Source organism: Marmota monax, unplaced genomic scaffold, assembly GCF_021218885.2.
Source record: "Marmota monax isolate L192 unplaced genomic scaffold, Marmota_monax_Labrador192_F-V1.1 WCK01_AAM20220418_F8-fsc00355, whole genome shotgun sequence".
Taxonomy (NCBI): Eukaryota; Metazoa; Chordata; class Mammalia; order Rodentia; family Sciuridae; genus Marmota; species Marmota monax.
In genome coordinates, this window is record NW_026694765.1 from 1 (window position 1) to 72,089 (window position 72,089).

Sequence of the window (72,089 nt, forward strand, 5' to 3'; positions counted from 1 at the left end):
ACTTTGCATTCAGTTGTCAAACTGATGAATTTTGTTTTGGAGTCCTTAAACTATTGCTGTAGGACATTGGGCATTCTTTCCACTTTAGTCAGTAGCTGTGCTGAGATCTATTTGAACAAAGCATCACAATGGCAATGGTCCCTGTTCTTAGAAACATTAAAGCAGGAGGGAGTAATGAACATACTATTAGATAACAGCAATAAAATGCGGTTACATCTATGAGAACAGAATTTGGAGAGTCTTGAGGGTACTCAGTATGGAGGGCTGGAGGATAACTGATCCCAAGGAATAATATGAAATCTAAAGCATTCCTGCCACTTTAGACTTATATTTGAAATTCCTGCTCATTCCTATAAGATAGCATGTTGTTGTGTAAATTCGGATCAGCAAATCACTTTTATCTCTTGTGCCAACAATTCACACAACCTCATTCTACTTCCAGACCCACACATATACAAAAATAAATAAATAAACTCAAATATCAGCATGGGAATTAATATCTTCTCAGTTACATTTCTGGTAATAAAAAGATAGTCATCTATAGTCCATTAATTGAATGACTTCATTCCCTTCAAATTGCCTTGGACATTTTTTTTTAAATATGGTAAAATCATCTTTTGAGTGATCCTACAAAATTTGCTACATAATACATAAGTTCTTTTACTACATATGGAGCACTACATATGCACTTGGTCTATGCCTAAATATTTCTCATCTAGACACCTGACACTCTGTCAGGTGAATGTTACTCCTAAAGTCTACAATAAATCATGTTTGTCCACACTTAACATTTCCTTGCTGCAGCCTAATGGAGTGTTAATGTCTTCATGGTTTCTACCATGTACTTAATAATACCACTCATATAGTCAGAGAAAAGGAAACTTTTTCTTAAAACCAAAACTGGCATTTGTGGCCTCAGTGAATTTTTTAATTTGTCATGCCATAAATTACATCCCCATTCTCTAAACTTCAATGGTCTACTTTTCCATTTAAAAGTCATAGCTTTGGCTTAGTTTCATTGGCAATGCTTAACAACTAAAGTTGGTTTGAAATAAACACTTTTAAAAATGATTCTTAATCTCTTAAAAAATTAAAGATTTATTAATTATTACATGGAATTTTCAAGTATGCTAAAATAATTCTAATTGTGTTTCCCTTTAGAATCAAGATTTGAATGCTCTGTCAACCACTCGAAAGGAAGTTCAAAGTGAGATTGTAAATAAGCACAATGAACTAAGAAAAGCAGTATCTCCCACTGCCAGCAACATGCTAAAGATGGTAAGAGGTGGTAATTTAAGGAAGGTAGCTGGAGGCACTCTGAGCTGTGTAAGAGCAGACATTTGGTAGGTGACATCACGTAACATTGCGCCTTAGGACTCTCATTTGTCATTTCATTTGAGTTGTGTTATGTTCAAGGCAGAATTTCTTCATTTCCTTTTATAATGATTAAGTAACTTGTCAGCTTTTTGGAGCAATTTAAGTTATGGTAAGAGAAGTGAAACCAAATCCTTAGGTATCCAATGAAAGGCCACTGTTCTGCTGACTCTCCTCTAACCCTTAATAATACAGGAGGATCAAGAAGACTTCTTTTAGGATCAGATCAATGAAACAGTCTACTTTTCTGGCCCCAGCATCAAAGGCCATATGTCTCCCTAAATTAATCAATAGGAACAAAACAAAAATAATGGAAGGAATTAGGATGAAGTATGCCAGCTCATTTCTATAGTAAAAAATATTTTCAATATTTAACATGATTAACATGACTTAGGTGTGCCTGCTGTGCCATCATGTATAAACCAATACCTGTCTTAGAATGTTCAGTTACTTAGGGTAGACACAACATGTACATTTCTTTGGAGCAAAAAAAAAAATAATAATAATATTTTTTTTTCAAATTCCTCTATGGAAATTGTATAATGATAAAAGACCAACATATCCATTTGACTGCAAAGATTAGGCACCTTTGAGATTGGAGCCATTAAGTGCACATCTTTCCTTTCCTTCTTTTAGAAATGGAGCAATGAAGCTGCAGCCAATGCCCAAAAGTGGGCCAACCAGTGCAGTTACAGACACAGTGCCCCAGATGCCCGAAGAACCAGTATGTACATTAATAAATATATGTTGGACAAATGGACAATTAAAATAACAAGGGACCATTTTATGATGTTTTGTTAGAAAACTTTAAAAATAATACTGTGCCTTTGTCTCTATAGTAGAGAAAACACTGAGATCACTGCCTTGTACTAATTGTTTGTATTTCATAAATACTCACACAGTATCATCTTTGAACTTATAAATGAGCTCAGGAGTCAAGCAGGTCATGGACCACCTTTATTCATTTGAATAAGAAAACCAACTGCTTGGAGTAAAATGATTAATAATTAGTGTCATACCCCAAATTATAATTTCTAAATTCTAAACCAGTATTTCTTTAATAAAAAAGTAGCCTCTTTGTGTCTTAATAATGATTTTTAAGTTTATAACATATATTAAATTTGATCAAATTATTTCTGTTTTACTTTAAAAATATTTAATATATCAGTTACACTTATTTCCTTTTAAAAATGTGATGACAAAAAGTCTGTATATTCTGGGTGCCCACCAAGCATATTTTCTAAGACTAATAACCTACAAGACATGACTTTTACATCAAGGAGCGTGAAACAATGACATAAAATATCACATAAATGAACTATGAGATACCACTTTTTTTAATTATCAAAAAGACCTAGATAAATCAAGCTCAACTGGAAAATAGATATCTCACAAGTTTTAAGATAGGATCTCATTACTATTTGTATTACTGATAATGCAATTTAAAAATCATGAAGAAGCATGATTATATTCAGTACAAGATTGAAAGAATTGGCCTAAAAGATGCCAATCTTCTGTAAAAATCTTCTTTCTGTCCCTTTTAAAGAAGCTATCAAAGAGTGGTTTACATTCTCTTTAAGCAGTATAGAGACATTACATTTCAACATCCAAAATTAAACATTTGCAGAACTTAAAAATACTGAGATATTTTTTAAAAATTGAGATTTTTTGGGCTGCAAGACACTTTTTCCTAATTCTAGGAGGAGAGTTTAGCCTATGATATTCTGATTGGCTGATTAAAGGGAAAATACCCAAGTGACTTTAAAAATACTGTCTGTTGCTTCATGCTTAGGGTACTGAAAGATTGCCTGTAAGATTTCTTTCAAAGTGTACACAAAATAATGATCCTTAACAGTTATTCACATTTTTATATATGAAAATCTCTAGCGAGTGTGGGCTAGAGCAGGAAAGAAATTGCAGGAGTTGGTGTCTGCATTCAGGATGATTACCACAGTAATCTGAACCCGCATGTGGCAAACACCTTGACGAAGTGACTGTATAAATGAGTGAGTCCAGGGAGAGCAGATAGTAAAGGAAGACTTCTCCATCTGCCTCAAGCTTTGCATGTGTGGCCAGCATACATGTGTTGGGCACATCTGGCTAACATATAGCCATAGGTGCTAAGGACCTGAGGCACCCTCCTTATGTGTCATCCAGGCGTCAGTGACTTTGGGCACCATGTTTGAAGCATATGGACTCTGTGTCTGTGTGAGAGCTTCTATACGCGCATTGCATACTTTATTACTTCCCTCACGAAAGATTTGTTCTTTTATAGACATAAGCTGTGGTGAGAATCTCTTTATGTCAGACTATCTTCCTTCATGGTCAGAAGCAATCCAAGTCTGGTATGATGAGCACCATGATTTCATCTATAATGTAGGGGGAAAGACACCTTCTGCAGTAGTTGGACATTATACTCAGGTAAGAAAAGAACTGGAACACCTGCTGCTCTACATACCCTAGAAGTAAAGACTCTCCAAATGTGACCGATTCGAATATTGAACTTGAGGGAAGGCCTTAAATAGATATAGAATTGTCTGGACCTTTGTTGAGTATCTGGGCTGTCATTTTTCAATAGCTCACAGGCTTTTGGTAAAAATTAAAAATTCTCTGTATTTTATAATATTACTCTAAATGGATAAAGGAGAGTAAATGGACATGAAAATGTAATAATTTTAAAATGCTTTAATTTGATTCCATAAATTAAATATATCCATAAGGCATATGTAAACAAAGTAGCATTCTTTTCTGGTTTGTAATTCTTCCTATTTTATATTTTCTTCTTCTCTAATGTACTCCTATTTTCACTTATTGATATGTAGGTGGTTTGGTACTCATCTTTCCATGTTGGATGTGGAGTTGCCCTCTGTACTAATCAAAATTTAAAATACTTCCTGGTTTGCCAGTATTGTCCCTCGTAAGTGTACATTTTAGGATGTTTTGCTGTTAATATCAAATAATACCAAATGCACATTAATGTTTTGATTATAAAAATAATAATGAACTAAAAAGTTACTCAAGAAAAGGGGAAGGAAATGAATTTTAGAGGACTTTCTAAAGTTGAGACATACATAACCAAAATCTCAGAAAGACCAAATTCCCAATTCCTAGATTTCTGAAGCTCGGTCCTAATGCTTACGATTTGGTTTCCCTCTCCAGTGCCATTCCCCAGACTTAGTGTTACATTGTGAATACACGTGTAGTTGTGAATGATGTACAGTTTTCTGGATTTGTACTAACATATCTTACTAAGTTCACACACTAGAAAGTGAAAGCTTGATGTCAGATCAGGGGTAAAGGTGAGAACAAATGAAGCATGATGTATTTCACTGATTTAGTTATTCCAGTCCTTTCTTCTCAATGTTGTTACTCCTGCTTATCTAAAACCCTTGTGTTATTTCATTCAGAAATGGTCAATTCTTGAGCTTCAAAGTCTTTTAAGAGAGTCTTAATATTTTTCAAATTGTGAGGAAGATAACACCTTAAGCTTTTGCCTCTCAGAATTTGTGACAAAAACCACTATAGGAACAATTGATCATGATCTTAATTTATAGAAAGAAACCAACCCTTTCTTAAAGAAATATGTTTGAATGTTCCAAAAATTTAAAACGCAATCCTGTGAGTATAATGAACATATATCCACAATCTGTCAGTTTTAATTTCTTTTTTTTAAAAAAAAAGTATTTAGTTTTTAGTTGTAGTTGGACACAATATCTTTATTTATTTATTTATTTATATGTGGTGCTGAGGATTGAACCCAGGGCCTCGCCCATGCTAGGCAAGTGCTCTACCACTAAGCCACAATCCTAGTCCCTTAATTTATTTTTAATACATATATATTTTTTTACACTGGAGGTAGAATGTGTTTTCAACCAAGCTCCCAACATGATTCATTTTGAAGTTCTAGATAACTCAGGTGACATGGTATTCCAGTTTGAAAAGACACTATTCATTAAGGTCCTATTGGTGTTAGGTTGAGAGTACTGAAAGACCCTAGGAGAAGGCATCAAATGCCTTGGCCAAGAGGAGATATTGAGAGCCAGACACCTGAAATAAGAGTTATTGAATAATAAATGGAGGCAAGGGGGAGAATATCCTGAACACTTATGTCATTTTACAAGTGCTTACATCCACGTAGCTATACTCTCTGTGCAGAGGCTGAGAGAGCTTCATTGTCTTGGCACTTGTCCCTCTTGATAAGCTGGGACAGCTTGATAAGCTGTAATCAGTTTAAGTAATTTTCACATGTTAATGACCAAGAGGATAAAATTCATAATAAGCTACAGGATAGTTATTGTAAGACTGAGATTGTCACCCTTAATCTTTTTTTTTAAATAGATATATTTTTAGTGTGGATTAACCTTTATATTTATTTGTTTATATGTGGTACTGAGAATCAAACACAGTCCTTCACATATACTAGGCAAGCACTCTACCACTGAGCCACAACCACAGCCCATCACTTTTAATCTTTTTCTAACATTCCCATTTTTGATAAACATAAAAATTTCACATCACACACATGCTACTTATAGACATTCCCAAATCTTCCTAAACCCTATTCCCTTTTTCAAACATACACCAAAAATTATTTGAAAATCAACAACCCCACCTGGAATCCAAAAACTACATTGAAGCTTTACTTACCCTGTTTCATATTGTAGAAATTATGACATTGTTTCATTTTTAATTGCAAAATACATTAAAGTGGTATTTTTCATACTGTACCCCTTTGAACTACATAATCTTCTTTTTCTCTAGGGAATGTTTTACCCCTAGCCAGCACCTTGTTGTACTTCATCTTAACAATTCAACCATGTCTGTTGGAAAATGAAGAGAGTGTTTCCACATTGAAATGCACTCTCAACACTTTAGACTAGTTATTCTATTTCAGTGTCTCAGGTTCTGAATTTACAGTCAAGGAGATTAGTGAAATGGTGAGTTATTCCCTTACTTTGCATTGTTATCTGAACACACTTAGGTAATGACAGTTTGCATTGGTTATTTAACATAAGTAAAAACATTTAATAAATATCTATGTATATTTGGTGATGAACATTAATCTCAGAGTATAAACTAAACAGAAATTTTTTAAATGACATTTTTTTTTCATTTAAAATTGCAGTGGCAATTATCTTAGTAGAATAAATACCCCTTATGACAAAGGAGCACCTTGTGGCAGTTGTCCTGGACATTGTGAAGATGGACTATGCAGTAAGTTCAAAGTGATTACCTTGTTAGTGTAGTAAAAGAGCACGGCGTTTTATTTTTAAAGAATTTAGAACTCTGAATGTAATCAGTTTAAGTGATACCTTCATGCAAACCAATAACATAAGAGTATTTTTAAGTACAAATTTTTCATGCTTCTGTATCTAAGCATTATTTGAAATGAAAACCCTATTATCATATATAATCTAAAGAATTATCCACAATTTATGTGTATTTATGACTATACTTAGCTTGTTATATATTGGCATCTTTGAAAATGTTTCCATGGGAATAATTCATCCTTGCATCAAGATTAGTGTCATTAGCTAGGAGCAGGGGCCTGCAATCCAAGAGATTCAGAAGGCTGAGGCAGGAGGATCACAAGTTCAGTGCCCTAAGCAACTTCATGGGCCCTGTCTCAAAATAAAAATAAAGACTGGGGAATGTAGCTCAATTGCAACCCTGGGTTCAGTCTTCAGAACCAAAAAATAAAAAGAAAAGGGAAAAGACTAATGTCAATGTCATTATATCAAAGCTGGCATTTTTAAAAGGGAAAACAGATACATATTGAAGGGTTTTAAATGATACAATATGGCTCAGTCCAGAGAGGCAAAACAAAAATAGCAATTTTTATATGCCAATAAATTTATCACAATTCCCTAATTCATCCATAATGTTCTTAGAATTGTTACATTTAATTTAAAATAACTTACACCTCCTTTCGTTAGTAATGTGTGTACATTTTTAAAAGTTAAAATCAAATCCATATATGGTATTATTTCAAATGGTTTAGAAAAGAGAGAGTAAAATAAATATCATATATTACCTAATATTCAGTATTATTAATGGAATTACAAAGAGTAAGGATTTGGGTTTGTAAAATTATTTGTGTTAGTAAAATTATTATGAACAATGCAGGTGACCAATTCACTAAGATTTTTTACCTTTCAAACTACATTCATCTGAGTAAATTATATCAATCCTTTCTGAATGAATTTTGAAACTATTCTTCAGCATTTTGATGATGTCAAACCTCTAACTAAAGGAAATAAAATCCAAGTGTCCATGCCTCGCTAAGGAAATTTGAGCCTATCCATCAGTAATGAGTATCTACCTGAAAGATTTTACACAGAAGTGTTATGATCAGGAGTGTGTTTTATAAAGAGTTCCTGGAGGTAGTATGAAGAAATAATAGAATAAAAGCTAGCTATGAGACAGTTGATAAATATGGACTCACAAACAAATGTAAATCTTTACTGTATTAGTGCCAAAGGAATGAAAAGTAGTAAGCAGCTGAGAGAGAGAGAGAGAGAGAGAGAGAGAGAGAGAGAGAGAGAAGAATAGTTAGTAATTGTCGGTTGTGCTTATTAAATGCTGATAAAAAAATAAAGAGAGTGCTGGCTATGGTGGTGCATGCCTGTAGTCTCAGTTGCTTGGGAGACTTAAGCAGAAGGGTCACTTGAATGAATGAATTTGAGACCAATCTAGATGACATTGGTGAAACCCTTTCTCAAAAATCTAAAACAAAAAGTAAAAAGAAACAAGATCCTGTTATTTCCTAGTTCCTGTTTTGAATTATTCAGTTGTTAGAACTGACATTTCTCTGAAACTGGGTCAATAGAAGGTTATGGGCTCCTGGATATCAACAAAATGTAAAGATTATAGATAGGATGATGAATATAATTTGAGATTTGTTCAATTTTTGTCCACTGAGGGGTGTTAGAAAATAGAAATGTTCGATACTCTATATCTTTATCTTTCTAAAAAATTACTCCTGTGAGAAAGACTAGTGACATTAGAGTCTAGGTTAACTGTGTCCATAAAATTTCTACAATAATGAAAATATTCAGGATTTTCACTATGCTCTAAGGTAGCCCCCTTTTAGATTTCAATGACTATTGAGCACTTGGTATAAAACTGGTGTTGCCATGGTTCTGAAATATTACTTTTAATTAAATGTAAGATTGAACAAGCATATGTCTACTGCTATCATTTTGGATAACGCAATTCTAGACAGATTCACTTATGTGAATTTTATTCTATTTTTTTTTAATTTGGAATATATTTTATTTTTTTTCACAATTTTTATTGGTGCACTATAGTTGTACATGTGGTGGATTTGTTGCACATTCACACATGCTTTCAATATAACAATATAATTTGACCAATACCACTCACTAGCATTTCCTACTGTACATTTTTAAAATAGAAAGCCCAGTTTATCTTAGAAACATTTTTAAATCCTCAAATTGAACAAAAAATAAAGCAAAGTTTGTTCTTCTCAAGATTGAGACAATCATCAAAGTGTAATGAGATCAACTTGGTAGCTCACTTCCCTTCTCCAAATTCACATTGAATTTACTGTGTGTTGCTGCTATGGAGGAAAACGATAATAAGGTTTTTAATTTTTTTTTTAATTTCAGCCAATGGTTGTGATTATGAAGATGGCTATGCTAACTGTCAAGATCTGAAAAATGCACTAACCTGTAAAAATCCAATAATCAAGAATAGTTGCAAAGCCACCTGCAATTGTGAAAACAAAATTTATTAAATAATAAGTACCCATGAGCAGTGGTAGGTAAAGAAAGTCCAAATCATCTGTTGATATTTGATGTGAACTACCAGGAAAATTATGGGCAGGTTAGCTGCAAATTTTATTCCAAGCAGTGAAGAATCCTTTTCATCTAGATCTGCTTCTAATTTTACAGAAATCTTTTCTATGCAGATGATTAAAAAGAAAATCCATGATAGCAACTTTCGATTTTGATATATGAAATTTTTTAATTTAAATTTACTCAAGTTGAGGACTCTAAAAGTTATATTTTCCTATGACTAAAGTTGCTAAAAATCTGGATTAAAATTGAGAATTATGTTCCCAGAACACAATATACTCAAAAAACAGAATGTGATTGTCATTGTCACATGAATCCTGGGCTATAGTCATTCTTTCTTGTTCCACCTGAGTAACTCTAAAGTGTCCATGTAGACTGTCTTTAATTCCTTCTCATTTATTCTTCTTCACACTCATCTGGATCTCAGTCTCATAATTAAATTAAAAGTGATATTCTTAGTTAACTGGCGTTCATTTTGCCAAAATCAATGAAGACTTTTGATTCTTCTTTTGCAAAAATTTTACAGTAGAATATGTCACACTTTCCTTTATAAACCTCTCTTCCCTTAGACAAATCTTCCTTAAAAAAAATTCAAAACCATTTAAGCATTCAATCTCCCCTCAAGAAGTTAGAACTCATTCCCATCCCTTTTTGAATCTTCTCTGAATTCATTGACTTACTTTCTAAGAATAAACAATGGAAAGGAAATAATATTCACTTTACAATGGATAAATCTGACAAATGTCATCCTACTCAAGTAATTCGAATTCAAAACTCTTTTATTGATGTTTGAAATAAAGTACTCTTCCTTGAAACACTTTCAAAATACAACTTTTAGAACAGAAAATTTTTATTCAGGATAACTACTTCAACAATTTGGACTATTAACAGGAAACAAAATGAAAGTTAATCTTATCAGCATGTTAATCCTTTCTAAGAATTGGTTTGAATTTATGATTATTTGTTTTTTTAATAATGTAATATTATAAGACTTATAATGTCTTATTAATAACATTGTAATAACATTAAATTTCTTATCCCTCACCACATGTATTTGTTGTATTTATCCCATATCTCAATTAACAACCAGTAACAGAAATCTGTGGGTATAAAGTATGGAAATATCCCAAAGAAATTGCTTATTCATAATTTGGATAACAATCCTTAATTTTGGACATATTAACATAAGTTCTTTGTATTTTCTAAAGTGATAGATTACGAAAACAAAATATGAAGACAGTAAATTTTATCTGAAATTTGTATAATGGCTCTATATTAAAAGGAAAGAGGAGCTGATGAAGAGAAAAATATAAAAACACGCAAAAATGTATACTTTAAAATATATGCATTGCCTATTCTATATATAATATTACTGTGTGGATTATTTAGCTGTTTACCAACTAATGCTTCACTGTGGAAAAATTATATAGCAATGCACTATCCCTAGTTTACATTTCCTGGCCATTTTTTAGAATGCAACTTAGTATTTTGCTGCTGTTATCAATAGGGAGATCCAGCAATTCATAATTAAAAACACTATGATTAACTCACAAAAATCAATGACTATAATGACCTATGTAACTACATTATTGGTCATTTCATCACACCAAATTCTTCCTAGTGTTATAAAATGTATGTATATTTTGGGGGGGGGGGGAAACCAGGGATTGAACTCAGTGGCACTCAGCCACTGAGCCATGTCCCCAACCCTATTTTTGTGTTTTATTTAGAGACAGGGTCTCACTGAGTTGGTTAGTGCCTCACTATTGCTGAGACTGGCTTTGAACTCACTATCCTCCTGTCTTAGCCTCCCAGATGCTGGGAGTACAGACTCATACTGCCTCGATAGTAAAATGTATATTTGACATTCATTATCACATTAGCATTTTTTCTTACTGCTGCCATTTCCCATAGACATCACCAATATTCAGTGTTAATATTTTTTTCAATTTTAGCCATTCTTATCTAATGTAATTTCATCTCAATGTAATTTTAGTTTTCATTCTCTAGATATTGTTGAGACTGAGCAGTTTTTCATGTACTGTCTTATATCTTCTTTGTATAATGTCTAAACCAATTTTTTGCTCCTTTAAGATATTAAGCCTAAAAATTGTGATGTGTATTAGGATTCTCTAGAGGTACAAAACTAAGGCAGTGTATATATAATTATGAAAGGTTATTTATTAGATTGGGTAACATAATCAGAAGCTATATACTCCCAGCATGTCTGCAAGCTGAAGAGCTAAGGGAACTAGTAGCTACTCAGTTTAGGAAGCTGGAAGTCTCTGGATGACCTAACAGAAGTCTGAGGCTAATGGCTTGGATAGATACTGGTGTAAGACTAGGCTCAAATGCTTCCAAAATTGGCATATGACATTTATAAGAAATGGCAGAAACAAGAAAAAATGTACCCACACAAGGTAAATCAAGGTTTCACAAACTGATAAGTTTTCTTCTTCTTCCACTTTTTGTCCCTTCAGGCCCGCAGCCAATTGTCTTCTGCCACACACATTCAGGTTAGGTGTTTTCCCGTCAGTTTACTGCTCCACATGCCAATCATCTCTAGAAACATGCTCACAGACATACCTAAAAGGGTGCATTATCAATATTATGAGTCTGTCAATTCAGTCAGTAGCTAAAATTAACTGTTACACAATATTTATCATTTAAGTGCTAAATGCATATATTTACCAAATAGCACTCTGTCATCATATGCATGTTTTATTAATTCTTTATCCCTGTGTATAACTTGTTTACATGTTTCTTGATGGTATCCTTTGATTAAAAATATTTTATTTTAATGAAGTTAATTTTTCCATTTTTATTTTATGAACACTACTTGAGGTGGCCTGTCCAATAAAATTTGCTTACTTTCAAAACAAATATATTCTACATTTTCTTCTGCATGATTTGCGAATTTCTATAGATTTATGATCCATCTTATATTATTTATTATTTGTTTATTTACTTATTTATTTACTTATTTTATGGGGCTAGGGATTGAACCCAGGGTCTTGAGCATGGGAGGCAAGCATTCTACCAACTGAGCTATAACTCCAGCCCTTATGATCCATCTTAAGACAAAGTTTTTAATATAAGATTCAATTTTTTTTCCCATGTGGATATCCAGCTTTCCCAGCCTCATTTGTCAAAAATAATTTTCTTTCCTTATTGGGTCATTTCAACACCATCTTAGGAAATCAGATGAGTGTTTAAGTGGGTCTCTATTTCTGACTTCATTACATTTCTTTTTTTTTTTTAAAGAGAAAGAGAGATAATTTCAATATTTATTTTTTCAGTTTTTGACAGACACAACATCTTTGTTTGTACGTGGTGCTAAGGATCGAACCCGGGCCGCACACATGCCAGGCGAGCGCACTGCCACTTGAGCCACATCCCCAGCCCAATTACATTTCATTGATCTATGTGCTGTTCCTTGTATCTTCTCTTAATTACTGTAGCTTGAAGTTCTCAAAATCAATAGTATAAGATATCCAAATTTTCTTCTTTTGAAAGATTACTATGGATATTTTAGGCCCTTTATATCTCTATATAATTTCTAGAATTAGCTTGTTAGATTTTACGTACAAATTCATATATTTAAGTTTAATCAAAAAGATAACACATCATAATCAAATAGATTTTATTCCAGGCATGCAAGGTTGGTTCTATATATGCAAATAAATAATGTAATTCACTACTTAAACAGAATTATTTCACAAATTATATGATCCTATCAATAGATGTGAAAAGGACTGTGAGAAATTCAACACTCATTCATACTTAAAACATTGAAAAAACTAGGGATCAAAGAGACTTACCTCAATATTTTAAAGGCCATTTTTTACAAAAAAAAAAAAAAGCCAATATACTAAATGGAGAAAATCCAAAATCATTTCCTTTAAAATCAGAAAAAAGACAAGGTTATCAACTCTTCCCACTCTAATTCAATACAGTCCAAGAAACGTTAAGACAGCAATCAGGAAAGTAAAGGAAATAAAAGGGATACAAATAGGAAAAGAAGAAGTCAAACTATCTCTGTTTGCCAATGACCTGATTCTATATTTAAAAAATCTTCCCCACACCCAACAACAACAAAAATCCACTGGAAGTCTCGTAGAGCTTATAAATGAGTTCAGCAAAGTAGTAGGTGTAAGATCAATTCCCATAATGAATTGCTTTCCTACACTCCAATAGTGATTCACCAAGGAAGAAATCAGGAAAACCATCCCATTCACAATAGTCTCAAAAACAAAAACAAACAAACCCCAAACAGATAAATAAACAAACAAACAAAAAACCTGGGAATTAATCTAACCAAGGAGATAAAAGGGTTCTATGATGAAAATTATAGAACACTGAAGAAAGAAATTGAAGAAGACCTTAGAAAATGAAAAGACAAGCCATGTTCTTGGATATGCAGAATCAATATTATCCAAATGGCCATACTACCAAAAGCAATCTACAGAATTAATGCAATCCCAATCAAAGTACCAATGACATTATTCACAGAATTAGAAAAAAATTTAAATTAATTTGCAAGAATAAGAGACTGAGATTAACCAAAATAATACCAAGCAAGAAAAGCAAAGCAGGATGCATCACAATAGCTGATCTGAATGTATACTGCAGAGCTATAGTAACAAAAACAGCATGGCATTGGCAAAAATTTGACATGAAGACCAATGGAACAGAATAGAAGACAGAGATAAAAACACATACCTGCAGTCATCTGATAGTTGACCAAGATGCTAAAATATATTTTATTGAAAAAACAGGATTTTTAAACAAATGGTAATAGAAAAACTGGATACCTACATGCAGACAAATGAAATGAGATTCATATTTCTCACCCCGCACAAAACTCAAATCAAATGCATCAAAGACTTACAAATTACACCAGAAATTTTCGAGCAATTTGAAGAAAACACGGGGCCAACACTCCATTGTTTAGGTTCGGGCACTGACTTTCTTAACAATACTCCCAAAGCACAAGAAATAAAAGCAAGCATCAGTATGTGGGATGTCATCAAACTACAAAGTTTCTGTACAGCAAAAGAAATGAGACCATAAAGAGAGAACCTACAGAATGGGAGAAAATCTTGGCTAGCTATCCCTCCAATAGAGGATTAATGTCCAGAATATAAAAAGAACTCAAAAAACATTTTATATATATATATATATATATATATATATATATATATATATATTTTTTTTTTTTTTTCCCCAATCAATAAATGGACAAAAGAACTAAACAGAGATTTCTTCAAAGAAAAAACACAAATTGCCAAAAGTATATGAAAAATGTTCAAATTCTCTAGCAATGGGAGATATGCAAATCAAAACTACACTAAGATTTCATCTCACTCTAGTCAGAATGGCAGTGGTTAAGAATATAAACAACAATAAATGCTGGCAAAGTTGTGGGGGAAAAGGAACGCTTCTACATTGTTGGTGGGAATGAAGACTAGTAGAACTACTCTGTAAACAGTATGGAGATTCCTCAAAACTAGGAATAAACCACTACATGACTTAGCTATTGCTCTCCTTCACATTTTCCCAAAAGATCGAAAATCAGCATACTGCAGCAATACAGCACCTGAATGTTTGTAGCAGTACAATTCAAAATAGCTAAATTCATAATGTACTTGATTCCATGAGTAAACCTGGTGCCTGCCAAATGTTGAATGGATTAAAAATTGTGACACACACACACATACACACACACACACAGGAGTATTACTCAGTGGTAAAAAAAAAAAAAAGAATGAAATTTTGGCATTTATCAGCAAATGAATAAAAAAAATGGAGAGTATCATGCTAAGTGAAATAAGCCAAACTCAAAAACTGAAAAGCTTGAATGTTTTCTCTCTTATGTGAAAGCTAGAGTAAAATAAAGGAAAGGAGGAGGGAAGAATAGGATAACATGAAGAATCAATCAAATACAAATTAATAGGAGTGAAAGAAAGTCTAGTAGAACAAAGGAAAAGAAGGGGAAAGGGGAGGAAAGATGAGAGGGAAATGGGGGAGGAGAAAAAGGGAGGATAATGAATTGAAATCAATTCCCATGCTTGTATGAGTTTGTGGTGATGAACCCAACTACAATGAGTAACAATAAAGCTCTAATTTAAAAAAAATAAAGTTGTCTCATATATTTTCATTTCTAATAAACATTTTCAATCCTAAGGAAATTATGCCTCTTTTCAGCACAATTTCTATCTTATACATGTAATGATGTAGAGAAGATAGAATAGGTAAGGAGTCTCATAATTTCATGCCTGGAAAAAAATGTTAGTATTGCTTTCAGTATTTTCACTGATATTCTCTTTGCTATGTTGCTATGGGAATCTCCTGCAGAAGCCACCAAGAATTCTTTTATGATAGTCTGAGAAAGATACAGCAAAATAATGAAAACACAAAATCATCACACCACTAGAACATGTACACTGAAGTCTAACACCAAGCTAAGTCCTTAACAAAAATATTTAGCGAATCCAAGGAAAAAAGTTAGACTCTGGTGCCTTGAATAAATAAGATTTAATTGACCCATTATTTCATATTCTCCCTTTGTTTGGCACTTCAGAGAGTTTTACGTATCAGTATGATTAAGATTTTACAAGAGGCAGGGTAATGCTGGGTTGGGGAAGGGGGGGTGGCATTATTATTTGATTTATTTTCTCGTTAAGAACAAGTGTAAGTGTCAAAGGGAATTTGGAGAAAAGAACTCACAAACCTCTGGACCATTCTTATTTGTGTACTTCACTTACCCAACTCACACCATGCCTTTACTTCATCTTCCCTAGCATTTTCTATCTGTACCTGCCAACACATTCCAAACGCAGATTGGCAGGACTCTGGACCAATGGGCAGGCCGCATTGCCTTCCCCGGGCCCACAGCTGCCATGTGGGAGACTCCGGACCCAGGAAGGGGCGAGCCGAGGGGAGGCGTTAGGCAGCCCCACCAACAAGCCTCCCAGCCACCCACCTAAGACCATTCTTCAGCACCCACAGCCAGGTGTCCACTAGCCCTTCCTACTGCCAAGATGTCCCTTTCTAAGAAGCTGACTTTGGACAAACTGGATGTCAAAGGCAAGCGCGTCATCATGAGAGTGGACTTCAACGTTCCCATGAAGAAGAACCAGATTACCAACAACCAGAGAATCAAGGCCGCCGTCCCCAGCATCAAGTTCTGCCTGGACAATGGAGCCCAGTCGGTGGTGCTGATGAGCCACCTGGGCCGGCCCGATGGCGTCCCCATGCCCGAGAAGTACTCCCTGGAGCCTGTCGCTGGCGAGCTGAAATCCTTGCTGGGCAGGGACGTGACTTTCCTCAAGGACTGTGTGGGCCCAGAAGTGGAGAAGGCCTGCGCCAGCCCCGAAGCCGGCTCAGTGATCCTGCTGGAGAACCTGCGCTTTCACCTGGAGGAGGAAGGCAAGGGCCAGGATGCCTCTGGGAACAAGGTGAAGGCAGAGCCCGAGAAGGTGGAAGCCTTTCGCCAGTCACTGTCCAAGCTAGGGGACATCTATGTCAATGATGCTTTTGGCACTGCACACAGGCCTCACAGCTCCATGGTGGGAGTGAATCTGCCCCAGAAAGCAGCCGGGTTCCTTATGAAGAAGGAGCTGGAGTACTTTGCCAAAGCCTTGGAAAACCCAGAGAGACCCTTTCTGGCTATCCTGGGTGGAGCCAAAGTGGCAGACAAGATCCAGCTCATCAAAAATATGCTGGACAAGGTCAACCAGATGATCATCGGGGGCGGGATGGCCTTTACCTTCCTGAAGGTACTGCACAACATGGAGATTGGTGCCTCCCTCTTCGACGAAGAGGGAGCCAAGATTGTCAAGGAGATCATGGCCAAAGCAGAAAAGAATGGTGTGAAGATTACCTTTCCCGTGGACTTTATCACGACTGACAAGTTCGATGAGCATGCCAATACTGGAAATGCCACCGTAGAATCTGGCATCCCCGATGGCTGGTTGGGTTTGGACTGTGGCCCTGAGAGCATTAAAAAGAATGCTCAAGTTGTGTCTGAAGCCAAGCTCATCATTTGGAATGGTCCTTTGGGAGTCTTTGAATGGGAAGCCTTTGCCAAGGGAACCAAGGCCCTCATGGATGAAATGGTGAAAGCCACCTCCCAGGGTAGTGTCACCATTATAGGGGGCAGGGACACTGCTACTTGCTGTGCCAGATGGAACACTGAAGACAAAGTCAGCCATGTAAGCACTGGAGGGGGTGCCAGTCTGGAGCTCCTGGAAGGTAAAAGCCTCCCAGGAGTAGAGGCCCTCAGCAACTTGTAACTGACAGAGTCTCCTTCTCCTGTTTTCTGTCCTCAGCCTTTAGGTTAACTCAGTGCTCTAACATCTCAGCTTGACTTTGGTTAAAACTACCAGATATCAAGACCCAGGAAATGGGCAGGTAGTATGTTATCCACTTCTTCTTACATCAGTGAAAGCACTTGTTCTCTTTAGCTGTGTCATGCCTTTGCCTACCCTCTTCAAGATCTCCTTTGGACCTTTGAACTTCACTGCTGTGCCTCATAGGGAGGATATATTCTTAAGTTGCCCATTAAAGTGAGTCAGTAAAGCTGAATCTCTCATTTGTCATGTTTTTTTTTTTTTAGATAAATTATTGGAAAAGAATAGTTTGAAAACTCGTTAAAGATTGAGTGTCCAAATAAACTGAGAAAAATAATTAAATGTAAGAACTCATTACTATCATCAGAGTGCTTTCATAGAAAATGTCTTAATAAGAAAAATATAAATGAAAAAATATATTAAATCAAGAAGTTGAAAGTAAAGGAAATAAATTATATACAAAGAAGTTATTTTTGTGTGCTTGTGGATGTACACATATCTATGTTATATAGGGAGCTAGGAATCAAACTTGGTTTGTTAATAAAGATTTGATTGTTTTAATTGTAATGCAATAAATTCTAAAATTTTAAAAATAATTTTCATACTTTTATGCATGAAAGATAGAGGTATAAAATCCTTACTATAAAATAGAAAAAAAATATTAGAAACAAAAATACTTATTAGACAATATTTTCCTTAGTTTTGTAAACAAAGGGCTGCTAGAGGGTGATGCTATTAACAAAGATCAAAGTACAGAGAAACTCTTCCCCATTATAATGTGCTATGTCCCTATAATCGAAGATAAATTTATTGTAGTCAATAACATGAATAATTGAGCTTCAAATATAAATTTTAATACACCTGAAATGTCAAATTTTAATGAGACTATTGATAATATTATGTTAATCCCAAGGAAGAGGTAGAGTTTAAGGTATAAGCTTTAAAAGTAAAAAGACAACGTTTGAAAGCTTTAAACAAGTTAAAAGCACATTGCTTTTTCACATAAAAGTTAATAGTCAAGTGTTGGCCCTTCTCCATGGGATCATATATGTTATGGTTTGGATATGAGATATCCACCCAAAGATCCTGTATGAATGCAGGGATTCAGAGGTGATGTGATTAGATAATGGTAGCAGTAACCTTATAGGTTCATCCTCATTTGAAAGGTTCAGTTTGCTGGGTGGTACTTCTGGGCCAGGGGAGCTACTCAAAGAAATTGGGTCATGGAGATGTACCCTGAGGAATTACAACATGTCCCCCAGATCCTCCTTCTCTTTTTGCTTCCTGTCTGCCATGTTGTGAGCAGTTTTCCACCACGTTGCTCTTCCACTATGATTTGCTTCACCTCAGTTCCAGAAGAATGGAGTTGTGTAGCCATAGGTTTAATTTCTGAAACTATGAGCTCAAAAATAAACTTTTGCTCCTCTAGATTGTTCTGACATGGTGTTTTGGTCACAATAAGGAAAAGCTGTCATGTAGCCCCTGTAACAAATCTTCTACTTTGAATAATTAGGTTTAGTCCTTATCTGTAGAATCTGTCTGGGATTTTGTTACAGGACTAAAAGTCTGAAGGGGAAAACAAATGTGAATCAATCAGTTTTTTTTATTACTGCATATTAATTATACAGAATAAAAATTTCATCAGTACATTCATAAAAGTATATAACATTTTCATCATTTCCACATCCCATTATACCCCCTAACCCATACAGTATGAGTTTGGCTTTGGGTTTGTCCTAAAATACCTTTATTATGTTGATATAGATTCTTTTATCTAGACCTTTAGGACTTTTACCATGAAGGCTTTTTCTTGAAGGCTTTTTTATGTCATTTTTATCCTTTATTCTATTTGTATTTTTTTTTCATATGTTGAACCATCCTGGTATTCCTAGAATGATACCAACTTGAAAACAGGGTGTGGTCTTTTTTCATGTGTTGCTGAATTTAGTGTGCTGGTAATTTACTAAGGATTTTAGTGACTACGTTCATTAATGACATTGGTCTACAGTTTTCTTTGAGGGGTACATTATCCAGTTTTAATATCATGTTGATACTGGTTTAATAGAATTTTGAAGCATTCCCTTCCTTTTTGTTTTATGGAAAAGTTTGAGGACCTTAGGTGTGAGCTCTTCTTTAAAGGTGTGGTAAAGTCCTGCACAAATCCATCTGCTCCTGGGCTTTTCTTGTGTCCTAGACTGTGGGTCGTTATGTTATCAGCATCAAAGGATCCACTGCATGTATTCAGAGTGCTGAATTCAATCCCCAGCACCACTTTAAGAAGAGAGAATAATCACCAGTAAAAAGTTAGATGCAAACCAGATCTCAACATACAATAAAAAAAATTGTTAAACACAATCTCTGCAACTCTAATCAAAGTAAAGAAAGGGAAGGAATGACATGGAATACTCTAAAAAGGGACGTTAATGAAAGTAAATTTAATGCTAACATTTAAGAGAAAAAGAAATGAGAAGAGAAAGAAAAAGGAGAAAGGAAGGAAATAAATTAGAAATAAGAAAAAAAAAACAGAAAAGTACATAAGAGAATTTTTGAAAAAAACAACACCATCCACCATCTGAATCTCTGGGAAGTGTTAGAAACCTATCCTCCCATGTCACTCACTACACAGTTTTCTATCTGCTCAGACTGCATATTCACCCAATAGCACTCTCTGCCTTCCTAGAGGAAGGAACTCTCTTCCAGCCCACAAGGAGTACCCCTAACCCAATTCAGGCATCATGTCCTCAGTGCTGATTATTATTATTTTTACTTATTATTTTTCTTTTTATTCTAAAATCCAATATTTCTGAGTACCACCCAGTCACTGACTCTTGAGTTGCATTCCAATGCTTTCCTATGGCCCCCCCACCCCATCATGCAGCCTCACATCTTTTCATTAGGTTCAATATCCTGGAGCAGTTGGTAATTGATGAGTACCAAAAATCTGCCATGTTTTGGCATTGTTTTATTTTGAATACATCATTCCAATATTCCAAAAATTATTTTCACTTACTATATTGGCAATGAGTCATGACATAAGGCCTATTTTTCAAGGGAGGCTTAATAATATATTCTCTATAGCTAGATAATTTGTACCCAAGTAAAAGTAAGTAGAATATCTTAATAACAGAAAGTAGAAGAAGAATAAACGCTGAAAAAAAATTAACAGTTTCTGATAGACTATCCTCTGGCCATTCGAGTATTCATGTACATTTCTCATCTCACATAAGAAAACATAACTATTCCAAGAAGGACAGTACAATCTCTTGTACAGTGACTGCATCCTTTGAAATTTGGATCTCTCTGGATGATGCACAATCCATTCAGTGCAGCACAGAGAATTCAATAGTCTGGCAAAGTGAAAAGCAGAGTCATCATTTTCATGCTCCTACTCTCCATACTCCATACAAACCAAATGAATATACAGTGGTAAAAAAGAAATAGATAACTTCAATAAAAATACTCAATTAAACCCTCTCCTCGGTCTATACCCAAAGAACTTAAAAACAGCATACTACAGGGACACAGCCACATCAATGTTTATAGCAGCACAATTCACAATAGCTAAACTATGGAACCAAACTAGACGTCCTTCAGTAGATGAATGGATACAATATGTGGCATATATACACAATGGAATATTACTCAGCAATAAGAGAATAAATCCTGGCATTTGCATGTAAATGGATGGCATGGCGTTAGAGAAGATAATGCTAAGTGAAGTTAGTCAATCCCCCCCCCAAAAAAAATGCTTAATGTTTTTGTCTGATTCATAGTTTGGTAGGGAAGGAGAACATGGAAGGAATAGATGAACTCTAGATAGGGCAGAGGGGTGGGAAGGGAAGGGAAGGGGCATGAGGTTAGAAATGATGGTGGAAAGCGATAGACATCATTATCCAAAGTACTTTATGAAGACACAAATTGGTGTCAATATACTTTGTATACAACCAGAGATATGAAAAAATATATATATTATATATATATATATTTAATATATAAATTAATATAAATATTCATATATAATATATATAAAAATATAAAAATCAATAAAAAAATAAAATAAATGAAAAAACATTAACATTTCTATTCAAAAAAATTAAAAACACACTTCTCTTTTCATTTTTATTTCGATTTAAGAATGTTGAGAGCTCAATTGTTCTAACAATGAAAATAACAACTATGGATAACTTTACTAGTTAAAATAATTTAGAATATAATTCTTCTTTTTTATTTTATTTTTTAAATACATGACAGTGGAATGCATTACAATTCTTATTACACATATAGAGCACAATTTTTCATATCTCAGTATATAAAGTATATTCACACCAATTCATGTCTTCATACATATACTTTGGACAATGATTTCTATCACATTCCACCATCATATAATTCTTCTTAACAAATATAATTAAATGATATTAAAAAATACTCAAATAAAATGCCATTGGTTCTTTACAACTTTAACAAATCATGGTGGACCAGAATTTCAAGAATCACTTGACCTGAGAATGGAAGAATTTCCATGGCTAGACTGATTGGAATCTCCTGAAATTTCTTATTCATTTTTCTTTCCTGGATCCTACTATGAGCAGGTGAGAAGTTTTTATTGCATTCTAACTTTCAAAACAATTTCTGAAGCAGGTATTGGAGACCTGAGCTATATCTGTCTCTGCATAGATTTCCTAGACTCCTCCTTGCTAACTTTCAGGAAACCAAGGACATCTTTACTTATCACAATTATAAGCTTTTGAAGCCCACGCTAGAGGCTTCTTAACTTTCTCAATAATCCAACTTTCTGAGAGCTGGACATGCATGGTGGTGCACATCTATAATCATAACAACTCGGCTGAGGCAGGAGGGTCGAAATTTCAGAGCCAATCTCAGCAGCTTAGCAAGGACCTAAGCAACTTACATACCTTGTCTTAAAATAAAAAGGGCTGGGAATGTGGTTCATGTTTAAGCACCCCTGGCTTTAATCCCTGGAATCAAGAAAAAAAAAAGAAAAATCCAGGGTTCTGGTATCTCTAATCCCCTACAAAACACTCAAAAAATCTCTTTTAATTATACTTCTGAACCCTCCCAACTCTTGCTTCTACTTAATTGATTTTTTTTGTTTGTTTGTTTGCTGGGACCACCTTGTATTTCACAGACAGCAAGCTGTGGCTATCTAATAAGTGAGCAAGAGAGCCTGTGATCTCGCCTGCCACTTCCTCATGACTTTGGTTGAAAAGTGCAAGTGGCAGGTCTCTTAGAAATGGCACAAGTGATGTTATTTCTCCTATTTATTATTGTATTAGGGGAAACTAGCTTTCTCAATTATGAAAGAACTAATTTCCCTAGTTTGTTAGGCGATTTTGGTTGCCTTTCTTAGAAAGCTCTATTGCATATATTTTTTGTTTCAACTGCTTCATTTTTCCTAGCTCTGTTCATTTTGGGTTGTAGTAATTTATGAAAAACCAGCAAGTAAGAACCAAAATACACGAATATTTGACCACTTTATAAACACTTCCCTTGAAACTTTATTCTCTTTGGGAATGTTGTGCTTACTTAGACATCACAGGCAAAGGATTTATTAAGTGTTCCAGCAGAAAAAGGAGCAATTGTTACCATCCAGTCTTCCATGTCTCCTTACTTACCTTCTCTCACCTGATTCTTAAGAAAATGTAACTTTTGTGAGCTTTATTAAGACAGCAACCACAAAATGATCAATTTCTACATTACACAATCTAAAAACTAGTTGTTCTAAAGTAAGGAAAATTTTCCCAAAGAGAACTCTTGTCAAACTCTGGAGACATGTTTGCTTGTCATGTCTGGAGGGATGTTATTGTGGTAACTAAGGAAGCTATCAAAAACCCTAAAAACCACAAGACAGCCTTCCACAACAAAGAAGTAGTCAGCCTTACATGTCAATAGTGATTGTTAGAGTCTGTAAACAAGTCAAGATGGCACCTGGCATTTTGCAGAGGGAGTGGTTTGTGAAGTAACGCCAGCGAGCCATTAAGTGTGGAGATTCCTTATTGGTTGACTGCTGTATCTAGTTTATGTTAATTAAGATAAGCTGTGTGGAATGTATATATACCCCTCCTGTCCTACAATAAATGGCTCCCATTCCTGCTGTATCAATGTACACAAGTTTCTCGTCACCCCCCAGTTATTTTGCCCAGCCAGCCGGACTGCGGCAGTGATAATGGCTGAGAAATCTTGATCTTGACTGAACTATGGTAATAAAAAGACTTAAAAATATAATTTCTAAAACAACATAAAATTTTGCTTATTACAGCATTGCTATGGGTAAGTAGACATTGCTTGAGCTAATTCAAAGACCCAGTGAGTAAAACATGGCTCTTTTATCATCACTAGAAGAAAGAAGATCAGTTTGAATGTTGACATATTCCAGGCCACTGAATAGGGATTAAAAGATTCAGAGAGGCATTCTTTATTTAAGGAAGAGCATGGGAAATCATCCATGTCAGCTGTGCTTACATGCCCTCCACCTGAACTCAGTAATATGAGCACATGTAGCTAATAGGCCATGTGTTCTCTGACTGGGTGCTCATGGGCCAAGTTAAAGCTGTTAGTAAAAGGAAGGAAAATAAAGTTGCATTAATTTAAAAATGTAGCCAAGAGAGGAAGCTGTGAAAACTTTACAATACACTGGAAGATCCATGGAGAGCATGCTTTTGTAGATGATTTACCCTAAAAGAAAGAAAACCTTATAGAGAACAAGAAAGAAATTAAAATGAAGTAAGATGACAACAATATGACATGAGAGATAAACTGATAAACGTATAAAAAAATCACAGATCACAGATTCAAATGTTAGTACAAAATATTTAATGTTGTTGAAAGGAATAATCCAGCCTCCATGTCTCTTTACTTACCATCTCTCACCTGATCCTTAAGTAAATGTAATGTTAATTAATGTTGTTCAAAGGTGCTGAGAGAGAACTTGTTGACTAGGGATACTGTATTTGTCAGGGTTCTCTATAGGAACAGAATCAATAGGAAGTATGTTTATAAAAGGGAATTTATTAGATTGGCTTACGTGACCAGAAGCTGGAAAGTCCCCAAAGGCTGTCTTCAGGCTGGAGAGGTAGAGGAACCCGTAGTTGCACAGTCCAAGAAGCTGAAGCCTCGGAACAAGAGGGATCAATAGTGCTACCACAGTCCAAGACCAAAGACTTCTGGAAACTCCCTGGAGAATCACTGGCAGAGTCAACTTTGGAGGAGTGAAGAATCCAGAGTCTGATATACTCAGGTGATCACAAAAGCAATCCAGAAACTGTTCAAGCTGGGCACAGTGCCCCACACCTGTAATCCCAGCAGCTTGGGAGGCTGAGGCAGAAGGATAATGAATTCAAAGCCAGCCTCAGCAAAAGTGAGGCTCTAAGCAACTTGGTGAGACCCTGTCTTAAATAAAATTCAAAATAGGGCTGAGTACCCCTGAGTTCAATCCCCAGTAAGCCCCCGACGCCCGCAAAAAAACCTGTTCAAGGAGAATTTAGCTGCATCTGATGCTGCTTCCTTGTTCTTCCAACTTTGATTCCATTCAAGCCACCATCCTATTGGACGGTGCTGCCCATGCTTAGGGAGTGTCTCCACTTCAGTTTGCTATCCCACATGCCAATCATTACTAACACACCCTAACTGACACACCAAGAAGCCCCTTTATCTTCAGCATCTCTTAATCCAATCAAGTAGACAATTCAAATTAACTATTACAAATACAATATTGGGCAAAATAATGAAAAGCAGATCTCAAAAGAAGCATTTGTACATACATACATATGAATATTGATACTGTCATCTGTCATCCACATGCATATATTATATACTTATATATAATATTTTCTACAGTTGCAACCATTTCACAGTAAAAATTATAATTATGTACATTAAAATAGCTTTCTACTTCTTAAATTAAATTTCTGAAAATTAACAACTATTTCCTTTGATTTGCAGAAGTTTTTTAGTTTGATGATGTCCCACCTATTGATTTTTAGTTTTATTTCTTGCAATTTAGGAGTCTTTTAAGGAAGTTGGTTCCTGTGTCAATATGTTAGAATGTTGGACCTTGATTTTCTTCTACTAATTACAGAGTTTCTGATCTAATTCCTAGGTCTTTAATTCACTTTGAGTTGAGTTTTGTGCAGAGTGAGAGATAGGGGCCCAGCTTAATTATTCTGCATGCAGATATCTAATTTTCCCAGCACCATTTGTTAAAAAGACTATCCTTTCTTCAACATATATTTTTAGCACTTTTGTCTAGTACCAGATAGCTGTATTTATGTGGTTTTGTCTCTACATATTCCATTCTATTCCACTGGTCTTCCCGTCTGTTTTGGTGCCAGTACCATGCTGTTTTTACTATAACTCTGTTTTATAATTTGGGGTCTGGTATTCTGATACTTCCTGCTTTACTCTCTGAGCTCATTATTGTTTTGGCTGTTTGGAGTCGCTTATTTTTCCAAATAAGTTTTAGTACTTCTTTTTCTAGTTCTGGGGAAAATGTCATTGGCATTTTGATAGGGATTACATTGAGTCTGTGTATTGGTTTTGATAGTATGGCCATTTTTACAATATCAATTCTACCTATCCAAGAACATGGGAGGACTTTCCATCTAAGTTCATCTTCAATTTCTTTCTACAATGTTCTATAGTTTTCCTTATAGAGGTCTTTCCATTAAATTAATTCCCAGACCTTTTTTTTAGATTATTGTAAATGGGATAGTTTATCTAATTTCTTTTGTCAGCAGTTTCATTATTGGAGTATAGGAAAACAATTGATTCATGTGTATTGATCTTACGTGCTTATATTTTGCTGAATTCATTTATGAGCTCTGGAAGTCTTCTGGAGATTTTTTTATAACTTCTACATATAACATTATGTCATCAGCAAACATGGATAATTTGATCTCTTCTTTTCCTATTTGTATTCCATTTAATTTCCTTCTGTTGCCTGATCACCCTGGCTAAAATTTCAAGGACTATGTTGAATAGGAGTGGTAAGTGTGGGAATTCTTGTCTTATTCCTGTTTTTAAAGGAAATGTTTTCAGTTTTTCTCCATTCAGTATGATGTTGACCTTAGGTGTGTAATATACAGTCTTTACAATGTTGAGTTAAGTTCCTTCTCTCCTAACTACTCAAGTGTTTTAAACATAAATGGGTAGTCTACTTTGACAAATGCTTTTTTGGCATCTATTAATAAAATAATGTGATTCTTGTCCTTAACTCTACTTATGTGATAAATCACATTTATTGATTTATGTATGTTGAACCAAACTTGCATCCGTGAGATGAAACCCCTTGATCATAAAGCACTGGATTTTTAATATGCTTTTTATTCAGTTTTATAATATTTTATTAAGAATTTTTGCATCTATGTTCATCAGGGTATTTGGCCTGATGTGTTTTTTTTTCCTTTGATGTGTCTTTGATTTTGGTATCAGGGTTATGCTACCTTCATAGAATGAATTTGGGAGTGTTCCCTCCTCCTTGGTTTCATGGAATAATTTGAGGAGGATTGGTATTAATTCTTCTTTAAAGGTCTGGTAGAACTGGTCTGAGAATCCCTCCCTGGGGTTTTCTTTGTTTGAAGACTTTTGATAACTTCATCAATTTCCTTTATTGATATGGGCCCATTTAAGTTTCCTGCATCCTCATGGTTTAATTTAGGTAGTTCATATATCTGTAGGAATTTCTCAATATCATCTAAATGTTAAGAGTGTGAAGAGAGAGCCTACAGGAGAAGATATTTTCCTCCTGCTCCTCAGGACATTAATATCCAGAATATATAAAGAAGTAAAAATCTTAACAAAAAAAGAAAATGACCCAACAAATAAATGGTCAAAAGAACTAAACAAACACTTCTCAAAAGAAGAAATATGAATGACCAAAAAATATATTTTAAAAAAATGTTCAACATCTCTAGCAATAAGAAAAATGAAAATTAAAACCACATTGAGATGTCATCTGACTCCAGTCAGAACAGCAATTATCAAGAGTATAAAATGTATTGGCAAGGATGTGGGGAAACAGTTACACTCATAACTTGTTTGTGAGATTGCAAATTAGTGCAACTACACTGGAAGGCAGTATGGAGTTTTCTCAAAAATATAGAAATGGAACCACCATATATCCTGAATGTCCCAATTCTCAGTTTGGATCCAAAAGATCTAATCAGAATACTATAAGGACACAATATGTATAGCAGCACAATACACAATAGCCAAACAGTGGAACTGATCTAGATACTCTTCAACAGATGAATGGAAAAAAATGTGGTATATATACACAACTGAGTATTACTCAGCCTGAAAAAAAAATGAATGTCATTTTCTGATAAATAGATGTAACTGGAGATCATATAATGATAAGAGAAATAAGTACAACTCAGAAAGTCAATTGCTGAATGTTTTCTCTGACATGCAAAAGGTTAGTCTCAAGTTAGCAGGGAAATGACAGAGAAAGAGAAAAGAAATGATAGGGTGTTATTAAATTAAAAGAAAGATGGGGGAATAGAAGAAGGAGTTTGAGGGGGAGGAAAGAGGGACAAGATAAGGAAAGAACAGTGCAATGAATCTGACCTAATTTTCCAATGTACATATATGAATGTGCTACAGTTAATCTCACCATTGTGTATATCCACAAGATACTGATTTTTTAAAATTGAAATAAATAGATCAATAGTAGAGCAGAGGAAAGGGAGGAGATAGAGCAACAAGAAAGAACACAAGGGTGGGTATTGGAGGTTTAATTGGAATAAATTATAACCCATGTATTTATAATTATGTCAAAAAATATCATTTTATGTATAACTATTATAAACCAATTTTTTTAGAATTAAAATTAAGGTATTACCACAAGATGGCAGAATGGCCTTGAATTTTTTTTATTCAGGCTTACATTGTAGGGTTTGTTTTGTCCACACTTGCAATTTATATTATTTAATTCATGTGCTTAAAGTTGGCTATTCATTTATTTTCTGTGTATTTTACAAAGTATCTTTATAGAAAGAGCCTCCTTCAAGCAGAATTTGCTTAATAAGGCTGTAAGAAAGTCAATTGAAAAATAAAATTAATTGCAACTCTTCATGGCTTTATGCTCCAACTAACATTTTTCTATTACTTTAAAGTAATTTCCATTCTGAATAAGTTTGGAGGAGACTCCTAGAAACAAAATTTGCAATCCCTAAATCAATACACATTCATGTTAAAATTAGAAAGATAACAATATTAACTAAAGAGTAAAATAAAATATTTGGAAAGTGTCTAATTGGCAGGCATATAAACTGATATAAAACAAGAATATGTTTTAGTTGGCATCTCTTTGTCTTAGAGCCCGATAGGACCACTTGGGGTTTCCTCCCTTCTCTGTGACCTGAATAGGCAGTACTTAGGACAATTATGTCTTTATTTTCTTAGTGTTTTTCTATCTCAGATATTGTTTCATAGATTTTTCCCATCTTGTCAATGGTTGCAGATGAAGGATTCAGTCTAGTCTCCCAATCTCTGCTCTTCCATCCAAGACACCAGTAAGGACTAAATATCACTTTATTTTAATTTTATTTTTGTACTTGGCATTGAATCCAGGAGCACTTAACCACGGAGCCACATTCCCAGCCCTTTTTATATTTTATTTTGAGGCAGGATCTCATAATCCTCTTGCCTCAGCCTCTGGAGCTACTGAGATTACAAGCATGTGCCACTCATTCAACTTTTTAAAATTTCTTACATTAACATTATTTTTATTATCCAGCTGAGTTTAATGTGTTATTTTTATAACATTTTTATTAAATCATCATAATTCTGCATAATAGCTGAATTAATTATGCCATATTTATACATACACATAGCATAATTTGACTCATCTCATTCACTTATCCCTCCACTTTCCTCTCTTCTTCCTTTCCCCTGAACTATTTGCTCCACTCTACTGATGTATTACTAGTAGTAGTAGAAGAAGTAGTAGTAGTACTATTATTATTATTTAAATTAGTACATTATAGTTATGTACAAAAATGAGATCCAAGGAAGAATAACAATTCAGGCAGAGTCCAGAATCTATCAAATCCCTGGAGGGGAAATGAACATTCACTGAGAAATGTGTGCATTTGAAGCAGTGTGATAAGAATTTTGTCATCAGGGAATATTGTCATTTGCTTGAGACACACAAGGTACTAATAGCAGAAAATAATATTTCTGGAGAAAGCTGATAGGAGGAACATCTATGAGATAGATAAGGCAATCAAATGTAGAGGAGCAATGATGAGTTGAAGGCTGGCTCTTCATTAACCCTGAGAACCATCCATATCGACATAATTCTCTCTTTTCAAAAGTTTACCTAGACCCAACCCAAGACAACAAAATGTTAAAAATTAGAAGACAGCACGTGGTCATCCTATCTAAAAAGTTCTCCAGCAGGCAGGAGGGAAATCTCTTTTCTCCTAATAAAAGAAATTTGCCAACGATATTATCACTTAAGTAAACAATATGACTGACATCACACAAAGTGATCTTTACAAGAAGACGTATAATTTTAATTTGTTTGCCGAACCCAGGAAGGTCATAAAAATTATTTCTGGCTTAAATTTACAATAACATGAACATGGGTCACTTCTATTTTAAATAAGTTGGAATAAATGTTAAAATACCAAGCTTGAAATTTGTAACCTGATGAAATCTAGATTTTTCTCACTCAGAATGTAAGTATTTCAGAGATAATTTTTAGCCTTTAAAACGTAGAAATTTACAACTAGATTTAATCTACAACCTTCATTTTAAAGGTGAATGAGAAGTCATATTAAAAAAAGGTTAAGAATTAGTTCCACTGACATAAGCATTGACTTGTGGCAAGGAATGACATTCTTAAGCATAATGATTAGAAGGCCAAAGTCTAGGAAGAACTTGAAAAAGCTGTGTGTGTGTGTGTGTGTGTGTGTGTGTGTGTGTGTGAAAATTTGTAACTACTTTGGTCGAATTTTCATATTTTCATCTTTCTGGGATAGAGATATATTGTATGGTACAGGAATGCTGCCCATTGTTATGGTCTGAATTTGAAATGTCCTGCAGAAGCTTCTGTGGGAAGAATTGGTCCTAAAAGCACGTTTCGGGGTTGGAGCCTTTAGAAGGTGTTGGATCTGAAGCCTGTGACTTCATCAGTGGGTTAATTTATTAATGAATCCATAAATCAGTGCACTGCTGAAAGGTGGCAGAAACTTTAGGAGCTGGGACCTATTTAGAGGAAGTAAGTCACTGCAGGCATGCTTTTGAAGGTTCCATTTGACAATATCCACTCTCTCTTTCTCTCTTTGCTTTCTGGCCACCATGAGCTACATAGCTTTCCTGTGTCATGTACTTTTATCATGAGACAATGCCATAGGCCTAAAAGTAACAGGGCCAAGAGACCACAGAAAAAAAAAAAACTTATAAAATCATGAGACAAAATAAGTCTTTCCTCCTTTAAGTTGATTTTCTCAAGTGTTTTGTGACAACAACAAATATAGACAATGGGTACCAGGAGTGGATTGATTGATGTGACTATACATTACCATGTGGTTCAAAAGTCTTCGATATTGATTTTGGGGAGAAATTTGGAAACTTTTGGAGAAACAGGCTAGTAAAAGCTCAGAATATTATAAGATTTAAGGTGTTTCTGGGGAGAGTTCAGAAGACTAGAATGTTGATAGTAATGCAGAGAGTAAAGACTGTGCTGTGGGATGTTTTCAAGATGGCAGAATAGAGAAGGTCACTTTCCTGACTGCTCCATGGCATGAAAACAAGAAAGCTGATAAGGGACTTCTCAGCAAAGTGGGTGAGCAAAAGAAAGGGGGAGGGATTTTACTGGAATTTAATACTGGTCTTTCAAAGCAGATCTGGGACATAAGAGGATGGATATAATTAAATAAGGAAGAAATCCCCAGGGCCACAGCTGCTGTCATGGCTGGAGGGAACAGTAAGAGTGGTCCCTCTGTAGGCAAAGTGGAGAAATAAGGGAATTAAAGGAACTCACATTTTTAGGAGGCCTGAGGCATAACTGAGTACAGAGAGTTTAGAGATCAAAGACACTGCCCAACTAAACTGAAAGGCATGTTGCACAATATCCTTATGCAGGAAAAAAAGCCCCACCTCTCTAGGCTGCATGCACAGGACAGAGGAAGGAACCATTTCACAGCCACAGGCCAGGGGCGGGCAGATGGAGGAGCTGATTCCTGGCAAACCTGAGGAGTCTGGCCTGAAATATGAGCCTGGCAAACCACACTGAATAATATAGAGTGTTCTAGAGTGAACAGGAGAAAATCAAATGTGGAGAGAGGTTGAAACAAGGGACTACTGGTCATGGAAACCCACCTGGTTCTCCCCAGTCCCCTCCAATCCAGGTGCTTGCCAGATCTGCTGGGAGAGATGCACCTGGCTGAGAATCTGAAAGAGTGAGGGTGGTAGAGATTGAGTTTGGAGACTGAACCTGAGGCCAGGAAACATGGGGCCTGCAAGTGACACAGTGAACTAAGAATTGGCTCCTGCACCACATAAGTGCAACCCAGGGGAGATCCCTGGGGTGCAGTCTTCTAGTATAGACCAGCAATTGCTGGCCTGGGAAGTGCACTGATTTAAAATCTTTAGGCAAGTTGACATTCAGTGAAGAACCTGAAGGCTACGTAAGCCTAAACCTGTCTTTAGGTGTTCTGCCTGTGTGATTATTTTTCTCTCCAGAGATCCCACCTTGAGGGTAGAATAAGAATCACTTCAGAAGACCCCATCAAACATTGCTGAGAAGGGAAGCTGAGAATCTTTTGAAATCCAATGGAAACAATTATTTAACTTTTCATTGGTATCTTTCCACCCCTTTTGTATTTTCTCTGTTTAATTGTGACCTTAACGGTTCATGTACATTTATAAATATTCATATTAACAAGGCCCTATGCAATTCGGGGAGACCCTGCCTCTAAATAAAATATAAAATAGAGTTGCAGATGAGGTCTATTAGTTAAGTGACCCTGGATTCAATCCCAGTACAAAAAATGAGTAGATAGATGAATCTATAACACAATTAATAAATGGGCAAAGGAACTGAAGATACACATCACAGAAGAAAAATACAAATGGTCAAAAATATTTTCAACATCTCTAAAAAATTAGAGAAATGCTAATTGAGATTACACTGATTTTATCTCACTCTAGTCAGAAAGGCAAATGAATGGATAAGGAAAATGTGGTACATATATACAATGGAATATTACTCAGCCATAAAGAAGAATGAAATTATGGTATTTGCCAGTAAATGGATGAAACTGGAGACTATCATGCTAAGTTCAATGAGCCAATCCCAAATACAAAAGGATGATTGTTCTCTCTGTTATGTGAATGCTTACAAATAATAAAGGTGGGGAGAATAAATTTCACTGGATAAGACAAAGGGGAATAAATGGAGGTGTGTGATGGAAATAAAAAAGACAGTAGAATGAATCAGATATAACTTTCTTATGTCCATATATTAATATACAACCAGTATAACTCTACATTCTGTACGACCACAAGAATGAGAACTTATACTCCATGTATGTATAATATGACAAAATGCATTCTACTGACATGTATATCTAAAAGAACAAATAATTTTTTAAAATTATGTGCTGCAGAAATTTCAATAGAAATGAACACTCTATTGTAAATTTAAAAAATCCAAACTACAGCAAATATGAATATAGAGATGCAATTTCTAGAGGCTGACAAGGTGATAGCTATGGATGAATAACAGGTACCAAAGCATGGTAATGTAAAAGTAATAAATTCATTATTATATAATTTGTAAATAACTAAAAAGAGCTTGAAGGTACCAAATGCAATGTAAAGTTAAAGAGATGAAAATGTAAATTATCCTGATTTCATAAGAATACATTTTATATATGTATAGTCTACCTCATAAATATTCGCAATTATTACATTTTAATCAAATATTTGAAAAAATGCTTGAGATGGAAATGTTAACTACCATATTTGTTTTCTCATTACATAGTATATACATGTAGAAAATTATCCTATTATACCCCACAAATTTTTTATAATTTCTGTAATAATTATTTAAAAAGCCATGCTATTTGAAGAACTAACCCCTTTTTTCAGGTACGGCTAGACTTTCCTTGAAACCACAATCTTCTTTAACTATTTGACCCCCCTGTCCTAACTCACTTCATCACAGATTTTTTGCTGAGTTGCATCTCATCTACAAATCACAGACTATCTGATCAGTGTCTCAGTTTCTGATTAAAAAAAAAAAAACTTAAGGTGTGTGTGTGTGTATGTGTGTGTGTGTGTGGGTGGGTGGGTGTGTATGAAAGAGAGAGACAGTGAGAGACAAAGACAATAAGAGACAGAAATGGAAACTGATCATTCACTGAAGAAAATTAAACATCAATAACTTGCAATTCAGATATTCTATATATGCACTTACACATATAATTCCCTAATTTGGAGTAACACCAATTAAATGGCATGTCTATGGAATAGGCAGTTTGAGTTATACATTTCTTAATACAAATTAATAAAGGTGAATATAATATAAACATGAAAATGAATAGAGATCATTGAATTGTGGAAAACATGGTTCAATCTATATACTAACATGTGCATCTAGAAATTCCTACCAGGGCTGTGTATGTGCAACCAATTCATATTCCTCCATTTATTTAAAAAAAAAACAATAGTTAATATCATTGCCCATTAGAGGTACAGGGAATCTCTTATCATTAGTCCATCCCATTTCACTTGTGTGATACGGCAACAAGCTTGTAACAATCAAAGCCATCTGTAGATTAAAAGACTTTAATGACCATAATTTAGCATGTAGCTCAGTATTATTTTGAACCTCAAACTACCAGCAAAATTAGTTAATATAGGCATACAAAAACATAGCCATAAGCTCTGTTGCCATTATGTTCCAAAAGACACTAAAACCTATACTTTCTATTTACCAAGGTGAAATATAAAATCATTTCCAAAATAATTACATATAACAGATTACAAATGAATGTTTTAGATATCTGTATAAAAATTTTGTGTCCCTAAAGTTCACAAAAATCATAATCTTTGATATATTGTAATAGAAGCAATTCTAAAAACTCTTATTCTATGATGAGAATAATTTGGTTAAGAATTTTCTAAGTATTGCTTGGCCAAAATTAGATATATTTTAATAACATCTCAGTTTCAAAGAACAAAGTATGTTAATAAAAATTTTATAGAAATTTGTAGAAGGTAGCCATGTCATCAAAGCACAAAAAAATTATTAAGACATATAGTTATGAAATTTGAGATTGTTTATATGATAAATGTTCTAGACATCATTGGTCAAGATTTATGTACATAATCCAACTATGCCAAAACAGAAAAAATGGGTAATCTATACTGGTCTTAGCTCTCTCTCTTCACCTTCCCTCTTACAGATGAAACAGATAAGTCATCCTTACAGGAGAATCAATGGTAAGTAGTAATTTATTTCAAAATGAACATTTTATAACTTGTTGGTGGCCAAATAATGCACTTTATTTTTTTATGATTTCAAATTCTATGGATAACTTTCACTGAGGTAATTATTTTGATAAATTTTTTTAAACTAAAAATGAAAATATAAGTAGCACCTACTCAAAAGCTAATTTATGCAATGAAATATTTAGATAAATTTTCTTATTCTTAAATTAGTAACAATTAATTTTTATCTCTATGACTTGTGTAAATAATTATATTAAAATTATCTTTAATAGAAACATGGAAAACTATGGTTGTTCCTGTATCAGAAATTTTCACTGATACGGACACATGATTATGCATTAATACAGACATGATTAGAATAAAAATAAGAAGTCATACTTGCTTTATAGTTTGATGTTGGTGAAAAAAACTATAGCAATGACCTTGAAACGAAAAATATTTTTAATGATTATCAACATAAAATACAACTTACTTTGTGAAACACACTCAATTCAAAATGGACCCAAAAACTTAGATGTTTTCTAACTGTTTTACTCAGCTTTTTCACTGCTGTGACTAAAGACCCAACCAGAACAATTGTAAAGGAGGAAAAGTACATTTTGGGCCTCACTGTTTTAGAGGTCTCAGTCCATAGACAGCCAGCTCCATTCCTCAGGGCTCAAGGTGAGGCTGAACATCATGGTGGAAGAGTGATGGAGGCAAGCAGCTCACATGATGAGCAGAAAGAGCAAGATTCTGCTCACCAGATACAAAATATATACCTTAAAAATGCATTCTTCATCTCCTCCATCCACACCCTACTTGCCTTCTGTTACCACTCAGTTAAATCCATCAGGGGAATAATTCACTGATAGGATTAAGACTCTCACAGCCCAATCATTTCTCCTCTAAACCTTCTTGCGTTTTAACTCACATGAGCTCTGCACATCCAAACCATAATATTCTGCCCCTAAAAGCTCATGACCATCTCACAATGCAAAATACATTTAGTACATTTCCAAGAATCCCTATATTCTCAACAGTTTCAAGATTGCCCAAAAGTTCAAGTCCAAAATCTCCTCTGAGACTCAGGACAAGCTTGCATTGTGAGCTCCTGTAAAAAATAAAAGCAATTTATAAGTATCCAATATATAAAGGTACAAAGTAAACTTTTTCATTTACAAAAGTAGGGGCATAGAATCAAGGGATGGGACCAAAGCAAGATTGAAATCCAGCTGAGTAAACAAGTCCTATAGGTCAACTTGCAGCATCTGGAGCACAAAGCATCATGATGTACTCACCAATTTGAAATATAGGTTAAAAATATCATGATCAAGTAGTTATATCAAGACTATAAATATGATTCCAAAGTAGAATATCCAATGGCAAAATTAAACACGTTAATAAGGAAATCATGACAAAAATGTGTTACTAATTAGAATCCCTACATATATATTTTCAAAAAGAACAAAAATGTATAGAGGAAAATATGATTAATTTGTTAGCAATAATGTACAGGCAATTCTTAGCAAATATGCTGGATATTTATGTGTGTACAACCCAAGTGTTGGGAGGAAATGGAGGTGTAACACTGAGACTACTATTCACATATCTTTATTTTCTTCAGTTCTTCACAAATAATGGTTATTATATTTCCCTGATGACATCTTGCTAATATGTGGCACCAGGGCAAGGGCAGAATCTTCCAATGAATGGGGAACAGCGGTTGTCTTGAGGTGTGAGCAGGAGCTAAAATGAGTTCTTCTTGTAAGCAAAAATAACCTAAAGGGGAGCAAGCCTTAACAGATCAGCAAGCTGTCTTTATTAAGCAGCAGTGGAATAGCCCATTTTCAGGGGAGAAAATGACAACTGGTTACTAGAGAGGTCTGTTTCTTGTAGGTTTTAATGAGAGTTAATCATAGCAGAATGTTTAGTATGATTTAGTCATTAGAGACTTGGGCAATCAGGAAACTAGCTGTGCAGGTTCAAAGTCTAAATCAGAAAAATAATTTTTCAGGAAAAATACTTTTACCTATAGTAGGTAGGTAAAAGTTCAAAACCTATTGTTATTGGGATGAATTTCCAGAGCCCATTGTTTTCCTTCTTACTCCCTAAGGCTTGTTATTTTGTCAGTAAATATAGTGATATTATGTCTATTGAGAAAATAATTGCCTTTTTTTCAAGTGAGCATATCCCACATGCTTATAATATGAAGAATGAGAATTGCTCATGTGAAGAATGAGCAATATGTGCAGCTTAACTCAAGCACACACCTCTCTGCTTCAGAAAATCTGCTCTTCTTTAGCTCTGTAATTCATAGTAAAACACAAACACTTCAAGTTAGAAATTTTTTAAATCCCTTCTGGCTGAAGGAGCAAGTATCAGGGTAAGAAAGGTTAATGCTAATACTTGTAGTATATGATGATTTTATATTTTCAAATTACATATTTCTTCAAACCTCCCAAGAGTAGTACCGGCGAGTCTAGACATTTATTCTTATTTGACAGGAAGATTTTCTGCTCTATGTAGATGGGTAGAGGTGAGTTGTGTACATCATCATCAACAACAATGAAAATTCCCCAACTTATTGTTATTTAAAATGTTCTAGCTATCCCATATGATGCTGCCAGCACTAAAGTTTAGGTCTGATCCATAAGGGATCAAGTACCTGTGACATTTGAAAATGCCTGCTTGCAACATTAAATTATATCTCTGCTTTCTACAAAATAAGTTAATTTTTCCATGCTTTCCCTTTTTGTCTTCAGCATTTTCATGTTATTGTATTAACACTTCCTCTGATCCTCCTCAAAACTGTAAGAAACAAAGTCAACTTTTTTCATAGTGTTATTAGTCAAATCTTAATGACATAGAATTTATAGTTTCAAAACATTGTGGAAGCACCTACTCCACGAGCAAGACATAATTAGTGAGATGTGAATTTTCAAGTTAAAAGAAAACTTAGATTCTTTCCTGCAAAATATACTAACTAGCAATGAAGCTATCAGTAGGTCACTTAATACCTCTGTCCCTCTGCTTATTCTGATATAACAATATCAAAATGCCTAAACTGTTAGTGACATTATGTTGTGTGAAATGTAACTGAATTAGGTTCAGCAGTCAGAGATACTTTCAAGAGTTAATAATTAATCTATTTTTATTGAAGGTTTTCTGCTTTGTTGATTACTATAATTACAATAATGTGGATTCTTTGTAAAAATTGCAGAAGACAGTGGCTTCCTAGGTCAGTGTGTCATTGATTGGGGGTGGGGGAGTGGGATAGGTGTCCTTAGCACTAATAGGTGTACTTGAGCGGCTTAAGTTCAGTACTTCCCTTGTTCTTTTTGGCCCTACTGGAGATGAGCTTCAGCAGCACAATCCACTATGAGTCTGCTGCTGCATGTGGCAAATCCCCCTTGTTCCTCCACTAATCAGTCTGGAATAGTGCAGCTCATTACTCCCCACTCCCATTTTACCCTGAACTTCATGTACTGAACACTTTAATGCAGATTTTTATTCCCTGTGTTCTGTTCTCCCAGTTGTTCCTGACAGCTGTGCTGCGACCATCCTTGTCTACACTGAGAATGAGGTAGGGGTAAGGCTGTTCACATTTTCAGAACAATTCAGGCCAGCAGGAGAGATTGCCAGCTCCTTGATCCATCTTCAAAAGTGAATAGGGATAGAGGATCTGGCACAAGACAAAGTGCTCACTGGTAGCTCATGGTAGTTGACACACCCTACGGCTGTGCTGACCAGCGGGGAATGCCAAGACAGGTGAAAGTCTGAGTAATGAATGTCACCAGAAGGGCATATATTTAAGACAAATGGCAACTTTCAAAATCAGTGCAAAAAAAATGGAGACCGAATATCTCACAATAAGTTTAATATTGATGGCAATTTCACCTATATTTTTTTCCTTTTTAAAAATCACTAACAAAAGTTGATTATTGCAATTGATTATGAACTATATTTCTGTTGGACAGTACAGGCCTATGTATTTCAAGCAATAAAAGATACACTATCTCCAAAACTATTCTAATTTGTTTTAATGAATCCCTTTCAATATAATCCCCACAGATAATTGACAATATATTTATATAATCTCAAATTAGCATCACTTCTACATATATATTGCTTTATCTAATTTTCTTATGTACTGTGTGAAAAAATTACACACCTGCACATAATTTTTAAAAATTACAAAAGGTGTCAAGTGAATTTTTTTCTATAATCTTAAAAATAAGTACATGCAGGAATTAAATATTCTTATCATTTCTAATGTGCTACTTTCATCAACTAATCCAAGAAACCAGGTCAATCATTCTCTTTAAAGACTGGGTGTGTGGCTGTGTATTTCCCCTAGTAGGTATGCATCCCTAGTCCAGAAAGCCTCTGATTGTTAGAGAGGCTTTGATGCTTTGAGCTGGGCCTATTGCTCAGGGTATAGCACATGTTTAGTATGCTCTTGTGAAGGACTGGACTCAAACCCCACAACTGAAATGGAAGAGAGGAAGAAATAAAGAAAAAAGGAAGGAAAAGGAAAAATGGAAGGAAGGAAGGAAATAAAGAAAGAAAGAAAGAAAGAAAGAAAGAAAGAAAGAAAGAAAGAAAGAAAGAAAGAAAGAGGGAAGGAAATTTGGGCACCTCTGCCTGATCTCAAAACTTTGCTTGTCTTTGGGTAGAGGAGAGTCGCTAGTCTTCCTTAGGCAAATTATTTATTACCTAAGACTGCATTCAAATATTTTTCTGACTCTTCAATTTCTTTCTGAAAAATACCAATTTTATGGCCGTTTCAAATCACCTATCACCTCTTTGGTCTATCTCCTCTTCTACATTTTAAACTTTTTTTTTAAGTAAATGCCTGAGAAATATAGTATCATCTTTAGGAAAGATGATTGAAGACCTTGAGTCTAAAGAATTGACCACTCCTTCTTCTATATCTCATAGAATTCCTCCTATCAGATCTGTGGTATTGTAATTATAAATTTCTTTCATATTGCCTATCCAATATAAAGTTTTTAAGAATAGATACTTCATTTTATTCTTAATAAATACTTCTAGTAATGTAATAAAAACTTCATTTGTGCTCATTAAAAATATATATTTCATTTCTTCTGCAGAATTTTCATGTACAAGGCACTATGTTGTAATAGGCAGAAAATAATTAGTAATTTCTCAGGAACTAACTTTTTTATGTTTTAAATGTAACCACTTTTAATTAGGTTGCAGGGACCAGTAAGAAATATCTAGGGATATTGCATAAATGCTTTTCTAAAATGCAGATTAATCATTCCTACTGTTTAACATGTGTATCCCTTCTACCTTAGGAGGCAGTAGCTTTACTGGATCTGTTGGCACAAGGCAATCACTAATGGTCCCTTGTTCTTAGGAACATCAAAGATGGGTGAGGAGATGGACATATCCTAGATAATGACAATAAAATGTAATTGCATCTGTAAGGGTAGTAGTTACAGATTCTTGAGGATAGTCAGTATGGTTGTAGGATCAGATGACTTATCTCAATGTGTTTTAGTCAGTCTTTCTTTGCTGTGATCAAAATACCCAACAAGAACAATTAGACGAGATAAAGTTTATTTTGGCTCACAATGTCAGGGGTTCAGCCCATTATTCTGTGCCCAAGGCAAAGCAGGACATTATGGCAGAAGGTCCCAACAGAGAAAAGCTACTCATTTCACGGCAGTGTCAGGAATTAAAGAGAGGTAGGAAAAAAAAGGGGGGGAAGAAAGGGGCCATAAAAAAGATTTACCTTTCCAGAGCACAACGGAGTGACTGATTTCCTCTAGTCATGCCCCACCTGCCAACAGTTAACATTCAGTCCATTCATAGTAGGATGGGCTGATCAGGTTATAAGCCTCACAATCTAATCATTTCACCTCTGAACATTTCTGCATTAACACAGGACTCTGGGGGGGACACTTCACATCCAAACTATAACACAACCTGTCAGATAAAATTCACCAGTGGTCCTTCCACTTTAGACTGACACTTAAAAATCTTGTATTTCCCTACAAACAGTACAACATATAATTTTAGGTCATCAAAATGGTCTTCTCTCTTATCTGAACAGTCTACACAAACCTACTGCACTCTCCACACCCACACATACAGAAATATATAAACTCCAACATCAGCATCTGAATTAATCCTTTTCAGTTGCATTTCCATTAATTAAAAAAACAAGCCAGTAATGGACCATTAATCCAATGGCTTCATTACCTCACAGTTGCCTTGAAAATTTGTTTAATATGGCAAATCTACCTTTCCTGTGATACCATATAATTTACTCACTAATACCTGGAATGCTTTTACTAAAATTTGAAACATCAGGTGCACTTGGAATGGGCCTAACCAGGCTTTCTGTAGATACCAGACATTGGTCAGGTAAATGTTTCTCTTAATGTTTGCAGTAATGTCACAGCCCCACTGTTAATACTTCTAGGTTGCATACTAATTGAATGGGAATATATTAATGCTTCATAACATTTACCTTGGCTATTATAATGTGTCATTATTCGTGTATTCAGAAAGATCACATGAAGATAGCACTTAAAATAAAATGAATATTTATGACACTGGAGGAGTTATATATCCTGCTATGAATTACATCCTCATCCTTGAAGCCTTAGTAGAGTATTTTCTATTGGAGAGTCATAGCTTTGGCTCGGATTCATTGAAAATGCTAACAACCAATAATATCTTGAATTGAATGCTTTCTAATTTATCTTTGTTCTCTTGAAGCATCAAAGCCTGATCCACAATTATATGTCATTTTTAAATGTACTAGAAATAATTCTACTTTTATTTTCCTTCAGAATCAAGCATTAACTGCTTTGTCAACCACACTGATGAAACTCCAAAGGGGAATTGTAAATGAACACAGTAAACTAAGGAAAGCAGACTCTCCCACTGCCAGCAATCTGCCAAAGATGGTAAGAGTTAGAAATGCAAAGAAGGTAGCTGAGACACTCTGAACTGTGTAAGAGCAGGCAGATGGCAAAAGACACCTCATAACTTTGTGGCTTAGGAAGTGCTGCTCTAGTTTGTTATTTGAGCTGTGTTATGTTCAGGTCAGAATTTCTTAATTTCTCTTTATAATGACTAAATAACTTGTCAGGTTGTGGAGCAATTTCAGGTATGATAACAGATGTAAAACCAAACCCAAAGGCATCCAGTGAAATGCTACTGTGTTTTTCTGCTCATTTTTCTCTCCCTCCTGATGTAGGATCAAGTTAATTCCCTGTTGGATCCATGCTATTTAGTGTAAACTGTATTCACTTTTGGGCCCTTACTCAAAAACCACATGTCTCCCAAATTTATTTGATAAGGATAAAGAAAAGAACATGGAAATGAAGCATGCAGCTCATTAGTATTATAAAATTAATCTCAAGACTTAACATGTTATATAATATTTAGAATAGAACAGTTATTAAAAATCTTTGGGTATACCTTCTGTATGCATATATAAAACATTGTCTTAGAACTTTTAGATACTTAGGGTAGATATACTCTCTATATTTCTTTGGAGCAGAAAAATGTCATATAAAATATATATTTTTTGATTGTGATAAAATATTGGAAGGTGACTGTGCAGAAAATGTATAGTGATATAAACCAAAATATCAATCTAACTATAAACATTACTCACCATCGAAGTTTGAGTCATAAAGTGCATACATTCTTTTCTTTCTTTCTTTTAGGGATGGAGGAGAAGGTCAGCAGAGAATGACCAATGGATGGCAAGCCCAAGCACAAACAAACATAGTGACTCAGAGTACCAAAGAACCTGTGTGTAAATTAATAAATATTTACAATATTTATTTATGATCCATAAAATGGACAATAAAATTGTAAGAGACCATTTTAGAATGTTATCTTTGAAAACAAACATTGCTTCTATTGCTGCATTTTTCAAGTTAAACATCTTTAGATGTAGAGAGGATTCTGAGAAGCATCACTTTGTACTCATTGAATATATAATATTTGATAAAAATTCTCACACAATTGTACCTCTCAACCAGCCCATGAGTAATGCAGGCTATTGGGAACAAGAAATATGAAAATTTGTCTATAGTTCTTAGAAACATTTCAGAAAGTTCAAATTTAAAATAAAGAATGAAATAATGGGACTTTAACTCAGGACTTCACATGTTCCTCTAGATATGAAACTGGCATCACAGTGTATTGATGTCAATTTATCTGCTCACTTCCCTTCTCTCAGTAACATTGAATCTTGTATTGTTACTTTGGAGTGAAATGATAATGAAATTGCTAACATTTTTATTTTTTATTTCAGCTTACCATTGTCGTTACCAAGATATATATCTCCAATGTGGCTACTGGAAAAAAATAGGTTCCTGGAAAAACTACTTGTGAAAAAAAAGATGTCAGGCCTCCTGTAATTGTAAAAAACAAAGTTAATTCAATATGACATACATAAGCACAGGGCTTTGTTCAGCAGGGTCACATTATCTACTTAGATTTGACCTATGCTAATAGCAAACTTATAATTTCTAATTTGATTCCAAACAGAACATCATCTTTTTCTTCTGGATCTGCTTCTTACACACAGAAATCTGTTCTATGCATGTTTATAAACTAATGAAATCCATGAGAACTTTGGATTTTGATATATGATCTTTGTGATTTAAATTTAATGAATTTAATCAAGTTGAGGATACTGAATGTTGTTTTCACTATGACTAAGATCACTAAAATCCTGAAATAAAATAGAAAATAATTTTCCTGGAACACAATGCACTGAAATAACTGAATGTGATTACCAGTGTCACATGAATTGTGGGCTATGCTTCCTTACTCCTCCTATCTAAGTATCTCTAAAGAAGTGTGCATATATACTAACTTTAATTCCTCCTCATTTATTAATTTTTTCCCTTCACTTACCTATATCTAATCCTCACAATTAAGTTGAAACTGCTCTTCATAAAATATATTTTGGGTTGGGGTTGTAGCTCAGTGTTTCAGTCCTTGCCTCTCATGCTTGAGGCACTGGGTTTGATCCTCAGCACTGCATAAAAATAAATAAATAAAATAAAGATATTGTGTCCATCTACAACTAAAAAAGTTACTTAAATAAACAAAAATATAACTTATAAATTATATATAAACTTATAAAATATAACTTATAAATTGATGAAAATTTTTGCTACATCTTCAACATAAATTTTACCATAGAACATGATCACATCTTCCTTTTAAAACCTCTTTCCTCATAGGCATTACTTCCTTTAAAAATAGTTCAAAATAATATATGTGTATACACTGCCCTCTAGAAGATAAAACCCAGTCCCCTCTCTTTTGAGTCCAAGCTGAATTTACTGACTCCCTTTCAAAGAAAAGATGATGGAAAGGGGGAAAGAATCACTTTAAAAAGGAGAAGTCTGGCCAGATGCAATGATGCAGACCTGTAATTCCAGAAGTTGGGTCAGGAGGACTGAAAGTTCAAAGCCAGCCTCAGCAACTTCATGAGAACATGTCTCAAAATAAAAATTAAAAAGAGCTGGTGATATGGTTCAGTGGTTAAGCAACACCTTTTTAACCCCCCCCCCAAAAAAAAAAACGGAGAAATCTAAAATCTGGTTAATGCCACCTTACCCAAGTGATGCTGATTAACACCATTTGTGATATGCTACATGGATTTATTACATACTTCAGCCTTTGGGTAGTATTTCTAACAACTCATAATCCCAGTCTGATCAAGAGCTAAAGCATCAAACAAACCCCAAATCAGATAGTCTCATTATTAAGTGAATAGTTAGCATCTTGTCTGTACAGTGCTTTTTCATGGTCAAGGAACAGAGCACTTCTTGGTAGTAAGACTAACTGAAGATCTCATTAGTAATTCTAAACTCGGCTTTAAAGGGAATAGCAATAAAACAAACGCCACACATGTTGGTTGTTTAAATTCAGTCATCTTCATTGGAAATTATTACCACCATTCATATGAAAACACTACCTAAAATTTTTCTTTTTGCAAATTATTCATCAACTTCTGCTTTTTACCTACTTCTTTCATGTGTAAGTATTGCTTTGTTTATTTGCCAAAGTTAAAATATCTTTTCATTACAAGTTATGCTGTTCATCTTGGTATTCCTCACAGGATTCTCATACTCTAAGCTTCCTCCTCACATTAAAAAAAAAGATGTATACCGTCCTTCTGCATATTTTCTGCAACATTGAAGATTTAATCTGTTTAATCTATGTTAATTAAACACACACACACAAACACACACACACACACACAGAGAGAGAGAGAGAGAGAGAGAGAGAGAGAGAGAGAGGCATTGTTCCAGAAGTTTAAAATTAATACAATGTATGGAATTAATTTATGTAACCATTTGTTTCATAACTAATGATAATGGTAACTATCAATAATAGATAAAGACATGGTTTCTTCACATGTCAAAGTTTACAAGGGGATAATTAAATTATTTCTCATTTGTCAGAAATCAGGACCACAGTAATGTATTGCCCTTCACACATTTTAATTGCCAGCAATGGTTCAATGTCCAGATATTAAAACTTTGTCCTAAAGCATTACAAATTAGCACAGAAAGAGTACTTATAACTAATATGAATATTTTATCAAAAAGGAATTTGTCACAGACTGATTGATTATATTGAATAAATGATAAATGGTTATTTAATAGTCTAACTCAGCCTGGAGATATGATGTTTCCTTTTTTGTTAGATTAAAATACATTGGAATTATTGGAAGAAATCTTTTAAGAGAAATGAAATGTAAAATCCAAGTAGTATTTAATTTTATTAAGGCCCAAAGTTGCTTATACATTTGTTAATTCCAACTCATCTTTAATATTACATGTACACACACAAACATACACACACACACACACACACATTTTAACCAAAAAGGTATATTCTTTTTCTTGAATTTGTATAACCATTACTAGGGTTATACAAATTACTACTATACAAATGATCACTTATGCCATGCCATATGCTGCTCTATTTTTTTATATGCTCACTTTATCTCCTCAGATAAAAGGATAGATATTTTTAAGTCCCTCATAGCATTTGGTTAGTACTGAATTAACTGTGGATAATCAAAAATATTGAATAACACAGATTTTTTTCCCAGTAATTCTATTCATTTAGACAATGGTTCTCAACTTTGACTTCAGTTACTACAACCTGGGAGCTTTCAAAAATCACTTTATCAAGGACAATGCACAATCCAATTAAATCATAATCTCTGGGAGGGAACCCAGTCATCAGTATTATTTCAACCTGAAAATTTAGAATAACTGCTTTGGAATATCACAAAAATAAATTGTAATGTCTTCCGAATTTTCAGAGGAATAGTGGATCTCCTGAAAAAAATTATTTCAGGCTCCTTATTTGTAATTCCCTAAGGGAGGGAGGGAGGGAGGGAGAGAGAGAGAGAGAGAGAGAGAGAGAGAGAGAGAGAGAGAGAGAGAGAGAGAATATCTGATTTCTTGCTGAGAATGTCTGCTCAGAAGTACATGAGAAAGCACACATTAGAGAATTACCTCAGACATGGCAGCAAAAGGTAGCCTTTTTCTTCAGGCTAACTCCATCTTGAGTCCTAAACTCTCTTATAACAAGAATTTAAAATAATATCTAAATCTTAAGTTTAGGAATAGTTATAGTTATAAGTAAATGACTGTCTATTTAAAAGGCACTTGTCTTTGTATATTTCTCTCACAAAAATCAATAAAGGTAAGTATAAACAGGAAAGCAGAGATTATTGAATTGTGCACCACAAGGTGCAAGTATCTAAAAATTCCTGCAAGAATTATGTATGTACTACTTGTGATGAGTTGACTTATACTTCTTATAAAGACACAATATTGGATTTGTTATATAATAGAGTTAGAGGGAATCTGATATGATTCATACCTCTTCATCTTAGTGTTATGAAAGAAAACTTGTAAATATTAAAGCCTTCTATAGATGAACACATTCCAATGACCATAACTCAGTATGTAGTTTGTTATGTTGAACTCATACTATCAGAAAAAAAAAGTTAATACATGAGAACTTAAAAATATTTAAAATCTTTGTGGTTTTATACCACTATTTTTGAAAAGATAGTATATCTCTGTATTTACACATGTAAAAATTCAAATTATATTCCAAAATAATAAGTTACAACAGATTACTGATGAATGTTTTAGATCTCTGTAAAACAAAAAACGCATCTCTGCAGTTTATAAAAATCAGATTTGTTGTACCCTTACAGAAGAAATACAGAAAACTCGGATGCTGTGATGAGAATAATTTGGTTAATAATTTTCAAAATATTAAGAGATGGGGTTGAGGATCTTGGAAAGGAGCTAAGCAGCAATTCCCCATCTCCTCACAACAGAGAAAAGAGTGAAAGAAAACAGAATTGAGCGGTATATGACAAAATAAATTCTCTAAGGCTCAATATTACAAAGTCTGAAACATGGAGCAACTTGAAAATTGATAATATGAGTAAAAAATAAGCACGGATCTCCCCAATCCTGTACTTGAAACAAACAAGTGGAGGAAAGAGGGAAGGGTAACAGAGAGAAAGAGAGAGAAGATAACCTTTTAAGCTCACCCACTCAAAAACATTTGGAAAGGAAAGCAAAATCATGATAGAAACAGCAGTGTCCTTAAAACAGAGCAAACAGCTTAAAACAAAATCATACAAAGAAAGCTAAATTGGGGGTCCACAGCCATCTTGTAGAGCCCTCAGTTGACCAGTCACCTCCTTAAATCAACACAACATCTTCCCACACCCAGACAGCTGCAAAATTAAACCAGGGGTAAGTCTCCTGCTGTGAGACCTCTTAAGAATCTGGCCATAAAGAACTTCTAGAAAGATCATTATTGGCCAAAAAATGGTGAAACCCCCTCTCCTTCCCTCTCACCATGAAAAAGGGGAGTGTGGTTATGTGGACCTGTGCCAGAAAGTGCACTCGACCAGCATTCTCCTCAGCTTCTGTGACCCAGGCAAGGGAAGAAAGCTCTGTGTGGTACCCATTGACCCAGATAGTAACAGAACAGGAAAGCAGCTTGGCCCTGAGCAGACAAAAGTGAATCCATCAGGACCACCCCAGCCCCAACCACTGACATTGTGGGGAAGCACCATGGGAAGACTAAAGACTATTGAACCAATCAAGGGGCTGTACAAAAGGGAAGCTGCCTGAATATCCACTGACACAGAGATCCAGTTCCTGAGTGGTAGTAGATGCTGATGGCAGTCTGCTGGGAGAAGCTCCTTAATTACTCCAGGAAACTTAATTGGAAGGTACCTAGAGAGATAGCCAGAGGGAAATCAATTAAGGTGGAATATTGCCTGATCTGGTGAGTTCTGCATAGAAGTGGTCTTAATAATAATGATGATTTCTTAATCTTGATAAGTACACCACAATGATGTAGGATGATGTAGGATGAATACTTTGAAGAAACTGCAACTGAATAAGGAGTATATGAAAATTCACTGTACTATCTTAGAAAATTTCCTCTAAATCTAAAAATATTCTAAAATTTTTAAATACCACAAATAAGTTTATTTTCCTCACTACTTGATAATACATCATCTTTCCCACAGAATATCCTGTTATTTTTCCTGAGACTTACCTCCTTTACCTTCAATCCTTAATTAAGTTGCAATATTTGTGATTCTCTCAAAATTTGTGTGGATCTTTCAGAAAAAGCCAATAATTGAACTGTCAGATCTGAGCCTCACTGTTATGTAGTATGAATCTTCACTTATGACTTCAAGGATGTGAGTAGATATAAGGCAAAGAAAAGAAGGGAAGTTCAAGTATATAAGTGCAATCTTTGTGGTTTCTCCTCCAGTGGTTTGATAAAGGCACAGTCTAAAACAATATGGTGACAACTAATGCTGAATTCCCTTGTAGGGGCAGGTTCCCTATAGTTGTTTTTATTTATCTCTGCTTTTGCTAAATCAGTCAAAGTCCAGAACCAGGGATTGAGGTTCCCCTACCCTTATCTACCTAGGTATTGGTTATCAGCTGGAGGATTATGTATCTCTTTATTGTTAAGTTTAAGTACTCACAAATGTTCAAGTGACATAAGGTCGTATCTGAATTGTGGTCAGAAGTCTGTATTAGACAGAGGGTGTAGCTCATTGGTAAAGTACCCACTCAACATGCTTAAGTTATTGGGCTTAATCCCTAACACTGCTCAGAAAGGAAGAAACAAGAGCCAGTAACATCCACAACAGAAAAACAAGCCAGATAGAGAATTATAGAAGTCATCCAATAAAAAGAGCAACAACCATAACACTAGTATCAATAGAAAAAAATAAATTCAAATAATAGAGAATAAACTGAGAAGTTAAAAATTAATAAAGACATACCAAGAGGAAAATAAAAAAGGAAAAAAGAAAAAGTAAGAAACATTTTTAAAGGAGAAGAGTAAGGAAGAAGAGATAAGAGAGTAAGGGAAAGTACCCAGTTAAATAAATTTTTAAAAATACATCAATAAATGAGAAAAGTATTTTTTGAAAAAACAAGGAATAAAGAAAAAAGAAGTCAGAAATTCCTCCTAGCCACATTTGGACTCACTTCTTTTCATGTTACCTGTTGTTGCAGTCTTTCTCAATATGGGGCTGGGGTACTGCATAACAGATGCTGCAAAAATAACATTGGTGAACTTCATCAGCAATCTTGAACACAGAGGTTCAGCTGGCAATTCAATGGGTTCTCAGAGACCCAATAGTTTTCCAATGCAGAACTGTTGCTTCTACCACTCAAAGGTTTTCTATGGATAAAGCCTGGACATTTGCTCTACCTCTGGATGAACAGACTAAAGACTCTGGAGCAAGTATGAACCCACATGGGAACCACAAAAAACTGAAGGAAGAATTGGCAGGTGGTTCCAGCATTTACTACACCCTGTGTGTGCATACATAAACCACTGGAATGGTTTTACCCCTACCACAGTCATTATCTCTTTAACTTCACTGGCTGGAACCACAAGCAGGGTCTCATATATTCATTTACATTAAGCCATTATCACCCTTACAAAAACATGATAGGGTAATAACAACAACAACAACAAAAACCATGGTACTATATCTCTGATGAACATAGATTTTAAAATTTAAAAAAACTTGAAAAAATGCCTGCAAGTGATATTCAACGACACATTAAAAAGATTATACACCTGGATCACCTTGGCCCCATTGCATTTCAGGAAAGCAAAGATAGTTTTAAAGGAGAAGAGTGAGGAAGAAGAGATAAGAGAGTAAGGGAAAGTACCCAGTTAATAGATCCTCTACACAGCAATAATGAACTGTCTAAGAAAGAAATCAGGAGAACAATCCCATTCAAAATAGGGAAAACGTAAAAGCATTACCTCTAAAATAAGGAACTGGCTGAATGTGGTGGCACTCATCTGGAATCTCAGTAGCTAGGGAGGCTGGAGCAGGGGCAATGCAAGATCAAAGCCAGCCTCAGTAACTGAACCAGGCCCTGAGCAACTAGGCAAGACACTGTTTCAAAACAAAAAACCCTGGGAACTTGGTTCAGTGGAAAAGGACCCCTGAATTCAAACCTGGTACTAAAAGTAAACATAAAATCAAAGAATAAGTAACTGCATAACAGGAACCACTCTCACCACACTTACTCAATACAGTACATAAAATTTTTGCCAAATCAATCAGGCAAGAGAAAATAAATAAATAAAAGATATACATAGGAATGGAGGTAGTAAAGTATCAGTTTATAGATGATAGGATGCTATGCTGAAAAAACCCTAAATTCTCTACCAAAACATACTAAAACTGATGAAGAAATTCTTCAAAGTAGCATGATATAATTTCAACATACAACATATCAATACAATATACAAACATCCAGAGGCTGAGGCAGGTGAATTGCAAATGCCAGGCCCTTCTCAGCATTTTAGCAAGGCTTCAAGCAACTTAATGTGAACTTGTTGCAAAATTTAAAAAGACTGGGGATGTGACACAGTGGTTAAACTCCCCTGGATTCCATCCCTGGAACCAAAAATTAAAAAAATAGATCCTCTACACAGCAATAATGAATTGTTTAAGAAAGAAATCAGGAGAACAATCCCATTCAAAATAACCACAAGGAAATATTACAATATAGTAGTTATGTTGTAATATTTTATAGTATATTGTAATATTATATAGTAGTTAAATTAATGTTATATTATTGTAATATTTATATTACTACTACAATATAGTAATGTATATTTACAATATTAATATAAATATTACAATATAATATAAATATTACAATAATATTACAATATCTAGTATAAAACTCATCAAGAACTGAGTTCTTGAAACAGTTGCCAAAAATATACATCAGTGAAAAGGCAGCCTCTAAACAAATGGTTCTGGCATGAACAGAAATTCGTTAAGAAGATTCAAACTACATCCTTGTCTCTTAATGGGTACAAAAATTAAATTAAAATGGATTCAAAACCTTGACACTTTTCCAGGAAAACACAAAGGAAGCTCTTCAAGATATTGGCACAGGCAATGTTTCCTGAATAGAACCCTCAATGGTTCAGGAAATAGCAAGATTGGCAAATGAGACTTTAGCAAATAAATGCTTCTACACACCAAGAAAATAATGCAAAACATGACAGGACAACCTACAAAATAGCGGGAAATACTTGCTAGCTGTTCATACAACATAGGATTAATATCTACAAAATGTAAAGAATGCAAAACATTTAGGAAATGCAAAAGTAATCCAATCCAAGTGTGAACAAATGATCTGAACAGACACTATTCAAGAAATACAAACAGCCACTAAATATATGAAAAAATACTCAATATTTTTAACTGAAACATTTCCAGGGGGAAAGAAGATGTAAAATCCAAGTCATATTTGTTAAGTTTTTTAAGGCCCAAATTTCATCCTTAGTTAATGCCTACTCTTCCTCAACAACATCTTTTACCCACGAAGTATGTTTGCTTTTTAATTTTTATAAACACTGCATGAACATAACACAAATTATTATCAATTATGTCATTTCACATGGTGTTTGTTTTTCACATGGTGATTTAGACTCATTGGCAATTCAGGGATAATTTTTTGTGATCTTCATAGTACTTGATTAGTATATTTGGTTACTACTAGATGAATTATGGATATTCAACAAACACTTATGAGTAACAAATTGTTTTCCAGGAATTTTCCTCTTTAGAACAATGACTCTCAACCTTGACTTCAGTTATAACAACATGGGATCTTATACTTTATTGAGGATATACGCTACTCCAAATAAATTGCTGTCTTTGTTGGAGGGTCCCAGCCGTCAGTATATTTTCAACCTAGAAATTTAGATTACCTCCTTTGAAAAATCAAAATGAATTCAAATGTCTGTAGAATTGTCAGAGTAATAGAGGTTTTTCCTAAAAATTTATTTCAAGCTACATTATTTGTAATGATCCCAGACTGCCAAAAGAGAACCTCTTTTATGCCAGAGCTTATACAACACTCTTTTCATTTGAGAGCAACAAGTTTTTTAGTGTTCTGAGCCATCAATGAGAAAAAAAGATTAAGCAATCATAATCCATTCTCAAGTTGCAAGTTTTCTGTCTCATTGTGGGCTTCATTAAATGTTTTTTTTTTTTTTAAGATGAAACAAATTTTCAAAACTCATTCCATGGAAGATGACTTTCAAAATGCTGGTCTAACTATTATATCCCCAATGTATCCTGTCATGTTTTTCTGTTTAGAGAAGCACACAAAAGAGTAAGAGGTAACACATAAGGGTGGCTATTTTAAGTTAGGAAGTTCTTTGTTTGATAACAGGGATTTAACCCAAGGTGCTTAACCACTGAGCCAGATCCCTAGCCTTTTTATTTTTTATTTGGAGCCAGGGTCTCACTAAGTTGCTTAGGGCCTTGCTGAGTTGCTGAGGCTGTCCTTGAATTTGGAGTCCTCCTGCCTCAGCCTCCCCAATTAATAGGATTATAGGCATGTACCATTTAGCCCAGCATTAAGTCATGAAGTTTGAGGTAATGGGTAATACAGTAACTTTAACTATACTTGCTAAACTAATTAGTCTCCAGGGCTCACCTTAGACCACTGAATGAGATTTCTCATGCAGGGAGGAGACTGGGAAACTTTATTTTCTCAGTGATCCAAATAACTCTTGGCAGGCATGCTTGGGAAACTGTGATGGAGTATCTTCCTGCTTCCCATGAGTCAGTGAAATGATCTAGCCGGTTTTTATCTTTGATTTTCTGTGCATCTCATGGACTTAGTGAAATTCTAAAACTGAAATAGAAATTGAATCTAAATGTGGTTCCAGATGAGATGCTCTTTTATTTTTAATTCAAATTTAATATTAAATAATCAGAAGGAAGTGCTTGAAACAGAAATGTGGAAAATAAAATACCAAAGTTTTACAGATTTTCAGGAAAGTTTATGTAGTCTTCTTTTTAAAATCTTTAAATACAGGTTGGCTATTCAATTACCAAGAGAAAGGGAGGATAAAGCAAAAAAAAAAAAAAAACCCAAATTTATCATTTTCTGCAGAAAGCCTAAAATACTGATATGGTATAGAATAATCTCCCAAGTTATATTAAATTTAAAATTTTTGAGTGTATAGTGTATAACAACACCTATATTTTTGATTAGTAAATACATAAAATTATCTCCATAAACACACACACAACTTTTAACAGTGGTTGTCTTTAGATAGGAGAATCAGATGGCTGGGATAGGAGAAGAAGAAAGTCTCATTTTTCACTGAATATTATTTATGTCCTTTGAATTCTGTATTGGGATTACATAATGCTTTACAAAAATAGATGAATAAAGAGATTTAAAAATGAAAAAAAAAAAAAAGAGAGAAGAAACCCAATTTCCAGTTTAAAAATGCACAAAAGAAGTGGAGAGGAATTATGTACAAGTATTCATTAATTTTTATGGCTGAATGTAAAAATGTGGCAGTTTTATTTTTAAAGTAAGTTTCTTTCATATACATTTTCATAGCATGCCCTCTAATGTCATGTATGTGAAAAACACAACCCAACGTTAGTCCAGTTTTTCAACTGAAGAGTAGTGCAACATCAAGTAGAACTGACCTTTTTTTTTAATCGACTCTCCTATCTATGCTCTACTTGAAAATTTTCAACCCATATTTTTTCAATCCTTTTTACATCCTCCAGTAATAAGAATTGACATAAATATTTTTTTGAATTTTCAGTAGAAAGATTTAATAATTCTAGATGCATTTTATGAAAACAAATATATTAATTAATGCATAATTCCAAAAATTTTAATTTTTAAGTATCCCCTCTCCAACTAACAGTTATAGATATGGCCACTCCGCCCAAACCGGGAATCCATATGCCACCTAGAGAAGCACAGACCACAGGGTGTGCTGAGACGCTTGAAATAACAAATGGAACATAGTTATCTTGTTGCTTCTCCTAATTTTAAAAGTAAATCTCTTTCTCCTGTGTTCTTTTTGATTCCACAGCATCAAGATTCCAGACACAGCAGTCACCTGAGCATCATAGCTGATAAACGTCTTCTTTGCCTCAAAGAAATGTTCCAGGGCTGTGGTGGTCTCCAAAGGGAACTACAGGCCTTTGTGACTTTGAAGATTAATCTCTGTCACTCACAGCTGGTTGGCTTCCCTTGCTCCTTTCTGCCATGTCTGTAGATGGTGTGAAGTTCCGTGCCAGCGTTATTTATCCCCAAGTTCACTTCTCACATAGCTCCCACTTTGAGCCATACCAGGGAAAGTGAAACACAGAACAAAATACAGAAAGTGAAATACAAAACACAAGTCTTTTGTCAACCTGTGGTCTTTATAGCTCGTGTCCAAAAGAACATCTCAGTAGTCACATCTGCTGTTCTGGAGGCTGCTGGGACATCCCAGCCCATGCAGCAAGGCCACTGTCCACAAGCAGTCTCTCATACCACAAACAGAAATGTCTTCAAAATACACATGAACAGCAAAGTGTTCATTTATAGAATTCGTAACACACTTCCAATGCTGTCAAATGCTTCACTGTGTTTTTCTCCCAGAGCTAGAATTGTGGACTTCAACATTTCCTTTTACTTTTTATTATTCTACAATTCGTCAAACATTTTGGCACTGAAGACCAAAGAAAGATGTAAGGTGGACGGGAAAGCACTGATTTGCTAGAGAAGGCTTCAAGTATTAGAAGAATGATGGCTTTAAAATCTGTAAGACTCAATTTTCTCTTCTGAGTATTGGACATAGACACCCATCCTCCTCGTATCTCATTGTCCATAGTTCTTTTTTTAATTTGGTAGAAAGAACACCAACTGCCCTAAGAGTGCTAACCATTCCAAAGTCTCCCGAGTCGAAGTGCTTGTCCAGCTTATTGAGGTGCTGTCAAGGTACCGTCATGCGGGCTGAGGTGAGGGTGTTTGGGGACCAGGTGCCTGTGTGATGTGTGACGGGCTTGTGGTCCTGGAGCCCTCTAGCTGGGCTCATGGAGCTGGAGTAGTCACCAACATGCATATTTCTTCTACTGCCATGAAGAGAAATAGTCTAGTTTTTATGATATATTCTTTTCTTTACTTATATTTGTGGAAATTAAAGAGAAAGAATATCAAGAAGAGTTGTTCTGCAAAATATCACAATTCATCTATCCACTTTTAAATACTTCTTTGTGTACTTTGCTCTGTACACTTGTCAGTTCAACCCCAAATCAGAAAATTCATGTGAAATGTGAACATATAATCTTCAGTAAGCTATTTATTAGTCTTATGAACCTTTCAATAAGATATAAAAACTTCAATATAAAAAAAGCTATCTTATAAATTCCAAAATTGAATAGATCATTTAATAGTTCTTATTATAATCAGCTACTTTGCATAAATTCACAATTGCTAGTATTTGTGTCAAGATACTGATGAAACTGTGTCCATACATTAAGTGTATTTGCCCTTTGCAGTATGTTACCCTATTTTACAGGGCAGGACACAGAATACTGGATTTAAACAAACATGAGCAAGAATCACTTACTTAGCAAATAATGCACCAAATTGCCTCTCATTTTCCTAATGAGATAGGTGAATCATGTACAAACATGATAAATGACTTAACTCCACTCTACAACATTTTTCTAATATGCACTACTGTAATTATGCAAATATACCATAAGTTGGTAGATGCTGTTTAAGAATCGCACAGAAATCCCATTTCAGGGTGCAGTGTCTCTGTCTCCCAGGTGCTACAGTGAAGTGCAACTAAGTGCCTACATCTGCCCTCCATCAAGTCAATTGCCTTTGGTTAATGGGACCCACTTTGCCAGAGAAATCTCATCTTCCCACTGCCAATAATGACTGGCTGTTTCTGGATTAAATAATACCACATGTTCTTTTTTATATGCAGATGCTAATAAAAGAAAAGAGAAACTGAACATATAGTAATGGTTAGTAGACTCTGAGAAAAAGAGGGAGGTGAAAGAGAGTGGATGAACAGTGGGTACCAAAACACAGTCAGGTAGAAGTAATCTATTCTAGTGTTCTAAAGCACAGTAGGATGACTATACTTCTCAATAACCTATTTTATGAATAGATAGAAGAGACAAGTTCAAAGGCTCCAGATACAACATAAGTGATACAGAAATGAAAATGTTAAATGCTCTGATTTTATCAGTGTATATTTTATATGTGGTGAAATATCATACTGTACCCCATAAATATGTATTACTGCTACACGTTAGTCAAATATATCAAAAAATGTTTGATGTGTAAATATTAACCACCCTGATTTGAACATTACACACTATATTCATTTATTAAATTCATATAGTGTACCACATGAATCTTTATAATTTCAATAATAATTTTTCTTTTTATTTACATAAGACAGCAGAATGCTTTACAATTCATATTACACACATAGAGCACAATTGTTCATATCTCTGGTTGTATACAAAGTATATTCACACCAATTCATGTCTTCATACATATACTTTGGGTAATGATGTCCATCTCCTTCCACCATCATTTCTAACCCCATGCCCCCTCCCTTCCCCTTCCACCCCTCTGCCCTATCTAGAATTCATCTGTTCCCCCCTTGTTCCCTCTCCCTACCCCACTATGAATCAACCTCCTTATAACAGAGAGAACATTTGGCATTTGGTTTTCTGGGGATTGCTTAGCTTCATTTAGCATTGTCTTCTCCAACTCCATCCATTTACCTGCAATGCCATGATTTTTTCTCTTTTATTGCTGAGTAACATTCCGTTGTATATATATGCCACATTTTTTTATCCATTCAATTACTGAAGGGCATCTAGGTTGGTTCCACAGTTTAACTATTGTGAATTGTGCTGCTATAAACACTGATGTGGCTGTGTCCCTGTACTATGCTGTTTTTAAGTCCTTTGGGTATAGATTGAGGAGAGGGATAGCTGGGTCAAATGGTGGTTCCATTCCCAGTTTTCCAAGAACTTTCCAAACTGCTTTCCATATTGGCTGCACCCATTTGCAGTTCCACCAGTAACCTATGAGTGTACCTTTTTTTCCACATCATCACCAACACTTACTGTTGTTTGTATGCATAATAGCTGCCATTCTGACAGGAATGAGATGAAATCTTAGAGAAGTTTTGATTTGCATTTCTCTATTTGCTAGAGATGTTGAACATTTTTTCTATATTTGTTGATTGATTGTATATCCTCTTCTGAGAAGTGTCTATTTAGGTCCTTGGCCCATTTATTGATTGGGTTATTTGATTTTTTGGTGTTTAGCTTTTTGAATTTTTTATATATCCTAGAGATTAGTGCTGTATCTGATGTGAGCGGTAAAAATTTGCTCCCAAGAAGTAGGCTCTCTATTCACCTCACAGATTGTTTCTTTTGCTGAGAAGAAACTTTTTAGTTTGAGTCCATCCCATTTATTGATTCTTGATTTTAATTCTTGTGCTGTAGGAGTCTTATTAAGGAAATTGGGGCCTAATCCCACATGATGGAGATTAGGGCCTACTTTTTCTTCTATTAGACACAGGGTCTCTGGTTTTATTCATAGGTTCTTGATCCATATTTGAGTTGAGTTTTGTGCATGGTGAGAGATAGGGGTTTAATTTCATTTTGTTGGATATGGATATCCAGTTTTCCCAGCACCATTTGTTAAAGAGGCTATCTTTTCTCCAATGTATGTTTTTGTCACCTTTGTCTAATATAAGATAATTGTAATTTTGTGTGTTAATCTCTGTATCTTCTATTCTGTACCAATGGCCTACCATTCTGTTTTGGTGCCAATACCATGCTGCTTTTGTTACTATTGGTATGTAGTATAATTTAAGGTCTGGTATAGCGATGCCACCTGCTTCACTCTTCTTGCTAAGGATTGCTTTAGCTATTCTGGGTCTTTTATTTTTCCTGATGAATTTCATAAATGCTTTTTCTATTTCCATGAGGAATGCCATTGGGACTTTTGTTGGCATTGCATTAAATCTGCTTTTGGTAGTATGGTCATTTTGATAATAATAATTCTGCACATCCAAGAGCAAGGTAGATCTTTCCGTTTTCTAAGGTCTTTTTTGATTTCTTTCTTTAGGGTTCTGTAATTTTCATTATATAGATCTTTCACCTCTTTTGTTGACTCCCAAGTATTTTATTTTTTGGGGGGACTATTGTAAATGGGATAGTTTTCCTCATTTCCCTTTCAGAAGTTTTGTCACTGATATACAGAAATGCCTTTGATTTATGGGTGTTGATTTTATATCCTGTTACATTGCTGAATTCATTTATTAGTTCTGGAAGTTTTCTGGTGGAACTTTTTGGGTGTTCTAGGTATAGAACATATCATCAGCAACTAGTGCTAATTTGAGTTCTTCTTTTTATGTGTATCCCTTTAATTTCTTTTGTTTAATTGCTCTGGCCAGTGTTTCAAAAACTATGTTAAATAGAAGTGGTGAAAGAGGGCATCCCTGTCTTGTTACAGTTTTTAAAGGGAATGCCTTCATTTTTTCCTACATTTAGAATGATGTTGGGGGCTGGGGATGTGGCTCAAGCGATAGCGCGCTCACCTGGCATACGTGCGGCCCGGGTTCGATCCTCAGCACCACATACAAACAAAGATGTTGTGTCCGCCGAAAATTAAGAAAAAATAAATATTAAAATTCTCTCTCTCTCTCTCTTTAAAAAAAAAAAAGAATGATGTTGGCCTGGGGCTTAGCATTGATAGTCTTTATGATGTTGAGTTATGTTCCTGTTATCTCTATTTTTTCTAGTGTTTTGAACATGAAGGGGTGCTGTATTTTGTCAATTGCTTTTACTGTGTGAACTGAGATGATCATTTGATTCTTATCTTTAAGTCAATTGATATGATAAATTACATTTGTTGATTTCCGTATATTGAACCAATTTTGCATCCTGGAATGAAACCTACTTGATCATAGTGGCGTATCTTTTTGGCATGTTTTTGTATTCAATATGCCAGGATTTTTATTGAGAATTTTTGCATCTATGTTCATTAGAGATATTGGTCTGAAGTTTTCTTTCTTTGATGTGTCTTTGTCTGGTTTTGGAATCAGGTTGATATTGGCCTCATTGAATGAATTTGGAAGTGTTCGCTCTTTTTCTATTTTATGAAATAATTGATAAGTATTCATATTATTTCTTCTTTGAAGGTCTTGTAGAACTCAGTTTAGGCAAATCACATGATGGAAATTTGTTGATGCCTTCAATATTTTCTATTTTATTGGAGCACAAATTTTTAAAATAATTTCAAATTATCTTCTGTATTTCTAGAGTGTCTTCCACAATATTTCCTTTTTCATCACTGATGTTAGTAATTTGAGTTTTGTCTCTCCTTCTCTTTTTTGGCATGGCTAAGGATTCATCAATTTTATTTCATCAAAAAACCAACTTTTTGTTTTGTCAATTTTTTAAATTTTGTATTTCAATATCATTGATTTTAGCTATGATTTCAATTATTTCTTATCTTCAACTGGTTTTGGTGTTGATTTGTTCTTTTTTTTCTAGTGCTTTGAGATGGAGTGTCAGGTCATTTATTTGTTGACACTTTTTTTCTTTTAAGGAATAACTCCATGCAATGAACTTTCTTCTCAATAGTACCTTCATAGTGTCCTAGAGGTTTAGATATGTTGTATCAGTTTTCTCACTTACCTCTAAAATTTTTTTAATCTCTTCTTTGATGTCTTCTGCAATCAGTTGTTCATTTAATAGCATATTATTTAGTCTCAAGTTGTTGAAATAGCTTTTATTTTTTATTTTATCATTAATTTCTAATTTCATTCTATTATGATCTAATAGAATGCAGGGTAGTATCTCTACTTTCTTGTATTTGCTAAGAGTTGCTTTGTGGCATACTATATGGTCTCTTTTAGGGAAGGATCCATGTGCTGCTGAGAAGAAAATATATTCACTCATTGCTGGATGAAATATTCTATATACGTCTGTTAAGTCTGTTATTTTTGTATTATTGAGTTCTTAGCTTTTGTTTGGATGATATGTCCAGTGGTGAAAGAAGTGTGTTAAAGTCACCTAGAATTATTGTGTTGTGGTGTATTTGCCTCTTGAACTTGAGAAGAGCTTGTTTGATGAATGTAGATGCTCCATTTTGGGGGGTCATATATATTTGTAATTGTTATGTATTGTTGATGTATGGTTCCATTGAGCAGTATGAAACGCCCCTCTTTATCCCATTTGATTAACTTTGGCTTGAAGTCTATTTTATATGAGGATGGAAACCTCTGCTTGTTTCCACAGTCCATGTGAGTGGTATGTTTTATCCCTACCTTTCACCTGCAGTCCATGGATATCTTTTTCTATGAAATGAGTCTCTTGAAGGCAGCATATTTTTGGTTCTTTTTTAATCCAATCTTCCAGTCTATGTCTTTTGATTGTAGAGTTTAGGCCATTAATATTCAGAGTTATTATTGAGACATGATTTGTATTCCCAGTTATATATTTTTTTTATTTTTGGTATTTAACTTGACTTGGTTTCTACCTTGGTTTCTCCTTTGATTAGTATTTATATTAAAAATAATTGTAACTTTATTTCCTCTTGGAAGCAAGCTGTAGCTGGTTTCTCAACCACCCTAATGGCTGATTCATAGTAGGATAGGGAACGGGAGTATGGGAGGAATAGACAAACTCTAGATAAGGCAGAGGGGTTGGAGGGGAATGGAGCAGGCATGGGGTTATTAATGATGGTGGAATGTGATGATCATTATTATCCAAAGTACAGGTATGAAGACATGAATTGATGTGAATACACTGTGTATACAACCAGAGATATGAAAAATTGAGCTCTATGTACAATAAGAATTGTAATGCATTAAAAAAAAGTCCAAAGGGGGATCTAAATAAATTTAGTGAACTAAGGAAAGCATATTCTTTCGCTGCCAACAAACCTGCCAAAAGTTTTAAGAGGTAATAATCTCAGGAAGGTGGCCAACACACTTTGGGCTGTGTAAGAGCAAGCAGCTGGCAAGTGACACCTCGTAACTTTGGGACACAGTAAGTGCTGCTTCTAGTTTGTTTTTAATTTTAGTTGTGTTATGTTCAGGGAAAAGTTTCCTAATTTCCCATTACATTGTTGAATAGATGTTGAGTTTGTAGAGCTGCTTTACTTATGGTGACAGAAGTAAAATCAAATCCTTAGGAATCCAGTGAAAGGCCACTGTGTTTTTCGGCTTATTCTCCTCTCTCTCTCCTAATGTAGGATCAAGAACATTCCCTTTAGGCTCAAACTTGTTGAGTGCAAATAACCGTCTACTTTGTGTACCCACTCCAAAACCACATGCTTCCCAAATTTATTTGATGAAGAAAAAAGGTAAATTGGAATGAAATATGCAATTCATTGTTATTTCAAAATAATTTTAACACTTGGTACGTTTAGTGATATTTAGAATGGGACAATTATTAAAACTTGGTGTGTCTGTTATGCTGTCATATTGATACATTAAGTGTCTAATAATATTCATTTTCTTAGGGAGACATACAATTATATTTCCTTGCAGCAGAAAAGGGCACATAGAAATATATTACTTTGATTATGATGAATAATTGGAAAGTGTCTGTACAAAAATTTTATAATGACATAAACCGATCTATCAATCTTACTGTAAAGATTCTGTACTTTTCGGTAGCAGCGGTTAAATGAATATATATTATTCATCCTACTTTTGGGAATGAAGCAATATTAGAGTAGCAAAGGACTCAAACTGGATAAACCAGATAAATTACAAACACAGTGATGAAGAGTACCAAAGAAATAGTATGTAAATTAATATGTGTTGAATAAATGGACAAGTAAAATAATAAGGGCCCATTATATGATATTATGCTAACAAAAACTTTGCTAATAAATACTGATTCTAATGCTACCCTTTTCAAGTTTATTTACTATATTTGTAGAGGTAATTCTCAGAAGCACCACCTTGTGTTCATTAGGATATTATATTTTATAAAAACTCACACAGTCACTTTAGTTTCTATCAACCATCTCATGAGAGAATTACATGATGCAAGTCATGGATCATGATTTGAAAATATGTCAATTTTTCTTAAAAGAATTTCAAGAAGCTCAAATTTAAAATGAAGAATGGATTAATCAGAGAGTTAACTAAGTACTCTTTGTAATCCTCATGACCAAAAAAGTCAGCATAGTGGAATGATGTCAACTTGTCTGCTCAATTCCCTTCTCCTCTTTCACACTGAATTTGTTGTTTGTGTAGCTGCTATGGAGGAGAGTGACAATGAAGTAACTACTTTCTCTATTTTTCTTTCAGAAAATAAATGTAATTTCAAAGACAGTATTGAATCATGTGAAGTGCTGAAAAAAAACCCTGGTGTATGTGCAAATCCAGATCTCATCAGCATGTATTGGTATATATGTATTTGCAAAAACAAAGATAATTAAATTTCAGATACACTTGAGCAGGGCCATGTAAGGAAGGGAAATAACATCTCCTTAGATTTAAATATATACCCAGGGAAATTATAGCTATGTTAACTACAAATTTCATTATGTATAGTAAATAATCATTCCCTCTAGATCACCTTCTTATTCATAGGCATTTTTACATATAGAGGATTTAAATTTTATAACTATGTTGGATTTTGTATGAATTTTATGATTTAAATGAATGAATTTAATCAAATAAAATGTCTGAAAGTTGTATTGTCCCATAACTAATACCACTAAAACCTGGACTAAAATTTAGAATCATTTTCCCAACACAAAATGTACTAACGAACAACATATTATTATCATTGTTGTATGAATTCTTGGCTATAGTTGTAGTTTCCTGCTACATGTAAATAAGCTTTTCTAGAGAAGTGTGAACAGAGTTGTCTTTAATTCCTTCTCACCCACTCATTCTTCTGACTTACTTGCATCTCATGTTCATAATTACATTGAAAATGCTAAGCCTAATGTATCTCTGACTTCCATTACACCAAAAATCAAAGAGGACTTTATTTCTCTTCTGCTTAACTTTTACAGTATGATATGATCACTTCTTCCTTCTGAAACCTCCCTTGACTGAGACATTTCTTCCTCAAAAAATAGAAAACAATATATATAAAAACACACCCTTCAAGAAGTTAGAACCCAGTTCCCTCACTTTTCAGTCTGCACTAAATTGACTGATGCACTTTCAAAGAACAGATAATGAAAAAAAAAAAATGATCATTTTGTGCTGAAGAAATCTGGCAAATGCTACCTTATCCAAGTGATCCAGATTAACACTACCAATGATATGCCATGTGATTTCATTTCTTCAACCTTTTTAGCATTTTCCCTAGAAATGCATCTCATTGTGATCATAAGCTAAAAGATGAGACAAGCCCAAAGCGAGGGTCATTCTACACAACACTCCTGAGAGTTTAACAATACTTCTCAAAACTGAAATGCACCAGCATGATGTAAGATGATAACAATGAAGAAACTGCAAACTGGATGAGGAATATATGGATATTTACTGTACTATCTTAAAAAATTTACTCTAAATCTAAAAATACTCTAAAATAAACACCACATTTTTAAAAACAAAAAATAAGTTTATTTTTCCTGGCTATATGATAATGCATCACTCTTTTCCCCAGAATATATGATTATTTTCTCTAAGACTTGCTCCCTCACCTTTAACTCCTCAATTCAATTCCTAGATTTGTAATTCTGACATATATTTTGTGGAACTTTCAGATAATACCAATAATTGCTTTGTCAGATCTGAACCACATGGTTATAAAGTATCAATCTTCACTAATAACTTCAAGGATATGAGTAGATATGAAGCAAAGAAAAGCAGGGAGTTTCAAAATTGGTGATGCAGTTCACTGATGTTATTTTAGCAGCATTCTAATCTCTAACACACTTCTTAACTTGTTTCCATTTATACATTTCCAATAGACTTCACAAGTACTTATGAAAATAGAGTATTTAAATTGATATGCAAATGCTGAATAATCTTTCTCTACTTTCCAATCTCACTTCCTTTCACTCTCCATTTCTTTTTTTAATACCATGAGCACTTTAAATCTTCTCTCAATCCTCGGTGTCCTTCATATCTCAGGGCATTTGTTTTTGCTAGTAGCTCTGTTTGACAGACTCCTCCCTCCAGGAATTGTTGGAACTGCTAATTCCCAGCAAATATTTTATGAGTAAACATTTTTTGCAGAAAGTATCTAAAGAAGTGTCCTCTATTATCTCTCAGAGCTTCCTGCATTTTTTTCCATAGGTGACATCACAATGTGTTTTAATTCATTCTTGGGTTCAGCAGCATTTATGGAAAAAGATTTTTGTCTGTTAGACACTTTGAAATAGAGCAGTTAAGAAGACAGACCAATTCCAAAATCATGGAGTTTACATGTTAGTATAGAAGGGAGAAAACTGTTTTGCAAACCCATACCTAATTTGATATTAGGAAGTGATCATTTCAGTGAATTAAAATGAAGAAGAGGGTAAAGAATAATGGGAATAGACTTGAAAGGGAAATGTGAATTTACATAGGATTGTCATGTAAATATTCTCTAATGTGATGATATTTATTCAGGAACACAATGAAAGTAAGACAACAATAAATTACAAGATTAGATGAAGAAAACTATCAGATAAAAATATTAGTGAATAAAAAGTAATTGAGGTAGGAACAAACTTGGCAAGGAGTCTAGATAGCTGAACAGTGTGAATACAGTCAAGCAAATCTTAAAATGAGATAGGAGTGTCAGACAGGAAACTGGTTCCACAGTAGCCTCTGAGTCAGGAAAAGATGACATATTAGGAAAAAGGAGGAAGCAAGATAGTGGAATAAAGTACTCTTCATGAGACTGTGAGAAAAGTCCACATAGCAAAGGAGAAACAGTATTTAAAAGTAAGAAAGAGACAAATCATTTTGGAAAACAGACTTAATAAGAAACCTGAATAGTATGAATAAAACTGGAAAAGCAACACTGAGCAATGCACAGTACAGAGCAATTTTGTGGCCCTCTGCCTAAGGAAGAGAAACTTGCAAGCATAATTAAAACAGGGGATGTAGACCCAGAAAACACTGCAGACTGGAGTCCTAACTGCAGGAGAATCTTAAGGTTCTTTTTTTGTTTTTAGACATACATTAAGACATACAATATTTTGACATATTATACATACGTGGGGTGCAAACCATTAAAATTTTGATCTCATTCTTGTGGTTGAACATGATGTGGAGTTACACTTGTCATGCATTCATATATGACCATAGGAAAGTTATGTCAGATTCATTACACTGTCTTTCCTATTCTCAACTCCCTTCCAAAGTTATTGATAGTATGGCCATTTTAACAACATTAATTCTGCCTATCCAATAACATTGACAAATCTTTCTATTTTCTAAGGTTTTCTTCAATCATGTTTTTTAGTTCTGTAGTTTTCATTGTAGAGGTCTTTCACCTCTTTTGTTAGATTGATTCCCAAGTATTTTGCGGGTTTTGAGGCTATTGTGAATGGAATAGTTTTCCTGATTTCTCTTTCAAATTGTTTGTCTTTGGTGTATAGCAACACAACTAATTTATGGATGTTAATTTTACATCCTGGTATTTTTTTTGAATTTGTTTATGAGTTCAAGAAGCTTTTTGGTGGAGTTTTGTGGTCTTCTAAATATAGAATTATGTCATCAGCAAATATGAATAGTTTGAGCTCTTCTTTTCCTATTTATATATGTTTAATTTTTTTTCATTTAATTACTCTGGCTAGGTTTCAAGATCTACGTTGAATAGAAATGGTGAAAGAGGTCAACCACTGAAGGAAGAACTGGCAGGTGGTTCCAACTTTTACCACACCCCTGCTTTTGCATACAGAAAGCTTCTTGAGTCACTGCAGCCCTGCCACAGTCCACAGTTCTTTATCCTCACTGACAGGAACCACAGGCAGCACACCACTTGCACAGTCCTCCGACACACTAGACTGGAGGTAAGAGGAGCCACAGCTTGTTCTACTGTGACCCGATACCCCCATCCCATATTGAAGCAGACTCCAACAACAGGAACCTGAAAACAAGTGTCCAATCCAACTACTCTGGCTAGCAGGAATTTCTGACTCCTTTTTCCTTTATTCCTTGTTTTTTAAGTTATTTTTCTTATTTACTTATGTATTTTTTTTTTGTTATTTAACTGAATATTTTCCCTCACTCTCTTATCTATGTTTTCTCACTCTTTTCCCTTTAAAAAAAAGGTTTCTTCTTACTTTTTTCTCTTTTCCTTTTTTTACTTTCTTCTTGTCACATCTTTATTAATTTTTAACTTCTAAATTTATTCTATATTATTTGTATTCCTTCTCTTGATACTCGTGTTGTGGTTGTTGCTCCTTTTTTTTTTTTTTTTTTTTGATGACTACTATAATTTTCTATCTGGTTTATTTTTCTCTTGTGAATGTTACTGGCTCTTGTTTCTTCCTTTCTGAGCAGTATTTGGGATTAAGCCCAGTACCTCAAGCCTGTTGGGTGGGTGCTTTACCAGTTAGCTACACCTTCTGCCTAACATGTCTTTGCACCACATTTCAGACATGACCTTGTCGTACTTAAGCCTTGGTGAATACTTAAACTTAAAAATGAAGAGATACAAAAGCTCCCAGATGATGACCATACCCTAGATAGACAGGGGTCTATCTGAAGCCCTGTTCCTGGACGTTTACTCACTTAGCAACAGCAGAGATAAATAAAACAAATGCACAGTTTATTTACTGTGCCTATGAGGAATTTCAGCATTAATTGTCCCCATATCCTTTTAGATTTCACCTTTATCAAAAGACTGAAGGAGAAACCATAAAGTTTGCATTCATAGACTTCACCATCTACAACACATCTGCCTGAACTACCACAGAGGGATTTCTCCATTGCAAGACAAAGTGAGCCCTCAAACTCTAATACAGTAGTCACAGTGTCAAATCCACTTAATCAAAGCCAAAGTAACCACAGGAAAAAATACATTACAAAACCTTTTTGGAATTAATCTCAACACTACAAAACAAACCAACATCCCAGGGCACATCACCAAGAGAAGGTGGTTCAATAAAAAGACCCTCACATAATAGGGGGTAAACTATCCACCTCAACAGATGTGCTATTCATGACATAGAAACAAAAGATATGAGGCAATAAGATTCTTCCAAATGTTCATAACTCTCTACTAACATATTTTAAAGTTTTCAAAGTGGATAAAATGCCAAAGAATTCAAAAGAATGATGTTTAAGATTATCAAAAAATATGTAAACATGAATGAATTAAATAAGCCATGCAAGATAAGAAACAAAAATTCAATAAAGATACGGAAATTTTGAGACACAACAAAACAGAAACCTTGGAAAAGAAAAGTTTAGTACATTAAATAAACATAGTTGAAATCTTCATCAATAAACTCTATCAATAAGAAGAAAAAAATACCAGAATTGCAGACTTGATTAATTTTACATTGATGCAATAATAAAAAATGAAAAATAATGAATAAAATATAAAACACTTATATGACACCATTAAAACACCAAATGTACATATAATCAGAGTAGATAATGGAGTCCAGCTATAGGATAAAGGTGTAGAAAATCTGTTAAGTGAAGTAATACCAGAAAATTTATCAAAACTTGATAAAGAAGTGGACATAAGATACACATAGAACTCCAACAGAAATCATAAGAAAAATGCCTGCTCCATAACATAGTTAAATTGCCAGAAAAACATAACCAAGACTATTGGAGACTGAAATAGAGAAACACCCAGTCAATTAGAAAGGTAAACCTATCAGCGTAATAGAAATTTTCAAAGCAGAATATCTAAAGACCAGGACATGGAATGATGTAATTCAAGCTCAGAAAGAAAGTATCTGACAACCTAAATTACAATATCCAGCCAAACTATCTTTCAAAATTAAAGAAGTAATAAAGACAGTCCAAGTAGTTCATGCCCACTATGAAAGTATTACAGAAAAAAACTTACAGGAATGATACACCTGAAGAGGAAGAGGAAGCAGGATAAACTCAAATAGGGGAAACTGGGGAAAGAATAAATTTCACCAGAAGACTAGATAAGCAAATGAATTAAGAGCAAAGCAAACATTATTGAATTAGTAAACCAATAAAAATCTAAGATGAACAAGGGAGAAAGAAGTCAAAAGAGATGATTCAAAACAGCCAGTAGAAAAGTAACAAATGACAGAAATAATGCATAGCTTAAATAATAACCCTAAATATAAAAGTTCTTCATTCTCCAATTAAATGATGCAGACTAGGTTATTGGACTTAAAAAACAAGACCCAAAAATCTGCTTGCAGATGAAAAGCTAGCCTTAATGGCAAAGACACACCTGACTGAAAAGAAAAAGATTAAAAATTATATTCCAATCAAATGGAATTTGAAAAGAAGCAGGAGTACTTATATGCATATCAAAAAAAAAAAAACTGACTTCAAGCCAAAAAAGTTGATCAGAATAGATTAAAAAAATTCTCTATATATTGACAAATGAAATGATAAGTCAAAAAGATGTAATGATCGTGGATACATACGCACTGAAATTTATAAAACAAACACTATAGTATGTAAAGGGAAAAAATAAACCCCAATACAATAATAGTAGGTATTATGTTTGAGGTATGAGGAGTCTTCCAAAAGCTCCTGCTGATGCAGGAATATTCAGAGCTGGGTGAATAGACCAGATTGTGAATGTTCCAAACTAATTAGTACATCCTAGTTTGAATGGACTGGCTAAGAGACAACTGTAGACAGGTAGGGTGTAGCTAAAGGAGGTGGGTCACTGGGGAAGTTCCCTGGAAGGCTGCATCTTTTCTGTGGCCCCCTCCCCAACCTTCTGCTTTCCTGTTGTCATAAATGGTGCAGCCTCCTCCACTGGATCCTTCCCCCATGTTGTGCTGCCTCATTTTGGGCCAAGAGCAATGGAGTTGGCAGTCTTTGGACTGAGATCTCTCAGACCGTGAGGCCCAAATAAACTTCCCCTACTCTAAGTTGCTCTTGTCAAGTATTTTGGTTACAATGAAGAAAAAACTGACTAAAACCGAATCCTAAGTAGAAGAAAGTATGATATAACTTCTGAAACTAAACACTATTCTTTCTTATGAAAGCAGTTGCACTAAGCTTTTTAGTGCCGTCTACTTTTTTTTTCATATATTTTGCACTTACTCTTCATGAGTAGATGGTCTGTCAACCCCAAAACATTCAGTGCACTGGATAATCTGTGAAGGTCCCTGAGGCTAGAGTTGCTTAGATTGGGTAAAACATGTTTGATACCAGGGGTAGAGTGAGATCAAGTGCAAACCTTCCCTATCCTCTTTACAAAGACATGAAGAGCGTAAATGCATTTGTATGATTATCAGTAGGCTCTCATTTCTCATCTAGCACCACAACACCTACATACACAATATAGGCCAGTTAAGAAGGGAAACACCTGAGACTGTGATGCTCCCCTACAGAAATTATTTGAAAAGCAAAAGATTTTGATAGCCCAGCACAGGTCCTGTGCACCCTCTACCAGGCATGCCAAGGCAGTTAGACACACACCAGATGAGATGTGTTGGGCTCTTTGACAAAAACAACAAAGATAAAGGCATCTCCAGTTTTTGGTCACAGATCTGGGAAGGAGCTGAAACTAGAATATATCCAACAGCAGTTTTAGAAGTGTACCATTCCCTACCACAGGGGAAGCCACTGACCAAAGCAACCCATCACAGCATAATCTGGCCTACCTCTAAAGTGCTGGGTGGACAGCATATTTCAGAAGCCACAGTACTACAAGAGCACAGACCATGTCCCCCTATCCCCCTGCCTCGCCAATATTGTCCCTGAGCTGGGGGCAAAATTAGATCTGATTACCTATTGTCTCACCACTCCAGGTGACTGATCAGTGTCTGTGACTGTACATCAAGAGAGTGTGGCCCTTACAACTGAAATGCTTGGTAGAGAGATGGGTACAGAGAAGATCAAAATAACCTAGACTGCTGGTGCAGAATAATCTACCACTGATACGGTTTGGTCTGTGAAAGAAGAATATCAGGGCAGATCTGCATATAGTGTGACTGGTAGTAACTCATGAGCCTTGACCACTGATTGTACTCACAACTGGACAGTGTACTATGGCCTTATACTCTGGGTGGCACAATGGCAAGTGGGACAGTTGTCTCTCCTGGAAAAGCTTCTGTGGGAGCTGTAACGTAGAAACAAATGTGGAAACAGCTACATCAGCCAGGGATAAATTTGACTGTATATCATGGAACTGATCATATTAATGTTTCCACCCCTGGAAATATGAAAATGTGCTTTCACTTAGGTGCGTATCCTTTTCCTGTCCCAGGTAGTGGACCTGGCCCTGTGGGTACATCGCAAAAAAGGTACTTCATCAGGATAGGGTATAGCAAAGGAGGCAGACTGCCCTTAAAATAATGTGGCTGATGGCAGCCACAACTCAACGTCAGGTGACCCTACTAACTCCATCTGATTGATCCTGTTGGACATTGGATCCATAGTCCTGGCATATGCCCTGAGTGGGCTAAAGAAAATCTCTTGGGGCAGGACAGTCAGTCTCTTGGACTAGCATGCCATTTGGCTGTTAGTTTAGGAACCATTTATGGACTCCACCCTGTTGGCCAAAATGTGTGGTACACCAGCTCCCCGCTGCTAATGCCCACCAGTGTTGTCTTTCTTGACAGATTTATCTTTACAAAACCTACCAATCATTTGTTTTTCCCTCTTAGCTAAAGATTTTTGCTATTTTGTCATTGTTGTTGTTGTTTTCCCTAAGTCTATGCTACTTTCAAACCAAAATCTTGTGTGTACTTTCCTGATGTCGCACTCCTCATATCACACATGAAAGACTCATATTGATCTTTATTCTGACTTGATACTATTCTTTGAGAGAAATGTTAAATTGTTGGATTGGTTCTTGGAGTTCCTCTAACTACCCTGACAGGCCCAGAATAACTCTAGTCAATTTTCCCTGAATAGTTTCCCAGAATGCTATAAACAAACATTATTGGAGTAGTATGTGGAACTTTCTGATAAGACCCTGGCACTGAAGTGCCCAACTCCTTGATATTAGCTTAAGATAAACCAGGTATGCTCCAGCTCAAGTGAAGTCACTTTTGTCCTATTACATAAACCTGTACTTCTGACCCAAATAGTAGAGATCTACCTAATCTTGCTGCCATCCAGGACCACACTTCTCTCAGTAACTCCCCAATCAATTGCACTCTGTGCAGTACTAAATTCCTGCCTCCTTTTCTTCAGTCTCACAGAAACTTGAGGTTGGTTCTCACACACCTGGGTTGTTTCAGAACACAAAGCTTGTCTCTGCTTGAAAGCCAGCAAACTCACACATAAGGCAATATCAGAATCATTTGAGACTTTGTATTCTAATACAGTAAATCATCAACATCAACATGATTTGCTGTATGATCTGAGCTTAGGACAGAATTTTGTTTGCCTTGATGAAAATATATTGAGGAAAAAAACTGTAATATGGAGAGCATAAGCAGACAATTTTATCTTGGTTTTGACTCATAGTTTTGTCCTCAATGTCCTGTTTGTTCTTCTCTTAACTTCTTGTCAGGCATGGTAACAC

General features: G+C 34.8%; 2 protein-coding genes across 2 annotated transcripts; both read left to right on the top strand.

Moving 5' to 3' along the window:
* Positions 1-1,161: 1,161 nt before the first annotated feature.
* LOC124079524 (cysteine-rich secretory protein 3) lies at positions 1,162-44,108 on the top strand (the record flags this gene model as incomplete). The annotated part of the gene is given in 11 exon segments (XM_058572819.1): positions 1,162-1,278; positions 2,011-2,098; positions 3,650-3,795; positions 4,197-4,291; positions 6,500-6,588; positions 34,990-35,026; positions 35,574-35,698; positions 38,551-38,600; positions 41,845-41,961; positions 42,730-42,821; positions 43,326-44,108. Coding segments are annotated over 11 exon segments (1,062 nt in total), but the record flags the coding sequence as incomplete, so codon positions are not given.
* Pgk2 (phosphoglycerate kinase 2) lies at positions 16,098-21,372 on the top strand. Its single transcript, XM_058572818.1, has one exon. It carries the CDS (start codon positions 16,238-16,240, stop codon positions 17,489-17,491), a length of 1,254 nt encoding a protein of 417 aa, XP_058428801.1. The 5' UTR covers positions 16,098-16,237; the 3' UTR covers positions 17,492-21,372.
* Positions 44,109-72,089: the final 27,981 nt, after the last annotated feature.

Excerpts from the sequence above, each read along its gene's own strand:
- Pgk2 (XM_058572818.1), top strand. The coding sequence starts at position 16,238 with ATGTCCCTTTCTAAGAAGCTGACTTTGGACAAACTGGATGTCAAAGGC.